This window comes from Sapajus apella, unplaced genomic scaffold, assembly GCF_009761245.1.
Source record: "Sapajus apella isolate SASKATOON/1434 unplaced genomic scaffold, GSC_monkey_1.0 scaffold26, whole genome shotgun sequence".
NCBI lineage: Eukaryota > Metazoa > Chordata > Mammalia > Primates > Cebidae > Sapajus > Sapajus apella.
In genome coordinates, this window is record NW_022436966.1 from 21,322,069 (window position 1) to 21,394,157 (window position 72,089).

A 72,089-nucleotide genomic window follows, 5' to 3' on the forward strand; every position below is an offset into this window, starting at 1 on the left:
CTCCATCGTTTTTATTTTCTGCTTTGATTCTTCAAGGACTTGGCCAAGAAGGAAGGACGAACTGTGACTATTTCGCAGAGCCTGACCATGGCAATTAATCTCATCCTTTTTTACTGTTAAGAGCCTCCAAATCTTGCAACTACATCTTGGCTTATGAGATCTCATGAAGATTGTCCAAAATATTTACCTCATCTGGAATATTCTTGTCGAGTATCTTCCTCTTTCAAACACTCCTAGATTCAACAACATTTTCCTTTTCTTTGTCTTGTGAAGAGAAAATGGAATATCCTTTGCCATTGAAAAAAGTACAAATATCAGGGCCAAACACAGTGTCTCACACCTGTCATTCTAGCACTTTAGGCGTCTGAGGCTGGTGAATCACAAGTTCAAGAGATCAAGTCCATCCTGGCCAACATGGTAAAACGCTGTCTGCACTAAAAATACAAAAATTAGCTGGGCGTGGTGGTGTGCGCCTGTAGTCCCAGGTACTTGGGGAGGCTGAGGCAGGAGAATTCCTTGAACCTGGGAGGCAGAGGTTGCAGTGAGCCAAGATCATGCCACTGCACTCCAGCCTGGCGACAGAGAAAGATTCCATCTCAAAATTAAAAAACAAAAACAAAAACAAAACAGAAAAAAACAAATGAAAGAAAGAAGAAATATAATTGCTTCTTTATTAGGTTTACTTTATTACAGACTTACTAACAAACTCTAGTCTTCTTGAAAGTTTAGTTTGGCCAAATTTTATTGGGTCCTAGAAAGCTATATCTAGCTGTATCAGTCCATTTTCACACTGCCGATAAAGACATAACCAATACTAGGAAAAAAAAGAGATTTAATGGATTTACAATTCCATATGGCTGGGGAGGCCTCACAATCATGGTAGAAGGCATGGAGTAGCAAGTCACATCTCACATGGATGGCAGCAGGCAAAGAGAGAGAGCTTGTGCAGAGAAAATCCAGTTGTTTAAAACCATGAGATCCCATGAGACTTATTCACTATTATGAGAACAGCATGGTAATGCCTGCCCTCATGATTCAATCATCTCTTACTAGGTCCCTTCCGTGACATGTGAGAACTGTGAGAGTTACAATTCAAGATGAGATTTGGATGGGGACACAGGTAAACAATATCACTAGCAGTTTCTCTTTAATGCAGGAAAGGTTTATATTTACACAAGGTTTTGGTAAACGTATCCTCAGTGTTTAAAGCATTAATAGAAATTCGGAATTTCCAAGATAATGAGGAAAGGCATATCCAATATTTTCTAATACTTACTGTAGTGCTTTAATATTGTACTTTGATAATATGAATAACATATTCAGCTTTTTCACTAAGTAGTCAAAAAAGTATAATAAAACTGAAAATCATATGCTATGTTGCCTCCAAATTTTAACTTAATATGTAATTTTTAATATTTTATTAAAAAAATCACAAATATTTTCTCAATCTGCATAAAAGTGGTAGTCAAAATAAATACTATTTTTTATCCTTTAAACGATTATGCTGCAGAAACTCAGAGGTTATTTACCATACACAAAGGTACATAGTGAGTGCTACAATCATAAATGATAACTTTATTCTGTTCTCTAATGATTTTCATTGTCATTAAACAGCCTGTCTCTATATAACTTAGAGAATATAATTTTTGATTTTAGTTTATGTGCCTAACATAAAATGTTTTATAATTACATTATAAATATGTTGTTTTAGGTTAAGAATTAAGCCTATACTTATAACCTTAGGGATCATTTACTTGCTACTAGAGAGAGTTAAGATGAATAAATGTATTAAAAATTATGGTTTACTTTTTCAGGAGAATTTTGAGTTTTTCTAATCAGATGATTGTTCTATCAGGAGAGAAGTGTTATACAGATCAAAGCCACCAACAGACAAATGTTTATTAGAAAACATGATTAAAGATACCCAAATAATTTTACCAGCATTTCTATTTAAGTACTAGTCTAAATGTTAACATGAGACTGCACTCACATATCTTCCAAGTTTATTGATGATAGTTGTTAACTTCTCTTTCTCTTTCTGATATGTTCATGTGGCAGTATATCAATTAGTGTAGCATCTTTGGTTCCCCTCCCCTAGGGAGAGGAAATGACTTATGTGATCTCTGAGTTTGGGATAGGACACAGGCAAGTTTAAATCAGTCTCTGCTCTTCCCTCTTTGGACGTAACTGAAGAAGACAAGCGTAAAAGATCTATCTTTGAAATTGATGATAATTTTAGAGGTGGGTGCAGGTTTGCAATAAATTCAATCAAATGGCATATTAGCTCTAAGTACATTGGCCTACAAACCTTGGAAAGTAAATATAAGTGGAATTTGAGTGCAAAATCACACAAAGTTTAAGTATTTTGTATATCCAGGCATGACTATTTTTACCTAGACAATTTGCTGCACCCTGCTCAAGCAACTTAAAGCCTGAGGTGACATACTATTTTGACTTCTCCAGCTCATGGCCACTTTCTCCATTTGGGAGTGTCTGTTTATATACAAGGCTAAGTATACCTTAGTCAAACACCAGGCAAGGTCTGGGCATGTAGGGAGAGGGCAAGGTGCATATGAACTGAAGAAGCTAGGTGAGCTTCACAATGACAACAGTCATCAAATCAAGTTTCAATCATCTGTTCTTGAACTGCAGAAAAAAGTGATACTGACTAAATCTTATTAAGAATAGGGGTAGGTTTGTATTTTTCTTTTTTTTTCAGCTGAATCTGTTAGCAGCTCCTTTAAACTGCATATCAATAATGTATCCTTATGTGACTGGCTGCCTGGGATATTCCCTCTTTTATGTTGTTGGCTTCCTGTTCCATCCTATTTAACATGTTGCCTGAATGATATAGTATGAAGTCACCATGTCTATTGAACACGAAGTTGTATGCTTTAAATTACTAATGAAAAACCTAAGTATGCACTATCAATAGGCTCCCCCAAATTCAGTTCCTTTTGATGTTTGAAGTGCATTTAGGACTGTACAAGGAGAGGATACGTGCCTGAATTTATGTGGATTATACACTGTGCCTCTGTAAATTAATATTCTATAATGAAAGTTATCACATATACAAAAGGAGAACATCAGTGAAATAAACATCCTCAGACCCAGAATCAACAATACTTGCTTAATTTAGCCCTCCACCCAATCCCAGCACCACCCTTTAGTTTAGAGCATTATGAAATAACTCTTAAGAATCTAATCATATCAAATATAAACATAATAGTATTTATAACACATATGGATTTCATAAACAACAAAAATATGAACACACCCAATGTGAATTAATCATTAATTATTTTACACAAATAAATCGTTCCTTATTTAATTATTCAATTATTGATTATTAATGCAAAATTCTTATTAGCATCAAACACAGTTCACATTTAACTTTGCACAAAAGTTCTCAAAAAATTTTTCATTTTAATAAGGGTCTAACCAAGGTCACACACTGAATTGGATTGATAACCTCTCAGATCTCTTTTTATCTGGAGCAGTTCCTTCTTCCACTTCATTTTTCTCCATTTATATGTTGTAGAAACTAGGTCACCTCTCTGGTATAGTTTTCCACATTCTGTACAATGTAATACTATTTAACATGTTTTTCTATCTCCTGAATATCTCACAAATTGGAGGAGGAGTACATGAAGAGATACATTTAGATTTGGTACAAAGACTTTTAATACATTTATATAGCTCCATGTATATCCATTTGTATATTCTTAGCTAAGACTGAACCACAGGTTTAAGTGGTATCAGTCTCACAACTCTGTTATACAGTTCTGATTGTCTTGCAACTAATGGATTAGGCGACTTGATTGTTATGGATTTGATCCATTCTCTTTCATCTGATTATCATTCATTTCCCTTGAATTTATTAGCTGTAATTCTTTTTTTTTTTTTTTTTTTTTTTTGAGGTGAAGTCTCACTCTGTTGCCCAGGCTGAAGTGCAATGGCGTGGTCTCAGCTCACTGCAACCTTTGCCTGCTGGGTTCAAACTATACGCCTGCCTCACCCTCCCAAGTAGCTGGGATTGTAGGCATGTGCCACCACAGCAGACTAATTTTTGTATTTCTAGTAGAGATGGAGGTTCACCATGTTATCCAGGCTGGTCTCAAACTGATCTCGTGATCCACCCACCTCAGCCTCCCAAAGTGCTGGCTGTGATTCCCATATAAAGGGAAATTTTTTATCACCAGTTCTTTGATTTGTCTAAAGACGGTCATTATAGGACAGACTGGACAGATGCTTGCTTCTTTCTCTATTTCTATCTTAGTTGAGATTACGGCTAGCCTGTTTTACACCATGGTTACAAAAAATACATGGAGTGGGAAGGATATCTCAAGCATGGGATTATTCAACTTAGCAGTAAAGAAGATCAGGAATTTAGGACGGATGCTTTTGGCCAACTTAGAATTCACTGAGCTCATATGGCCCATAGAAAAATTCATAGCACAAAATTTCGAGTTATATTAGGAAAATAAATATGCCAGAAGGGAATAAAAAGAATAAGGAAAAATATAATCAAATCTAGCAACCAAGACTAATTATGTATATGATAAGAAAGAAAAACATAAGAAACAGACTGGCATGTTAAAAACGTATCCAAGTTTGCTTAGCCTCCCAAAAATATGAGAGAAATGGAACACTTTTCTTTGGCCTGAGCATATTCCTAACAAGGGACCATGGAAAGAACCACAAATGCCACAGAGAGAGTGCAGGAACTTAGGCGCTACACTCAATGCATCATTTGGCAGTAAAGAACTCAGAATTCAAAGCCAAAACATAATAATAAATTAGCATATGTAGGAAAGCTTCCTAAAGTAAGAGCCATTGGTGAAGAATTTATTATTTTGCAAAAAGGGCCTCCAATATCACTTTCTGAGAAGCGAGAAACTGATCCATAGTTTAAAATTCTTAACGGAATGGGCTAGTTCTTCAAAGTGATTTGAGTTCATGGTTGATGGACTCCAGATAACTGCTGTAAATCTATTGCTATCTTGGTAATGCTAATACCCAAAGATTTTGATCTGTTCATGTTAGGTAATGGTATGATTAGCTTTCATATTATGTTAAATCTTTGGATTCTTTCAAAAGAGAAGCACATCAGAAAATTTGTTTTGAATTCTGAGACTTTGAAAGGAATACACCCATAAACTGGTACAGACCAGGCTCCAGCTGAGGAATTTAAGGATCTTTTGAGAACCCCTAATTGCAACTGAATAGACTAAAAAATCGGAAGAAAGAATTCTGAGTTTGAATTTCTATTAAGTTAAACCTTCAAGTATTTGGATATGTGAACATTAGTTAATAATGACATGTAATATTTGGATTTTAATTTTCCCCCATGAATTTCATAATGGGAGGAGTTTATATTACACTATGAACCATCTTACTGCTGGCCTCTTATTGGCATTCCTTCTTCAAAATAACATCTGGTTAGTAGCAATTAAGATGGTCTCCCTAACATTTTGTTAAAAGAGGAGAGGTAAAACTAGGACTGGCAGATAATCTAATACTAGAATTTAGATACAAGGTCCTGGGCAATAAACATTGATAATAAGTGTATAAAATTAATGGCAAACAAATATATAGTCCTTACCCTAAATCATTTATTCATTATAATTACTTTATATCTGAATTAAATTATTATAACAACACTATTAGTTTCAGTTATTTTTATCTCCTTTGAATCAATGGCAAAGTTGAAGCACAGAGAGATAAAGTCATTTGCAAAGATTATAGAACTGGCAAGAGGCAAATTAGTTTGATTCTAGATAATATAGTCTCAAATAGAGAAGAATTAAGATGAGTCACCTTGGAGGTCCGTTCACAAAATACTAAATACAGATTTTCTTTTTCACGTAATATCCAGTCAAAAAAATGTCAGAAAGAATAGAATATCTCCAACCTCAATTTCCATTCTCAACTCAAAATCTAGATACTGTATCACCTCTATTTAGGGAAGATGCAATTATAAACTCTTCCATATTTCAAGCAGATCCCCCATATTCTCCATTCATTCTAAGACTCCCATGCCATGTTTATAGAATCAGAAAGACTGTAAAGTAGGGAAATCAAACTTAAGAATGTGTTCAAAGCCTTGAATTTAACTCCTATTATAATAAATTAGAACAAAATCAGTAATATAAATGGTGATGTAAAAGAGCAAAACAAGACAAAACAGAGGAGGGCTTTAAGATGCCTGATTAGATGCAGCTAGTATGTGCCTCTTTCACAAAGAGGAACCAAAATAGAAAGTACAATATAATTTAAATATATGTCTCCTCCAATTCTCATATTAAAATATCATCCATGCAATGTTGGAAGTTAGGCCTAGTGGAAGGTACTTGGGTCATGTGGATGGATCCTCATTACGGACTTGGTACTATTCCTGCAGTAATGAATGAGTTATCATTCTATTAGTTAATGCAAGAGCTGGTTATATAAAGAGCCTGGCAACTCCTTCCTTTTCTCTTGCTATTTCTCTCACCATATAACATCCCTGATCTCCCTTTACCTTCTGCCATGATTGTAAACTCCCTGAGGCCCTCATTAGAAACAGATGCTGCACTGTACCTCTTTTACAGTCTGCAAAACTGTGAGCCAAAATAAACCTCTTTTCTTAATAAATTACTCAGCCTCAGGTTTTTCTTTATAGCAACAATAAATAAACTACCCAACAACTGCAGAATGTACTCTTCTCATCAAAACATGGAATATTCTTCAATGTATGTCCTTTGTGACTATGTAAAAAAGAATAGAATATCTCCAACCTCAATTTCCAAATTTTAACAAATACAAAAAAATTCAAAATTATATGAAATATCTTTTCAGACTACAGTGTAATAAAACTAAAAATTAATAACAAGAAAAATCCTCAAAAATATACAAATACATGGAAATTAAACAACGCCCTCCTTCAGGTTAAGGAAAATAATTAAGATAAAAATCATAACATTTTTGAAGCAAACGAAAGTAAAGGCACAACATACTAAACCTTCTGGAATATAGCATAACCAGTGCTAAATTCCTAGAAACATACAAGCTTCTGAGTTGGAACCAGAAATAAACTGAAATCCTGAATAAACTAAGAATGAGTGAGAATGCAACACTAACAAAAGGTCTCCTGATGAGGCCTAGGAGAAGACAAATTCTCAGCTGAATTTTACTAGATATACAAAGAAAAACTTGTATCAGTGCAGTGGGTTTCCACACAAAGCCTCACAGAAATCTGGGCAGCCATTTCAACTGGTACCTGGAATGCATGGGAGACAGAGCCACCCAATCAACTGAAAAAGAGGAGCTGAAAGCAGGGAGACAGGGGATCTGGCTTGGCAGTCCCATCCCCACAAAGATCAGCAAACTGAAATGCTCTGGATTGAGAGTTTTGCACCAAGTGCAGCTGTACTCGAATGATTCAGCTTGTAGGGGGAAAGGCATCTGCCATTACTAAGGCAGTCCACCACTGCTGAGGCAGTCCACCATTACTGAAGCAGTCTGCAATTACCGAGGAAGTCCACCATTACCAAGGCAGTACACCATAACTGAGGCAATACGCCATTACTCAGGCGGTCCGGCGTTGCTGAGGGAGTTGCCATTACTGAGGCAGTTCTAACTGTACCTCTGTAAATAAAACCACAAAGAAATTTACACAGCAGCTGGGCAGTGTCCACAGCAGCTCAGCAATTCCTGTGCTAGCAGACTGTGACTAGACTACCTCCTTGCTGGTCAAGGCATCTCTGAAAAAAGGCAGCAGCATGTCAGAAATTTATAAATAAAGCCTCACCTTCCCAGGGCAGAGCATCTGGGAAAAGAGGTAGTTATAAGTTTCACTGAAGCAGACTTAAACGTACCTGCCCAGCAGCTCTCAATGGAACCGCAGAGCTACCAACACAGCACTTGAGCTCTGATAAGGGACAGGCTGTCTCCTCAAGTGGCTCCCTAACCCCCATATATCCAAAGAGGTACCTCATAAAGGAGAGCTCTCAATGACATCTGGCAGGTACCCTCTGGGACAAAGATAATAGAAGAAGGAACAGGCAGCAACCCTTACTGTTCTGCAGCCCCTGCAGGTGATTCCCAGGCAAGCAGGGTCTGGAGCGGACCTCCAGCAGTCCTGCAGCAGAGTGGCCTGACTGTTAGAAGGAAAACTAAAAAAGAGAAAGATATAGCTTCAACATCAACAAAAAAGACATCCACTCAGAGACCCCATCTGAAAGTCACCAACTACAAAGACCATAGGTAGATAAATCCATGAAGATGGGAAAAAACCAGTGCAAAAAGGATGAAAACGACAAAAACCAGAATGCCTCTCCTCCTCCAATGTATCACAACTCCTCACCAGCAAGGGAACAAAGCTGGATGGAGAATGAGCCTAATGAATTGACAGAAGCAGGCTTCAGAAGGTGGGTAATAACAAACTTCTCTGAGATAAAAGGACATGTTCTAATCCAATGCAAAGAAACTAAGAAACCTGAAAAAAGATTAGACAACATGCTAACTAGAATAACCAGCTTAGAGAGGAATATAAACAACTTGATGGAGCTGAAAAACACAGCACGAGTACTTTGTGAAGCATACATAAGTTTCAATAGCCAAATTCATGAAGCAGAAGAAGTGATATCAGAGATTGAATATCAACTCAATGAAATAAAACAGGAAGGCAAGATTAGAGAAGAGGAGTGAAAAGAAATGAACAAAGCCTCCAAGAAATATGGGATTTTATGAAAAGAGTTAATCTACATTTGATAGGTGTACCTGAATGTGATAGGGAGAATGAATCCAAGCTAGAAAACACTCTTCAGGATATTATCCAGGAGAACTTCCCCAACCTAGCAACGCAGGCCAACATTCAAGTTCAGGAAATATAGAGAATACCACAAAGATATTCCTCAAGAAGGGAAACCCCAAAACACATAATCATCAGATTCACCAGGGTTGAAATGAAGGAAAAAATGCCAAGGGAAGCCAGAGAAAAAGGTTGGGTTACCCACAAAGGGAAGCCCATCAGACTCACAGCAAATCTCTTGGCAGAAACCCTACAAGCCAGGAGAGAGTGGGGGCCCATATTCAACATCCTTAAAGAAAAGAACTTTCAACCTAGAATTTCACATCCAGCCAAAAGCTCCATAGCAAAGAAGAAATAAAATCCTTTACAGACAAGCAATTGCTGAGAGATTTCGTCACCACCACGCCTGCCTTACATAACTTCTTTCAAGAAGTGCTTCTTCCTGAAAGAAGAACTATACATGGAAAGGAACAACCAGTACCAGCCAGTCCAAAAACATACCAACTTGTAAAGACTATCAACACAATGAAGAAACTGAATCAACTAATGGGCAAAACAACCAACTAGCATAAAAATGGCAGGATCAAAATTCACACATAACAATATTAACTTTAAATGTAAATTGACTACATGCCCAAATCAAAAGACACAGACTGGCAAACTGGATAAAAAGTCAAGACCCATTGGTGTGCTGTATTCAGGAAACCCATCTCACATGCAAGGACACTTAGGCTCAAAATAAAGGGATGGAGGAAGACTTACCAAGCAAATGGAGAGCAAAAAATAGCAGGAGTTGCAATCCTAGTCTCTGATAAAATGGACTTTATGCCAACAAAGATAAAAAGAGACAAAGAAGAGCATAACATGATGGTAAAAGAATCAATGCAACAAGAAGAGCTTATGATTCTAAATATATACACACCCAATACAGGAGCACCCAGATACATAAAGCAAATTCTTATCTCCCTACAAAGAGATTTAGATTTCAACATAATAATAGTGGGAGATTTTAACACTCCACTGTCAATATTAGGCATATCAATGAGACAGAAAATTAACAAGGATATCCGGGACTTGAACTCAGACCTAGACCAAGTGAACCTAACAGATACCTACAGAACTCTTCACCCCAAATCCACAGAATATACATTCTTCTCAGCACCGCACTGCACATAATCTAAAATTGACCACATAATTGGAAATAAATCACTCCTCAGCAAATGCAAAATAACAGAAATCATAACAGGTTTTTAGACCACAGTTCAATATAATTAGAATTCAGGATTAAGAAACTAACTCAGAACCAAACAACTTCATGGAAACTGAACAACGGGCTCCTGAATGTTGACTGGATAAACAATGAAATGAAGGCATAAATTAAGATGTTGTCTGAAACCAATGAGAACGAAGACACAATGTACCAGAATCTCTGGGACACATTTAAAACAGTGTTGAGAGGGAAAATTATAGCAATAAATGCCCACATGAGAAGCAAAGGAAGATCTAAAATCAACACCCTATCATCAAAATTGAAAGAGCTAGAGGAGCAAGATCCAAAATACTCAAAAGCTAGCAGAACAGTAGAAATAACTAAGATCAGGGCAGAACTGAAGGAGATAAAGATAAAAAAAAAACCCTCAAAAAATCAAAAAGTACAGGAGCTGGTTTTTTGAAAAGATCAACACAATAGACAGACCTCTAGTCAGATTAATAGAAAAGTAAAGAGAGAAGAATCAAATAGATGCAATAAAAAAACAATAAAGGGGATATCACCACCAATTCCATAGAAATACAAACTACCATTAGAGATCACTACAAACAACTCTATGCACATAAAGCAGTAAACCTGGAAGAAATTGATAAATTCCTTGACACTTGCACTCTCCCAAGCTTAAATCAGGAAGTTGTTGAAACCCTGAATAGACCAATAACAAGGGCTGAAGTTGAGGTTGCAATTAATAGCCTACCAACCAAAAAAGTCCAGGTCCAGACGGGTTCATAGCTGAATTCTACCACACATACAAGGAGGAGATGGTACCACTCCTTCTGAAACTATTCCTAACAATACAAAAAGAGGGAATCCTTCCCAAATTATAAGTCCAACATCATCCTGATACCAAAACCAGGCAGAGACTCAACAGAAAAAGAAAACTTCAGGCCAATATCCATGATGATCATAGATGCCAAAGTCTTCAATAAAATACCAGCAAACCAATTGAAATTGCACACCAAAAAGTATCCATCATGATCAAGTAGGCTTAATCCTAGGGATGTACGTCTGGTTCAACAGATGCAAGTCTATAAATGTAATTCACCACATAAACAGAACCAAGGACAAAAAACACATTTATTACAATAGATTCAGAGAAGGCCCTTACAAAATTCAACAACCCGTTATGCTAAAGACTCTCAATAAACTAGTTATCAGTGGAACGTTTCTCAAAATAATAGAAGCTATTTATGACAAACCCACAGCCAATATCATACTGAATGGGCAAAAACTGGAAGCATTCTTTTGGAAAACTGGCCCTAGACAATGACGCCCTCTCTTATCATTCCTATTCAATATAATTTTGGATGTTGTAGCCAGAGAAATAAGGCAAGAAAATGAAATAAAGAGTATTCAGTTAGGAAAAGAGAAAGTCAAATTGTCTCTATTTGCAGATGACATGATTGTATATTTAGAAGACCCCATCATCTCAGCCCAAATTCTCCTTACACTGATAAGCAAATTCAGCAAAGTCTCAGGATACAAAATCAATGTGCAAAAATCGCAAGCATTCCTATACACCAATAATAGACAAACAGAGAGCCAAATCATGACTGAATGCCCATTCACAATTGCTACAAAGAGAGTAAAATACCTAGGAATACAACCAACAAAGAATGAGAAGGACCATTTCAAGGAGAACTACAAACCACTGCTCAAGGAAATAAGAGAGAATACAAACAGATGGAAAAAAGATTCCATGCTCATGGTTAGGAAGAATCAATATTGTGAAAATGGCCATACTGCCCAAATTAATTTATAGAGTCATGACTAACCTCATCAAGCTACCAACGACCTTCTTCACAGAACTGGAAAAAACCACCTTAAACTTCATATGGAACCAAAAGAGAGCTCATATAGCCAAGACAATCCTAAGCAAAAAGAACAAAGCTGGAGGCATCATGCTACCTGACTTCAAACTATACCACAAGTCTACAGTAATCAAAACAATATAGTACTGGTATGAAAACAGAGATATAGACCAATGGAACAGAACAAACGCCTTGAATGCAATGCCACACGTCTACAACCATCTCATCTTTGACCAACCTGACAAAAACAAGCAATGGGGAAAGAATTTCCTATTTAATAAATGCTGTTGGGAAAACTGGCTAGCCATGTCCAGAAAGCAGAAACTGGACCCCTTCCTGACATCTTACACTAAAATTACCTCCAGACGGATTAAAGACTTAAACATAAAACCTAACACCATAAAAACCCTTGAAGAAAACCTAGGCAAAACCATTCAGGACATAGGCATAGGCAAGGACTTCATGACTAAAACACCAAAAGAATTGGCAACAAAAGCCAAAATAGACAAATGGAATCTAATTAAACTCCTGTGCTTCTACACAGCAAAAGAAACAATCATTAGAGTGAACTGACAAACAACACAATGGAGAAAAATTTGCAATCTACCCATCTGACAAAGGGCTAATATCCAGAATCTACAGAGAACTAAAACAGATTTACAAGAAAAAAACAAACAAGCCCATTGAAAAGCGGGCAAAGGATATGAACAGACACTTTACAAAAGAAGACATATATGACGTCAACAAACATATGAAAAAATGCTCATTATCATTAGTCATTAGAGAAATGCAAATCAAAACCACATTGAGATACCATCTCACACTAGTTAGAATGGTGATCATTTGAAAATCTGGGGACAACAGATGCTGGAGACGTGGAGAAATAGGAACACTTTTACACTGTTTGTGGGAGTGTAAATTAGTTCAACCATTGGAAGACAGTGTGGCGATTCCTCAAGGATCTGCAAATAGCAATTCCGTGTGACCCAGAAATCCCACTAGTGGGTATATACCCAAAGGATTATAAATCATTCTATTATAAAGACACATGAACATGTATGTTCATTGTGGGACTGTTTACAATTGCAAAGACCTGGAACCAACCCAAATGCCCATTGATGATACACTGGACAAGGAAAATGTGGCACATATATGCCATCGAATACTAGGCAGCCAAAAAAAAAGATGAGTTGTGTCCTTTTTAGGGACATGGATGAACCTGGAAACCAGATTCTCAGCAAACTGACACAGGAACAGAAAATCAAACATGGCACATTCTCACTCATAGGTGGACATTGAACAGTGAGAACACATGGACAAGGGGAGGAGAGCATCACACACTGGGGTCTTGCCATGTATGTACCTATGCAACAATCCTGCATGTTCTGCACATATACCCCAGAACCTAAAGTAAAATGAAATAAAGTAAAATAAAAAATTTCCAAAAGAAACAGAATTAAAAACAAAACTATAGGATTACCTCAATACATTCAGAAAAAGCATTTGATTTATTCCAGGATTGCTACATCAAAAATGTCCTCAATAAACTAGGCAGAGAAGGAATATACCTCAAAATAGTAAGACCCACTTTTATGAAAAAGTCACAGCCACAATTATACTGAATTGGGAAAAAATGTAACCATTCCCTAAGAACTGTAACAAGAAAAGGATCCCAATTTTCACCACTTCTATTTATCATAGTACTGGAAGTCCCAGCTGAAGCAGTTAGATGAGAGAAAGAAATAAAAGGCATCCAAATTGGAAAAGAGGAAGTCATATAATCTCTGTTTGCAGATGACATGATCTTACACCTAGAAAACCCCAAACTCAGAAAGACTCTTAGATTTGATAAACTGTTTCAGTAATTTTTTTTACAAACAAAAGCATTTGTTTACAAACAAAAGCAATGTATAAAAATCAATAGTATTTCTCTATATTAGCAAAGATCAAGCCGAAAAGCAAATTAAAAAAAAACTCAATCCCATTTAAAATGCTACCAAAAAAATAAAAAAAACCCAAACCCTAGGAAAGAAGTTGTAAATCACACAAACAAATGGAAAATCATCCCATGCTCATCGATTGAAAGAATCTACATCATTACAATGACCATACTGCACAAAGCTATCTACAGATTCAATACTATTTCATAAAAATTCTAGAAGAATATCTAGGAAATACTCTTATAGGCATTGGTCTAGGCAAAGAATTTATGACTAAGATCTCAATAACAAATGTAAATAAAACTAAAAATAGACAAATGGCAATTAATTAAACTAAAATGTTTCTGCACAGCAAAACAAATAACCAACAAATTAAACTGACAGCCTACAGAATGGGAGAAAATATGTGCAAACTGTGCATCTGGGAAAGGACTAATTTCCAGAATCTATAGTTTCTACAGAATCTAACTCAATGAGAAAAAAAACATATAATTCGATGAAGAAGTGAACAAAGGACAGGAACATATATTTTTCAAAAGAAGACATACAAGTGGCCAAAAACTGAACAAAATATTCAACTCATTAAAGACATGCAAATTATTACCACAATAAGATACCATCTTACACCAGTCACAATAACTATTACTAAAAAGTTAAAAAAAAAAAAAAAAAAACAGATGGTGAGAAAGAAAAAAGATGTAAGAATAGCGATCCCTGCTCATTTTCGGTAATCGTTTGCATGGGATTTTATTCCCCATCCCTTTACTTTAACGTAAGTTCTCATGTGTTTGGTGAGTCTCTTGAGGACAGTAGATGCTTGGTTGGTGCATTTTTTTTTTTATCAATTTTGGCATTTTGTATTTTTTAAGTGGAGCATTTAGGCCATTTACATTCAATGTTAGTATTGAGATATGATGTACTATTCTATTCATCAGGCTAGCTGTTGCCTGAATACCTTTGTTGGTGTTGTTTTTTCACTGTGCTATTGTTTTATAGTTCCTGTGAGGTTTATGCTTTAAGGAGGTTCTATTTTATTTTGAGGATTTGTTTCAAGATTTAGAGCTCTTTTCAGCAGTTATTGCAGTGCTGACATGGTAGTGGTAAACTCTCTCAGCATTCTTCTGGAAAAGACTATCTTTCCTTCATTTATGAAGCTAAGTTTCATTGAATACAAAATTCTCCACTGATAATTTTTTTTTTCTGGAAGCTACAGATAGGACCCCAATCCCTTCTAACTTGCAGGGTTTCTGCTAAGAAATCTGCTGTTAATTTAATATGTTTTCTTTATAGGCTACCTGATGCTTTTGCCTGACAGCTCTTAAGATTTTTTCCTTCTTCTTGAGTCAAGTTTATCTGATGACTTATGTACCTACGCAATGATATTTTTGTGATGAATTTCCTGGTTGTTTTTTTTAGCTTTTTGTATTTGGATATCTAGATCTTTAGCAAGGCTGGGAAATTTTTCCTCAATTCTTTCCTCAAATATGTTTTCCAGACTTTTTGATTTTTCTTCGTCCCCAGGAACACAAGTAATTTTTAGGTTTGGTCATGTATCATAATCCAAAACTTCTTGGAGGCTTTGTTCACATTTTCTTAATATTTTTTGTCTTTGTTAGTTTGGATCAATTCAAAAGCCTTGTCTTTGAGCTTTTAAGTTATTTTTCTAGTTGTTCATTCCATTGCATTTTGTGTTTCTCTAAATGTGTCCTTTATTTCCAGAAGTTGTAATTTTTTAAAATTTATGCTATTCCTCTGGAGTTCTTTTGTCCATATTCTATATCATTTTCTTTTAATTTATTTAAATTGGTATTCACCTCTCTCTAGTGCTTCCTTGAATAGCTTAATAATCAACCTTCTGAATTATTTTTCTGGCAATTCAGAGATTTCTTCTTGGCTTGCATCCATTGCTGGTGAACTAGTGTGGTATTTTGGGTGTATTAAAAAACTTTGTTTTGCCATATTACCAGAAATGTTTGTCTGATTCCTTCTCATTTCAGTAGACTGTGGCAGAAAGAAGATCTGGGGCTCAGGGACTGTTGTCCAGATTTTTTATTCATTAGGGTGGTCCCTTGATGTGGTGCTCCCTCTTCCTCTAAGGATGGGTCTTCCTGATAGCCAAACTCAGCAATTGTTATTTCTCTTCTGGGTCTGGCCACCCAGTGGAGCTACCAGTCTCGGGGCTGGTATTGTACAGTGCCTGCAAAGAATCCTGTTATGTGATCTGTCTTCAGGGATCTCAGCTGTGGATACCAGCACCTGCTCTGCTGGAGGTAGCAAGGGAGTAAAGTGGACTTTGTGAGTACCTTGGTTGTAGTTTTGTTTATTGTGATCCCTGTCTTCAGGGATCTCAGCTGTGGATACCAGCACCTGCTCTGCTGGAGGTAGCAAGGGATTAAAGTGGACTTTGTGAGGACCTTGGTTGTAGTTTTGTTTATTGTGCCAGTTTTGTGTTGGTTGGCCTCCAGCCAGGAGATCACACTTCATGAGGAGGTGACAGCATCCACTGTAGTTATATAGGAAGGATACAAGCTTGCCCTAGGGTTACCTGTGTAAGTATTTCAGGAAGTGGATGGACACATAGAGCTCCCAAGAGATTATATTGTCTTCATGTACAAGGGTAGGTAGAGAAAGACCATCAGTGTGGGGCAGGGTTAGGCATGCCTGAGCTCAGACTCTCCTTGGCTGGGGCTTGCTGAAGCTGCCATGGGGGATGAGGGTGTGGTTCTCAGGCCAGTGAATTTACATTCCCAGGGGGATTATGGCTGCCTCTGCTCTGTCATACAAGATGCCAGGAAAGTGGGGGAAAGCTGGCAGTTAAGGGCCTCACCCAGCTCCCACACGGCCCAAAATGCCAGCCTCACTCCCACTGTCCTCGCCAACAGCACTGGGTTTATTTCCAGGCAGCTGGTGAGCATAGCCCTATGGCTAGGAGCCCCCCCCGCTGAGAAAGCAAGCAAGGCTTTTAGCTTTCGTGTCTCCTCTCTGGTCACTGTTTCTGTGCTCATATCTGCACTCCCCATTCACACCCTTCCTCGGATTCTGTTCAGAAAACTTCATGTTCAGTCAAAATTGTCACAAATTTCAGCTATCCTCCCTGTGGTCTTTTCCCAATTCCACTGGTAGCTGTCCCCAAAAACTTCTATGAGACAAAGTCAGAAATGGCTTTCCTGGGGACCAAATGTACCCACAGGGCTCTTCCTGCTGCTTTCTCTACCCCTATAGTTTTCTCAGCTCTCTATATTTGTCTCAGCTTCAGGTAAGGTCAAATCCTTCTCCCATGATCTGGACCTTCAGGTTACCTAGTGAGGATATGTGTTGGGGGCTGAAGTTTCTCCTATTCACACTTTGGGCATTCACCGTGTTTTCAGCTGTCTCTTAGAGCCTCAGCAGCAAACCACTTCCTTCAAAGGGTCTATGGATTTTCTTAGATTTCCTGGTATGTTCCTGCTATAGTTATTGGAGCAAAAGTGTGAGTCTCCACATGCTGCTCTGTCCATCCAAGTGGGAACTGTAAGTAGGTCCTGCCTCCTCCTCAGTCTAGTTTTAATTTGTATTACTCTGATGATAAATGATTTTGAGTACCTTTTCATATAGCATCATGCCATTTTTATGTCTTTTTAAAATAATATTTATATATTTCACACATTTTTAAATTGTATTAATAGATTATTTTCCTATGGAGTTGTTTAAGCTTCTTATATATGCTTATAAATTATATATTCTTACATATTCTGGTTATATATTCCTTGTCAGATGGATAGTTTGCAAATATTTTCTTCCATTTTGTGTGTTTTCCATTCACTTCTTGTTTACTTTGCTGTACAGAAACTTTTTAACTTTCTGTGCTCCCGTTTGTCCACTTTTGCTTTGGTTGTCTGTACTTATGGGGTTTTATCCAAGAAATCTTTGTCCAGACCAATGTTGTGGAGGTTTTCCTTAAGGTTTTCTTTTAGTAGTTTCATAGTTAGAAGTATCATAGGTTTAAGCTTTCATCCATTTTGAGTTGACTTCTGTATGTGGCAGGAGATAGGGGTCGAGTTCTCTTCTTCTGCGTATGGATATCCAGTTTTCCCAGCACCTTATATTGCACAGAATATCCTTTTCCCAATGTATGTTTTTGGCACCTTTTTCAAATATTAGTTCACTGCAGATCTGTAAACCCATATGTGTGTTCTCTTCTTTCCCATCAGTCTATGTGTCTGTTTTTATGGCAGCACCGGGCTGTTGTTACTATAGCTCTACAGTAATATTTGGTGTCAGGAAATGTAATTACTCCAGTTTGTTTTGTTTTCTCAAGATGATTTTGCCTATTAGGGTTTGCGTGTGTGTGTGTGTGCGTGGTTTTATATAAATTTTAGAAACATTCATTGAGACCCTATACTGAGACAGTATGGAGGTGAAACATGGGGTTGGAGCCTCCATGCAGAGTACTGGGTCCTGCCTAGTAGAGCTATGAGAAGAAGACCACTGCCCTCTGGACTCCAGAGTGGAAGATCAGTTGGCAGCTTGCAACCTGAGTTTGAAAAACCTGGATGCATCCAACTACAACCTGTGAGAGCAGCTGCAGGGACTGAACACTGCAAAGACATGAGGGCAGAGATGCCCAAGGCCTTGGGAGTCTACTCCTTACGGCAATGTGCCATAGATGTGAGTCAGAGATTATTTTGGAATTTTAATATTTAATGACTTCCCTGCTGGATTTTAAACATGTGTGAGGCCTGTAGCCCCTTTCTTTGGGCTGATTTCTCCCTTTTTGAAGGGTAATGGTTACCCAATGCCTACAACCTGTTGTATCTTGAAATAAACTGATGTCTTTGATTTTACAGGATCATAGTTGGAAGGAACTTGCCTTGTGTCAGATGAGACTTTGGACTTTGAACTGCTGAGTTAATGCTGAATGAGTTAAGACTTTAAGGGACTATTGGGAAGACATTACTGCATTTTGCAATGTGAGAAGGACACGAGATTTGAGGGTTTGGAGCAAAATGAAGTCCCACCAAAATCTCATGTTGAAATGTAATCCCCAATGTTGGAGGTAAGGCCTGATGAAAGGTGATTAGATCGTGGGGGTAGATTTCTCATGACTGGGTTAGCATCATCTCCTTGCTATTGCCCTGCAAGAGTGAATGTGTTCTCATGAGATATGGTTATTTGAAATTGTATACCACCTTCTTTTTCTCTCTCTCTCTTGTTCTTGCTGTGGTCATTTAATGTAACTGCTGAATCTTCACCTTCTGTCATGATTGTAAGGGTTCTTGAGGCCTCCCCAGAAGCAGAGCAGATGCCAGCATCATGCTCCCTGTAAAGCCTTCAGAACTGTGAGCCTCTTTTAATAATAGACTACCCAGACTCAGGTATGTCTTAATAGCAATGCAAGAACAGCTTAATGTAACTGCTATGGTCATGCTGGTACCCAAGCTGCTAGACAATACTCTGCTACTCTAATCTCTTTGTTCCTCCAGCAAAAGGAGTGTCTTCCCATGGCTGCCACAGCTGGAAATGTGCTTGGTCACACCTAAAGTCAGCACAGCTCTGGGTCTCATCTCAGGTGTATGGCAAGTACTGCCCGCATGCCATTGCTATTTATTCAATGTCCAGGGGCTCTTTGGACATCAACTAATGAATTCTTCCAGGCCCAAGTCCTTCCCTTCAATGTAGTAGTCTTTCTTCCGGCCCAGGCTCTGTCTAGAAATATCATCCAGGAGCTGAGGCCTGGAAAGGGGGCTGCATGACTCTATTTGGTGCCCTATTCTACTGTGCTGAGCTGCAACCCAAATTGGAAGAAAAAGTCCTCTACATTCCCCCTTTCACTCCTCATGTGGAAGGAAGTGGTCTCTCCTGGAAGTGCATGTTATACTGCCTAGGGCTGGGGGAGGGTGATGAAAGCAGTCTCTTGACGGCCCTGGCCAGTGTCTCACTAGGTCATGTGCACTCCAAGTCCACTGGCCCTGAACCCAAAACAGCATGTGGGCTTGCCCAGAAATTGCAGTCCTTGTGGCTTAGATTCCTTACAGTTTATTTAGGTCCCAGAGTGCTTTAGCATGTAGTGGCAGGACTAGCTGGAACTCAGGTTCCAAACACTGAGATGGGCAATTCTGCTTTGGCTAGGGCTGGTCTAAGTGTTCCCTCCATTGGCACTTTCTGAATTCTGTCCCATGTTGCTTTTCTCTGTGACAGGGCAGCAATGAGTTTTAATGCAAGGTCCCACAATCACTACACTCTCTCTCCCCTATGCACACAGATTCTTTCTATGTGCCATGTGACTAATGCCAGGGGATGAGGAAGATGTGATGTTGGCGATTCAAGATGGTCTTTCCTACTATCTTCAGTGGCTCTTTTTAAATATAATGCTAAAAGCAATCCTGTGGTTACTCACCCTACTGGTTCTCAGGAAAGTGATTTCTTGTGTAGATAGCTGTTCAATGTGGTGTTCCTGGAGGGATAACAATCACTGGAGGGTTCTATTCAGCCATCTTGCTTTGCCTCCTCCAAGATCATAGTTTTTGATCTTTCATGTTTTTCAGATATAAACATTTAATACTACAATTTTTTCTCTGAAGACTGCTTTAGCTGCATCTCACAAATTTTTACAAGTATTTTCATTTTCTTTCAATTCAACATGTTTTTCATTCTTTATGTGATATCTTCTTTGAGCCACAAATTACTTAGAAGTGTATTTTTTACTTTGCAAAACAATTGTGACTTTTTAGCATATTTTCATTATTTTTAACTAATTACGTTTTGGTCAAAGAATATATGCTATGTGATTTTTATCTGCTTTAATTTTGAGTCTTGTTTAATGTCCTAGCATATGGTCTATCTACATAAATGTCCTACCTGCAGTGAAAATAAATACGTATTCTGCTGTTGCTGTGTGATATGTTTCATAAATGCCATTTAGGTCAGGTTGATTGAAAGTGGCATTTGAAGGCTATATATATTGTTGATTTTCTGACTTTTGTTCTATCAATTATTGAAAGAAGAGATAAATGTAATTATAAAGCAATATGAGATAAGATAAAAATAGGCTACAAAGTCAAATTATTATTAAATTTTGTGAGAGAAGCTAGGCAAACACGTCTTCTCTGCGTAGTAGGACTTTCCATGAGCTAAGGCTAACTTGAAACCTCACTGATCACATAATTACGCAGCTGTAAATGATAAGTGTATATTTATAGATATTACCTTTACTTCAAACACTATATATATTATAATTATAAATATACTTACTAGTAGTTTCAAATAAACAAATATATAAATAACGAATTTACACAGTGGTTGCTCTTGTATATCTATATACCATTCTGTATCTATTTTTAGAAAATGCCAAACTTGGGATTCTATATGTATACATATTTAGAGAAAGGAAATCAAAGAAAATGAAATGAAGAGCAAGAGTAAGAAAGAAAGTGAGAGGAATGAGAAAGGGAGAGAGATGTAATCAATGTGTTCTATCACTTATTTGGAAATGCCTTTTGACAACCACGTTTCTGGTGGCCTCAGTCCTCTGGAGAGTAGTTTTCAACTTTGTTACCATTACATCACACATAACAGATGACACTTTATGTGTCACAGGCTCCCATTTGCAATGCTCAGAACACTGAATGCATTTCTAATGCTTTATTTTCTCTCGATGAATCATTGGTATTTCAGATCATTTTCTGCTGAAGTAAAAAATACCAGACTGGGTAATTTATTGACAACAGTTTATTTGATTCATGGTTTTGAAAGCTAGGAAGTCTAAGAGTGTGGTGCTAGCATCTGCCTAGGGTCATCTCATAGCAAAAGGCAGAACTGAAGGCTGAAGGCTGAAGCAAGCACTCAAGACAGAGAGATGATTTTGAGCTAAACTCATTCTTTATCAGGAGCCCACTCCTGCAATAACAAAGCCATTCTCACAATAATAGAAGTAATTCATTAATGAGGGCAAAATCCCCATGACTTAATCACCTCTAAAAAGTCTTACTTTCCAATTCTGTTACACTGGCAATTAAATTTGTATATGAGTTTTGGTTGTAAGCTGGCATTTCTACAGTTCAGGGGTCTTGAGAGTAGCCTCATTCCCACACTTCGTTAGGCATTGCCCTAGCAGGGACTCTCTGTATCAGCTCCAATCCCACATTTCTAATTGGCACTATCCTAGTGGGTGCTCTCTTCAGCAGTTCTACCTCTCTACAACAAATTTCTGCCTTGGCCCCCTGGCTGCCCATGACATCCTGTGAGACCTGGAAGGAGTAATTGTTTCCCCTGCAGCTTTTGCATTCTTTGTGCCTGCAGAATTGGAGCAATGTGGACACTGCCAAGGTTTATTGATGTACCTTCTGGAACAGTAGGTTGAGCTGCACCTGGGGCCAACTGAGTCATGACTGGGTTGCCCTAGGAGCACTGCACCCCAATTTGGGGAGCAGAGATCTGAGGTGGGTCTGGGCAGTGAGCCCATGGAGAATGCCCTGGGCTTATCCCATGAAACCATTCAGCCTCCCTAGAGCTCTGGGTCTATGATGAGAGGGGCAGTCTTGAAGGTCTCTGGAAATTGTGGGATCATTCTCCATTGTCTTGATGATCTCTTCTATCTTTACTAATCTCCTTAGCAAGTAGTTACTTGGCCAAGCCTTTAGAATTCTCTCTCAAACATGCTTTTTTATTCTCTACATGTTTAGGCTGTGAAATTTCTAAATCTTTTACGTTTTCCCTTTAATTTTAAATTCCAATTTGAGGTTATCTTTTTGCTCTCATATCTCAGTGTATATGGTTAAAAGTAATTATGCAGTAGGCTGAATGCTTTGCTGCTTTGATATTTCCTTCACTAGATATCCTAGCCCATTGCTCTTAAATTTCACCTTTCATGAAGTCCTAGGACATGCATAATTCTGCCAATATCTTTTTGCCACTTTATAACAAGAATAGTCTATACTTCAGTTTCAAATAGAACTTTTCTTTTCTTTCTGAGACCTTAGCAGAATGACCTTTATTGTCCATATTTCTACCAATGTTCTAATCACAATCATTTAAGTAATCTCTAAGAAAATTCAAACATTCTTTAGAGGTATCCTTTTCTTCTGAACTCACCAGGCTTGACCTTTATGCTTGGTTCATGACAGTCCAGGTTTTATTAGCTTACTCATCCAAATTCTCCTAGCCTCTACCCATTATTCAGTTTTAAAGCTGCTTTTGCATTATTAGATACTTGTTACAGTAACAATCTCACTTCTTAGTGCCAATTTTCTGTCTTCATCTGTTTTTTGCTGCTATAATGGAATACTACGTCCTGGATAATTTATAAGCCTGAGAAATTTATTTGGTTCATGTTTCTGGAGGGTGGAAAGTCCAACAGTATGGTGCTGGCATCTGGTCAGGGATGTCTTCTGGCAGAAGGTGTAAGGCAGAAGGCAGGAGCGAAAAGTGAAGACAGAAAGAGAAAAGTGGACCAAACTCATCCTTTTAGCAGGAGCGCCCTCCCACAATAAGGAGCCCACTCTCATGCTAATGGTGTTAATCCATTCATGAGGGCAGAGCTCTAAATGACCTAATTACTCTAAAAAGCCCCACCTCCCAATGCAATTTATTTGCAATTAAATTTTAGATGTGTTTCAGAGGAGGAGAGAATTCTAACCATAAAAATTGTCAACTAAATTGATTTTGAATATATTATAGGTACACGTAAATATGTACAACTTAATTTGTTAGTTATACCTCAATAAAAATGGGAAGAAATTAAAAATGGTAATTTCTTAGACTCTATACAATAAATGTTTTTGCTTCATTGAGTGTGATATTATAAAATTTAGCATACTAATTTTTAGTCAATTGTATTTTTAACACTTATTCTCCCAGAAGTAAATACTACTTTACCAGTGCCATATCTCACTCTATAGAAGTCAGGTTGGCTGTAAAGTTTTCTTTCTTTCTTTAATTATTTCTTTAATGCATTTTTAGAAGCAATATTAAACTTTTAATATTTAATTATTAGTACTGCATTGAACAACAACATGATGTAAATAATTAAGACCATAGTTTTCTGATTAGACAGATGTAACTTTGAGCTCAGTGTGCTGATACCAGCAGTTACAAGAGTAGAAGCACCCAGACAACTCTCAGGATTTCAATCCACCTAAGAAGTTACCAGTTCTGTGAATTGGGGCAATCTGTTGAGAATTTCTGTATCTCTTTTTTCTTATATTAAAATAAATATAGTACCTTCTCCAATATATTTTATCGAAGGCTAAATATATAATCCATGTAAATTTTTTGGTGCAATTTCTGGAAGGCACTAAATGCCGTGTACATGTTTGATGCCAGCCAAATTGAAATAGTCGCAGTCATAGAAGTTGTCACTGTCGTTTAAATTGTAGTCATACTGGTAGTAACACAAATACATTTCTGCTATACCTCACTGTTATGTCAAATCATCTTGTTTGAGAGTCAGTCAATTCCCTGGGATATAGTCCTGTGGGAGGAAATTTGTGAAAATGTTCCCTGAGAACCTGAAATGCCTGCATTGATTGGTTTTATATTGATCTTTAAACCTGATTTCCAATATTTTGTTTTCTATTACTATTATTATTATTTAGACATTATATACTTTGACTATAAAAGGCCAAGGGTGGCCAGGGTGAGGGAACAGATGGAGGTTACAGGCTGACAGACTGTGAGATGTGGGCTGGCATGGGGACATATACAAGCGTATCCTTGCTCTACTCATGCCAGACTGCACAGTAGTAATGAAAGTTCACAAGGATATGTGTCCTTGATGCTCCTTGATGCTAGCAGAACACATTGACTAACAGAGGAAACCTTCATTCATTGGCTTTGCTTGAGTAAATCTGGAGAAAGGAGCCTGGATGATGGAAGTGCAGTCAGAATCCTAGAAAATTATAGCCCAGTAGTGATGCTAGGATATGGAGAATTTACGCCAAACCTCAGTGAAGTGGAAATTTCCACCAGGAAAACAAATGTTTGAGATTTTAAAATGTATTTTGCAAACCTATTTATTTAGTCATTTATCTACTTACTTATTGCTGAAATAAGAACTCTACCTATAAAAATTGCCTAGAGCAATTATCTTTATCTACCCAAGAAGCGAATTAACATACAAATTTTGACGTTTCCTTTATATTTGATCTGTATCATGAACTCCTTGAAGTTTAGTGTTCTATTCCATAAAACAGATTGGCACTAATTATTCAAAGGTCTATTTTTGGACTCAAATAAACAGTATTTGCAAAAATCTCTGACACTTAATAGGACTTCCATAAACCTAAGAACTTTTATTTTTCTTGAGTGACAGAGCCAAGAACCTTTACACTGATAAATTACAAGAAGCAATTATATAATTTTGTGTTTAATTTAGTATTATCACTACATTTTTAATCCCTGGTATTCTCTCATCAAGGCTAAAAATAGCCTTGTGTATAGTTTGTAAAGATGGCACTACCAGTTCAGCTCATCTTTGCACAATCAGTTCAAATGATTAGACTGTAATATTAATAATTTCAAGGTATCAAGTTTAATTTCAGTAATGGTACTTGGATTAAAAGAGAAAAACAAACAAAATTCTGTTCTACTACCAATACTACACACCTGACCATTTTAAACCAGTTTATTTTAATGTGTTATCTGTCAACAGAAGTGACTCTGGCAATAACATAAAAGGACCTTGGCAATCCATTTTGCTACAGGTAAAAGTAATCTCAAGTTAAGTGAATAACACTATCATCAGGTGTACAGATGACATTTCTCCTCCCAGTGAGGACAAACCCAAACAGGAATTTTTGAGCTGTATTGGAACAAGAAAAATGAAGACAAACCAGTGAATGTTAAAAGGTTTAATAAAGAAGCACTTGTTTAGTTCTGTGTGGATTTCTCTTGACAAGAAATCCTTGATTTGGGAGAAGAGATGTGAAGGACCTCTTCAAGGCGAACTACAAACCACTGATCAAGGAAATAAGAAAGGACATAAATGTATGAGAAAACATTCCATGCTCATAATTAGGAAGAATCAATATTGTGAAAATGGCCATACTGCCCAAAGTAATTTATAGATTCAATGCTATCCCCATCAAGCTACAAATGACTTTCTTCACAGAATTGAAAAAAATCACCTTAAACTTCATATGGAACCAAAAAGACCCTGCATATCTAAGACAAAAAAAAACAAAAACAAAAACAAAAACAAACAAAAAAAAAACAAGCAGGAGACATCACCCTACCTGACTTCAAACTATATTACAAGGCTACTGTAATCAAAACAGCATGGAACTGGTACCAAAACAGACTTATAGACCAATGGAACAAAACAGAGGCCTCAGAAAGAATGCCACACAACTACAACCATCTGATCTTTGACAAACCTGACAAAAACAAGCATGTGGAAAGGATTCCCTATTTAATAATGGTTTTGGGAAATCTGGCTAGCCATATGCAGAGAGCTGAAACTGGATCCCTTCCTTACACCTTATATAAAAATTAACTCTAGATGGATTAAAGATTTAAACATGAGGCCTAAGACCACAAAAACTTTAGAAGAAAACCTAGGCAATACCATCCATGACATAGGCATGGGCAAGGACTTCTGACTAAAATACCAAAAGCAATGGCAACAAAAGCCAAAATAGACAAATGGGATCTGGTTAAACTCAAGAGTTCCTGCACAGCAAAAGAAACTATCATTAGAGTTAACCAGCAACCAACAGAATGCAGAAAATTTTTGCAATCTACCCATCTGAAGAAGGGGTAATATCTGGAACCTGTGGAGAACTTAAACAAATTTACAAGAAACAAACAATGCCATCAAAACGTGGACAGAGGATATGAACAGACACCTTCAAAAGAAGACATTTATGCAGCCAACAAACATAAAAAAAATGCCCATCATCACTGGTCATTAGAGAAATGCAAATCAAAACCACAATGAGATATCAGCTAACGCCAGTTAGAATGGCGATCATTAAAAAATCAGGAGAGAGCAGATGCTGGAGAGGATATGGAGCAATAGGAACGCTTTAACACTGTGGGTGGGAGGGCAAATTAATTCAACCATTGTGGAACACAGTGTGGTGATTCCTTAAGGATCTAGAACTAGAAATACCATTTGACCCAGCAATCCCATTAATGAATATATACCCAAAGGATTATAAATCATTCTATTATAAAGACACATGCACACTTACGTTCGAGGCACTGTTCACAGTAGCAAAGACTTGGAACCAACCTAAATGCTCATTAATGATAGACCGGATAAAGAAAAAGTGGCACATATACACCATGGAATACTATGCAGCTATAAAAGTGATGAGTTTATGTCCTTTGTGGGGACATGGATGAAACTGGAAACCATCATTCTCAGCAAACTGACCAAAAACCGAAAACCAAACTCTGCATGTTCTCACTTGTATGTGGGTGCTGAACAATAAGAACACCTGGACACAAGGAGGGGAACATCACACACTGGGGCCTGGGGATTGGGGAGCTAGGGGAGGAATAGGAGGGGGTGGCGGGATTGAGGAGGGATAGCATTAGGGGAAATACCTAATGTAGATGACAGGGCAATGGAGGCAGCAAATCACCACCATGGCAAGTGTTCATCTGGGTAACAACCTGCATGATCTGCACATGTACTCCAGAACTTTAAGTATATATATAAAAAATAGTGATAAAAAAGAATTTTACTTTAAATATTATGGAGAGATTTTCAAGAGATCTATAGGTAAACTAGATTTAGTTTTCTTGGACCAGATAAGTTCTATCCCTGAATTTAAAGAAAACTTGTAGATGAAAATGCTCGATATCAGTAATCTTTGATGAAATGGGGAGAGGTTGCTACAATAGGGACATAAGAAAATGCCATTCTGATTTTTAAAAATAAAATTATAAAAAGCAAACTTTGTAATAGTTAAGCTACAATATTATATAATTAATGTCAATAAAAGCTGTAATATACTTTTAGAAAAAGTGTAAAAACCATTTTAATCACACAGGAATCCACTAGAGCAAGTGAACCCAGACAAACTACATTATACATAAAATAATCAAAACAGGGAATGGTAGACAAGGTAAATGGATGCATAACTGCTATAAAAATGTGTCCTAGAAAGTGTAGATGAATGGGTCAATATCTCCCAATTACATGTCCTAGTTTTATGCACTCAACTTGTTTTTATATTAGTAATATAAATGAGACATACGATATGCTTCAAATGTGAAAGTGAAATGACACCCTAGTGGACAGATTATTAACACTTAAGCTAGCATAATGCAAATAATTCAAAACTATAAAACAATGGGCCAATTATTTTAAATAACTGGACCAGTAATGCACTTTCCAAAACAAACTATAACTCAAGACAGGGCAGGTAGGATGTGAGTCAATCATCTAGAAAGAGATGTACTGTGTGAGTTGTCTGCAAGGACAATAGAATAAAGAAATAATACAATCTTGGGGTACATAATTAACAGAAGAGTATGTAGTGCACAGGAGTTTATTATAAGGTGAAATATGATGAGAAACAGAAGTTCCCTAGCTTTGTGGGAAAGTCAGACATAATATGAAATCCTGAATGCATGACCTTTGGCAAATTTGCTTAACCTTTATAAACCTGGTTTCCCATTTTTGAGTTGTGGAAAATAATATTAATACCCTCATAGAGTGTTGCAGGTTAAATAAGGACATGCATACAAAGTTTACAGCACACTGTCATTTGTTAAGAATTCAATAAATTATTATTGCAATTTTTGCTAAAAGTGTAGTTTTAATCCTACTCACATGTGGGCTTTTTCTTTGCTATTCATTTATCAGTGAGAATTCAGATCCCTTAAAGATGTTGTTGGGTAGGGAGAGGACAATGCTTCTGTCTTATCACCTACTTTTGGTTTTGTTTTATTCATAGTAGTATTTCTCAGTCTCCTTCCATGAGGTTGGTCATAATCAAGTTTAAGTCTTCCTTAGACAGGTGCTGAGCTAGAAAAAAATACTTCCTAGCTAATATATTTGCTTCCAGTATTTCTTTATCTCCATTTATTCAGAAATCCCTGCCATAGTCATTTGTCCAAAAACCATTTCTAAAATATCACTGCTGTGTTCCAAAACATATAATGGTGTTAACTCCCCCTCAGCAAAACATCCAGCTTTCTGGACATTTTGACACTGCTCCTAGATGATCCTCTTCATGTTATCACAGCAGCCTTTGCTGTCTCCCTTCTATTTCAGGACTCTCCATTTTATCTCATTGCCCCTGTATCCTTTGCTCCAAGTGAGCACCTTTTTCTTCTGAAATTCCCTTTATATTTGCTGGTGTCATTTCTACCAGTTTAAATTTCTCACTCTTGAATCTTACATTATCATGTAAGCTTACATTGAAACCACTGTCCCATCAACTGCATTTAATCATGCGATTCTTGATTATGTTATTATTAAGTCTTATTTTGGAAGTTTACTTGCCATACATATTCCTGTCTCTCTGGCTAAATATTAGGACATATATACATACGATTCTTTCTTTTATCTCATAGCCACTGTATTCAGCAACATATGACACAAAAATTTGCAAAGCAGGTGCAAGGTAAGAAAGTTGATATTAAATAAAGTAACAAAGCTGCTAATCAATCAGTTCCCTCAACATCACATCTGTTCTACAACTCAGGGTCATGTAAATTTACAAGGAAGTAAAATGGTGATGGCTTACTAAGCAGACTCTAGAGATCTGAATGAAACAATTTGTAGAGGAAGATTTTTCCTTTATTCACAAAGATTTCTCATTTGAATGACATGCTCATAACGGTTTACTTACACATACACTCCATGTACAGATTTTTTTTCTATTTCCTGCCTTTGTTAACTTCACTACAGATGCCTTTGTGGCTGGAACAAAGGACCAGGTTTCCCCGTGATTGCTTCATCATTAATTAATATACCATGGAGCAGAATCACAGCTAACAATTGCCAGAATTTCTCATTCTAGCATGCAAAACTTTGTGAAGCTTGTTCTAAAAAATGAAGGAAAAAGCATCCACTGGACTCTCCTATATTCTTCCCCAAGGCTTACATTGAACAATGAGTTCAATACAGTGCTGTACATCATACCCCTGAGCTGCTAGAAGAATTCAAACTTCGCTAAGCACGAGAGCCAAGGGAACTATTAGCATGCTTCTGAGTCCAGAGCTTAACATTCCGGATGAGATTACTGTCACAGGTTCCTTTGGAGTGTGTTTTTTCTTGATTCTGTTCCATTTGGATGTGTGAAAGTATAAGGGAGGCTGGAGCAGCTGGAGAGGGAGGGAGAGCATGTCTAGAGTGATGACATATTTAAAAATATCATTCCAAGGAGCCCTGAGCTCTCTAGCTATGGATTCTAAATATAGTAATGCCAACAGAAGAGAAGTGCACCAGTTGGGGCTCTTAGAAATCTGCTCCAGCACCACCAGGTAAGGATGACTCACCCAGGGCGAGTCAGGCCATGATGTGCCATTTCAGCATTTTTTTACCAAAGCCCTCTCCGTCGGACCCTTCTCAAAAAGCCACACTCTCTTTGGGGACTGAATAAAAATGATGCATAATACTGAATTTCTAACATTAGATCATTGTTAATCCCCTCAAAAAACACATTTCTCTGTGGAACAAATCTGCACGTTCTGCACACATATCCCATTTTTTCTAATTTCTTTTTAGAAAAAGAAATAACACATTTCTGTTACAAAAAGGCTTTTTAGGTAATAACTCGTACTGGCAAAGGAAAAATACAAAAAAATAAAAGAAAAAGGTAGTGGGTATTAATTAATCCTGTACATAAATTGGTTTGAATGTTTGGTCGTTTTTTCCCCCCGATTTGGTTTTATTTTTAGTTTTTGGTAAGGGAATATAAAACTAAAGCATTAAACATATGCCTAACATCCCAAACAATAAGATGAACAGATTTAGAAAAAGGAAAAGCCCTTATTTATTATACAAATCCTGGTTTATTTTCCTCATTAGAGTACACACATATAAACACACAATTTAAACATACAATTCTCCAAAACCTCATTGAAATCAAACCTATTTGAGCTTATTGTTAAAGTTGAGTCTGAAGCTCTCTTTTATAGTTCTTGCCCACTGCATATTTATTGTGCTGAGATTTATTGCATTTTAATGGCTACGTGTTCATAGTTGCTTCTCAACTAGGGCTATTTAAAAACCTCCAGTGATGAGCTAACTATAACAAACTTGCCATCTGTATCTCTTAGGAAGCAAAAGTTTTAAATTTAGTCAACTCTTGCCATTCTATTTTTCAGTCCAATCTCTTCTGTAGATTCCTTGCACCGATCCTAATTCTGGAGGTAGGGAGGGTGGGTAGACAAGGCTGACTTTTTAGCAAGAGTAGGAAACAGAAGAAATTTCTTAACTATGACTTCAGCTAGTGGTGGTGATTTAGTATTCTTATTCCAGCTTCTGCTTTCTACTTTCTCGCTCCCCTTCAAGACAGCATATTGGGGTGCTACCAGTACCTCTATCATTACCACCTGGTGAAGCCAGAGGGAAGCAAGTGTTGAAGGGAGAGAGTCACTCCTCTGGGAATCAGCAGAAGATGCCTGATTTCATTAATATCCTACAGGCTGATTCATTCAGTGGTTTCTAACACCCAAACTAGTCACTAAGTGAGCAGGGTAGACAGCTAGGCCTTCTCTTTGTTAGAACCCACTGGTTGGTTTTTCGTTTGAGTCTCAAGCTTCTTACCTTACAGTGAGGAGGAGACAACCCCTTCTTTCCAATTTTTTTTAACAATGCTTTTGAAATTTTTATTTATCCTTTTGTTTCTTCTTACCCATTTTTTCCACTTTGCCTATTTTCGTTCTTTGATTTCCCAAAAAATATTTAGAAAGGAAAAATGAAATAAAGCAATGCAAATCATTTTCTCCCTTGGTTTTGGGCAAAATTCATCTTTTAAAATTTTGTGCTGTTGATGCTAACAACAAAATCCAACTATAGAGCACTATCAGTGTTTATTAATTTTCTGTATAGCTCCATATATCCAGAGACATTTAAAATGATTTAACAATAACAAATGGGTAATAAACTTGAGTACATTTTAGGATTTCTCATCTATCATCAACTAAATTGAACAATTTCCCCATAAATGTCAATTGACTACAATGAAGACTTTTAATTTATTTTAGAAATATATGCCATGCTATTTTTTTTCCAAAATCATCATACTTTACAAATCCCAGACTCAAAACAGTATCCAAATGCCAGAAAGCCTTCTCTATTCCAAATGAGAATCTATTAATTAAAACCGGGAAAATGAAGAGTCTGGGTTATAAGAAAGACATGAGTTAAGTCAGTATTTAAAACTATGCCCTGCCCAGCATGACTAGTGGAAAAATAGTAAAATGCATGTGTTTACAAATCAACTATGAAGAAAAATTGATCTGTGTCTATTACCCAAATATGATATGAACTAAAAAAAAAAAAATTTTGAATACATTTTGAAGTCAGAGACACTGAACTCTGACACAGAAGAAATTTCACATTGTCAGCTATTCAAATTCAAAAATCCAATTATTTTGAATCATAGGTAAAATGTCCTTTCACACACCTGGGATCTAAATTTCCAAACATTTGTTTCTTTTCTCTATATTTATATTTCATTAAAGAGTAAAATACAGAAGCTGTCTTGGGGAAAGATTTGAACAGGATGTCTTCAACACATGGTTTCTTTCCACTTTCACCACATTCCTCAGATGTTCCAGGCTTCCTGCCTTCCCCACCAGCAGAGATTAGATGTCTCTGAAAAGAAGCCCAATCAAACCAACTTCCTTCAGATGATGGGCCAGGGGCACCGGCCTGGATGCTGGCAAGGAAGTTGAAGGAGGATTGGGTGAGACACTGAAAACCCTCCGTGTCTAATTTTGTAGCTACCAGATCATTGTCACATTATTACATGCTTCAGAGTTCTTATCTGTGTAAGTGCCTTCAGCCCACAAATGGCATATGCTTGTAGTCACAGCTACTAAGGAGGCTGAGGTGACAGGATCACTTCAGCCCAGGGGTTTGGGACCAGCCTGGGCAACATAGTGAGATCTCTTTTTCAAAACAAAACAAAACAAAAAAACAGTGACTTCAGGTTGTTAAATGGAAGGAAATAGGAAAGAAGGGACAGTGAAAGAAGGGGAATATCTGACACCGAACAGGATTTGCATTCTAAAGCCCCAGCATAGTCTTAATGCTGTGTCCAAGGGAACCTCAGACTAGGCCTGCCTCAGCCTCAATTTGAGTTGAACTGCATTTTGAATCCAATTGCAGGTATCTTTTCACACTCCAAGGCCTCATCTCATCCCAGTTTCCACAGTTTGGTTTACCTCTGATTCTTAGAACAATTACTCACTCTGGAGACAGGAATAAAAATATACCAATAAGGAAATTTCTATTCCATTAAATGTAATCAATTCTAAAGAATGGGCAATTGGTTAAATTTCATTCTGGTTTCTTGCTTTTGATATTGGCAATGCAAAACTGCATTAAAAAAGGATAATAATCTGTACAATTCATTAATATTTGTTATCATTAAATAAGCAGATATATTTTCTCTCATGACAATGCTAAGGAATCAGGTATAAAATTGTGGTCATAAAAACGTGAAAATTATTTCCTTTTATATGTATTCTGGGAGCTTGTTTCTTTGGATACTCATCTATTTAGGATGAATCCATTTTTAAAATCACTTTAAAAAGGTATCCCTGGAAATATAAATTATGAACGCTGCTGTGCATTAAACTAGTTGGGCTACTATTAAAAATAATTTTAAAAATATTTTCAGGTTCACTAAGTAGTCTAACAAAAAAGAATTGATCTTAGAATCATGAGACTAATCTCCCCCTACTTTGTTGCTATGACCCTTAGACAAATTTGTGTTCTTGAAGAAAACATTTAGTTTTTCTTTAATGAGTCCTTGCTTGTAAGCTAGTATTGAGAGTTTTTTTTTTAATTAATTTTTTAACAATACAACAGTGGTTAAATTTTTAATAAATGCTCTTTTGCCTTGGTTTTCTCTATCTTTCCCTACTAAGAAAGATTTTGAGATTTATGAGAAAAAGTAGAGTTTACATATCCCTTTAGGTTAGAGTAGAGGTTACAGTTCCCTTTAGGAAGGACATTGTCAGTTTTATTTGCCACTGTGCCCCCAGGACCTAGAATATAATAGGCCACACAAATATGCATTAAATGAATGAATTAATACCTTCTTGAACATACATTTTTCTTTAAGATTTCTCACATCGGAGATTTCTCACATCATTGAAAGGGTCGAAGAGACTCTTTCAATGTTATCACCAGAAAGGAAATGTCTTCAGCTCTTTATTTGTGGAATAAAAAGCAAAACTAAGGCACAAAATAGTATTCATTCTGTCTCACAGACCGTAGCCTATAAATCACAGATATGATACCACTGCAACGTACTTCACTGATATTATAAGAACACTGCAAATGCTTAATTTAAGTATGCCAGTATCTGAAATTGTGAATGAATACAGATTAAAATGATGCCACAAAATTTAATTATTACTATACATTAATTGGATAGCAGGACTTTTTCATAATATTCTTGTTATTGTCATAACAAAATAATATTTTGTAAGATTTTTGAGAATCATTATTTTGAAAAATATTTAAATATTATATTTAAAGTGAAAAACATCTTATTTATTTACTTATTTGTTTCTGCTTTCTTTCCTAAGGTGCGGATTAAGAGTATACTATGCAGAGCCAGACTGGGTTCAAAACCAGGATTCAAATCCCTGCTCTGAAACTTGGGTCTCATTAGCTAACTCTCTCATCATTAAAATGAAGATAATAACAATAATAATGTAAGTGGGTTGTTGATAGGATATGAGCTATTACATAAAAATCATTTGGAATAAAGCATGTCACAAAATTGATACCTAATACATGTTAGCCATTGTGATATTCAGCATGTTTTTTAAAATAAGAAACATCATGAATTTTTAGAAAAGTAAAGAAATTTCTTTATTGTCCACACAATGGATGTCTTCAACACATGGTTTCTTTCCACTTTTACCGCATTCCTCAGATATTCCAGGCTTCCTGCCTTCCCCACCAGCAGAGATTAGATGTGTCCTAAAAGAAGTCCAATCAAACCAACTTCCTTCAGATGATGGGCCAGGGGCACCCGCCTGGATGCTGGCGAGGAAGTTAAAGGAGGATTGGGTGAGATATTGGAAACCTTCAGTGTCTAATTTTGTAACTATCAGGTTATTTGCTTAATATTGCATGCTTCAGGGTTCTTATAGGTGTAAATTAAAAAAAATATTCTAAGAACCCCCAACTATCTGAATGGACTTCTTCCTCAGCCAGAACTCTTATAAAATTTAACCTAAAGGACTGGTTCAGGCCATGATAGGAAGACATTAACATCAACACAGACTTTAAGTCCGATAGGAAACATTTTATGTCCTATTTTGTCTGAAGCCTGCTACCTGAGGCTTCATCTGCGTGATAAAACTTTGGTCTTCACAACCTCTTTTTTTTTTTTTTTTTTTTTTTTTTTTTAATATATTTTAACTTCTGAGGTACATGTGCAGAATGTGCAGGTTTATTACATAGGTATATACCAGCCATAGTGGTTTGCTGCATCCATCACCTCATCATCTACATTAGGTATTTCTCCTAATGTAATTCCTCCCCTGGGCACCCACCTGCTGTTTACCCTCTCCTAGCCCACCAACCCCCAACAGGTCCCAGTGTATGATGTTCCCCTCTCTATGTCCAGATGTTCTCATTGTTCAACATCCATTTATGAGTGAGAATATGTGGTGTTTGGTTTTCTGTTCTTGTATCAGTTTGCTGAGAATGATGGTTTCTAACTTTATCCATGTCCCTGCAAAGGACATGAACTCATTCTTTTTTATGGCTGCATAATATTCCATGGTGTATAAGTGCCACTTTTTCTTTATCCAGTCTATTATCGATGGGCATTTGGGTTGGTTCCAACTCTTTGCTATTGTGAATAGTGTCGCAATAAACATATGTGTGCATGTGTCTTTATAATAGAATGATTTATAATCCTTTGGATATATACCTAGTAATGGGATTGCTGGATCAAATGGTCTATTTCTAGATCCTTGAGGAATGGCCACACTATCTTTCACAATGGTAGAACTAATTTATACTTCCACCAACAGTGTAGAAGCATTTCTGTTTCTCCACATCCTCTCCAGCATTTGTTGTCTCCTGATTTTTTAATGATCACCATTCTAACTGGTATGAGATAGTATCTCAATGTAGGTTTGATTTGCATTTCTCTAATGACCAGTGATTATGAGCTTTTTTTCATATGTTTGTTGGCTGCATAAATGTCTTCTTTTGAGAATTGTCTGTTCAAATCCTTTGTCCACTTTTTGATGGGGTTGTTTGTTTTTTTCTTGTAAATTTGTTTCAGTTCTCTGTAGATTACGTATATTAGCCCTTTGTCAGATGGGTAGATGCAAAATTTTTTTTCCCATTCTGTTGGTTGCTGGTTAACTCTAATGATAGTTTCTTTTGCCGTGCAGAAGCTCTTTAGTTTAATTAGATCTCATTTGTCTATTTTGGCTTTTATATTAACCCAGACATTGCTTGCTGTATAGATCCCAGGTCTTTAGACAAACTCAACCAATTTTCAACTAGAAAATGTTTAAATTTACCAAAAGCCTGTAAGAAGTAATCCCTGCCCACTGGCTTTCTATACCAAAAAAGTTGTCACACCTTTCTAGACCAAATCAATGTATTTTTAAAATGTATTTAAATGTATTTGACTGAAGTCTCATGCCCCCCTGAAATGTATAAAACCAAGCTGAATCCCACCCACCTTGGGCACATGTTCGCAGGACCTTCTGAGGGCTGTTTCATGGGCCACAGTCACTCATATTTGGCTCAGAATAAATCTCTTCAAATAGTCTACAGAGTTTGACTCCTTTTTGTAAATATCCGGACCATTTCATTTCTTTTTCTTTTTCAGAAACTTACAGATATTAACCAAATGCACAAAATAGACATGACTGATTACAGTCACAACAGTGCCTGACATTCAATTTTTGACATTGATCTCTTTCTCCTTCTTTCTGTTTCTCTCTCTCTCTCTCACACACACACCCACACACACACACACAAATTTTGTACCACTTCACTCTTCCCATAAACAGAAAATAATAATGTAGCTCTACCTTTTCAGGGTTGAATGGGATGAGTAAAACTGAGAAAATGGGGGTTGTTTATGAAGCCTTATCTCCTTTACAGGGAAAAACCTGTCAAGGGAATCCTCTAACCCCCTGATAACCACAGATGTCAACGGCCCAGATTTGCAAATTTTTCCTCATAAATTTTCAAGACTATATGCTGATCTCAATAAGAATAAATTGGGCAATGATAATATCATGAATTTTTATAATAGAATAATAAGTGACCATGAACAATATGACTTTCAAGTGATCATTATTAGAGTCTGTTTGCATTTTCACTAGCGTCTTCTTGCTATTTATTTTTGTTTCTATTTGAAAAACACCCTAGGGTGATTTGAACACTTCATTAAGGATTAAAAGTGATACTGTTAGTTGTCCTTTTAATGAATTTTTATTTATCTAGAGGAGTGCAGCTAGAATCTAATAAAAACATCTGAAAATGACTACTGTTGAAGTCAATCATTTATAAATAAGGACAAATATAAAACCACAATTGTATGTGTATAAAATGGCCATACCATTTTATATTCACCAGCAATGCATGAGAATTTCAGTTGTTTCATGTTGAAACCTGTTTTTCTGCATTCTAATTGGTATCATTTTAGCATTATTTTATCGACCCATCCATCCATTTGCCCATTTGTTCATTTATTTACTTGAGAAATATCTTACTTTGATAGTCAGAAAGTTTGTTAAAACCTCAAGTTTATAGTCTTAGTTAACCTTTTAATTATGCCTAATTATTTAGAGGATCTTGAGAAGGAAGTAAGTCAAAGTCAGAAAATATTATTACTGAATTATATTATTTATAAATAAGGACAAGGTTAAAAACTATAATATTCCAAAAAGACTGGAAATGTGAAATAATTTTAAATACATAATTTTATACAATTCACAAATAAAATTGTTTATATTTCAGTGGAATATTATAGCTTGCAATCCTTTAGATCTGCATTGATATATTTCAGAAAACATTAATGACAAATATTTTCATGTTTACAAAGTTACTACAGACTTTCACTTCTATGACCCTTCTCTCTTCATTATATAGCTATATGTATCATGGTACATAAATGATTGGCATATGATTCTGTGAAAACTATTAGAAATATGAGTTACCTAAAATCTAAATGCTTACTGCTATAGCTCAATGTTTATTTCCCCAAACCTCAACTTAAAATTTGATTTCCAGTGTTGCAGGTGGGGTCTCATAGGAGGTATTTGAGTCATGAGGATGGATAGATTAATCCTCATGGATGGATAATCTCCCCAATGGATAGATTAATGCCCTCCCTGGAATGCATGTGAATCAGTTCTTGTTCTATTAGTTCCCATTAGTGCTAGTTGTTAAAAAGAGACTGGAGCCTCTACTCTAATTTCTGTTTCCTTTCTTGCTATATAATCTCTGCACACACATGTTCCTTTTTTGCCTTCTGCCATGAGTGGAACTAGCCTGAGGCCCTTAGCAGGAGCAGATGATGTCAGTGCCATGCATTTTTGTACAGCCAGCACAACTGTGAGCCAAATAAACCTCTCTTTTTAATAAAATACTCAGCCTCAAGTATTCCTTTATAGCAACACAAACAAAGATGCTTACCATATAATATCAGCAAATACCATAATAAAAAGATTACTTATGTTATAGAGAAATAATATGTTTACCTCAATAGAAAAAAATAGAAATTTTAGTCACATAATTGTCTGGTAGAGGACTTTTTGGCCCCGTTCCCCAGCCATGTGGAAAGGACCTAATTCCCGATAAGGAAGGCCCTTCCTCCCCCACAGGGAGGGTCCCTGATCTCACTCTATCCTGGCCCGGCCCAAGACCAGCAACCTTCCCACCCAGCGGCCCACTGAACCAATCACCACCCGCACCACCAGCTCTCCTACCGCCCCAGTCCCTTTGTCCCTATAAAGTCGACCGAACAAAGAAAGCGCGCGCGATTCCTCCCTTCCCGCTTGAGTCGCCCGGAGATCCCAATAAAGTCGGTACCGGTCACCACGCGTCCTGCCTCGAGTCTATTGAGCGCTTGCCTCCGTGGGTCGGGGTCCCACAGCCGGGGTCGCACAATAATAAATGAATATAATATTAAAGTAACAAACCAGAAATTTTGACAGTTCAGAAACCTAACACTTTCCCACATTTCCAAATTGATGCATTACTATGTTACAACTATTTTGTTTTGTGACATGATTAATTTCATGATTTGTGCAAAATTGAATGTGACTGAGGTTAAAAATAAGCCAGAAGTGACGAACAATAAAGGCTGACTTAATTATTATCATGCAAAATTAAATAATTCATACAGGATTTAAAAAATGAGAACTGAGATGTAAGAAATGAGCATAGAACAAACAGGAAGAGATGTAAGTAAACAATGTTGACCTTCAGAGCAAGAAAGGTTAAGGAGTTTCAGCTCTAGAGGTGTCAATTCAGAGAGCTTAATGCCATCTGTTCTGGGAGGTTTAGACATTCAGGATCCTGGAAGCAAGGAAATATACACCTCAAGTCTCTTTGAAAAATACACTTTACAGTTTAGGTTTTATATGTTTCTCAGTAAAGCACAGTGAAAGAAAAAATGTCTATATTCAAAATGCCTATTTCATTTTTAGAAAATGTGTCTAAAACTAGATCAATCTTTTTAACTGATTCATGAATACATAATCAATGTGCAACAAATTGCATGCATTTCAAGTGTACAATTTACAAGTTTTTAGATAGATAAATATATATGAAACAATTACACAATAAACATGGGGAGCAAGATTCCTCTTGCCTATTCTTTTTCCTTTTAAATTCACAACTAAAAAATATTTATATATTTTTGGTGGACAACATGATGTTTTGATAAATGTATATATTACAGAATGGCTTGTGAAATCAAGCTAATTAACATATACAGTACCTCTTATAATTTCTTTTGTGGTGAGAACAATTAAAATATACTCTCTTAGCCATTTTAAGATAGATAGCTTATTGTTTTTAAAAATCATCTGCATGACTTACAAAAGACTGCAGGAATCTATTCCTTCTGTTGAGTTGAAGTTTGGTATCCTTTGACCAACATCTCCCCAATTCTTTCATTGCCCATCCTCTAGTGACTATCATTCTACTCTGCTTCTACAAGTTTGACAGTTTTAGATCCTCCATATAAGTTAGATTGTACAGTATTTCTCTTTCTGTTTCTTATTTTACTCAGCATAAAGTCCTCTATAGTTTTCCAGGTTGTTATAAATGACATGGGCAAATATAAAAAGCTTTTTAAAAGCTAAATAGTAGTGTGTGTGTGTGTGTGTGTGTGTGTGTGTGTGTGTGTGTGTATCTTGTATCTCAACCATAGATAGGCATAGGTTGATTTCATGTCTTGGCTATTGTGAATAATGCTGCAGTGAACATTGGAGTACAGATATCTTATTAACATACTGACTTCACATCTTTAGATATAACCAGCTTGGAGAATTGCTGGATGATATTAGTTTTCTGAGGAATCTCCATAGTATTTTCCATAATGCCTTTACTGACTTCCATTCCCACTACCAGTATACAAGAGCTCCTTTTTATCTACTTTCATGCCAGCATTTTTTATTTTAAAAATCTTTTTTATAGTAGCCATTCTAATGGGTGTGAGGTGACATCTCATTGTGGTTTCAACTTGAATTTCCCTGATGATTTGTGATATTGAACATTTTTTTTCATATACCTGTCAACAATTTCCATGTAGTCTTTTGAAAAACATCTATGTATTTACATTGACCATTTTAAAAAAAGGGGTTATTTATTACTGTTGAATTGTTTGAATTCTTTATATATTTTCCTTATCTCTTTTTAATTTCTCTTTCTTACTCCTTCCTACACTCACTTTCATCTCCAGAAAACCACTGACCAGCTTTCTGGTTATACATATTAGTTTGCAATTACTGGAATATTACATAAATGAAATTACAAAATATATTCTCTTTTTTTTCTGGATTATTTCACTCAACCTAATTCTTTTTAGGTTCATCCATATTGTAGTTTGTATCAATATTTTATTTTTTTATAAGTTGGTACTGAGTAGCATTTGATTTCATGAATATACCACAATTTCACTTGTTAATAACCATTCAAGTTGTCTTCAAGACAATTATGGATACAGCTTATAATTTACATATTCCATACCAAATACTTATTTCAGAGAAATAAAGCTTATATTTACAATACTACATTTGTAATAAGTATTTGGTATGGTATATGTGGATTATATGGCAAGTGTAGAGTTAACTTTTTAAGAAACTGCCAAACTATTTTCCAGATTTGCTGTCCTTTTTACATACCTAGCAACAATGTTTGAGTCTCCATTATTCCACACCCTTTTCAACCACTGGTATAGTCAGTCTTCTTAATTTTAGCCATTTTAATAGAAGTGTAGTCATTATAGTAGTATATCATTGTGGTTGTCATTTGCCTTGTTCTAATGATTAATGTGTGTAAATTTCTTTTCACATGCTTGTTTGCTATCAGATAAGTACGTCTTCCCTGGTTATGTGGCTATTCAAGTTTTTTGCTCTTCTCGTGTAATTGGATTGTTAGCTTACTATCACTGCATTTTAAGGATTCCAGACATATTTTAATTATTATTCTTTCACCAGATACATATAGTGGAAATAGTTTTTCTCACTCTGTGCCTGGCCATTTATTTTTCTAACTGTAAGTATGAATCTTCAATAAAATTGAAGATAAATTTATCAGTTTGTTCTAATATGAATCACACTCATAGTATTATATCAAAAATAGTTCTTATTTTAAGGTTACAGAGGTTGTTTTCCTGTGTGTTCTTCTAGATATAATTTTAGGTTTTAAATTTAGGTCTATGTTTTATTTTAGTTAATATATTTATTTTAGTTAATTTTAATCAATGGTGTGGGGTAATTTATTTTTACGCTTGTGGATAAATAATTAATTATATGCCCGGTAGTGGAATTGCTTGATTGAAAAGTAGTTCTATTTTTAGTTCTTTGAAAAATCTCTACATTGTTTTCTATAAAGGTTATAATAAAAACTGACACCAGGAGTGTATAAGTATTTTCTGTTCTCTGCATTCTCACCAACATCTGTTGTTTTGGGATTTCTTAATAATAGTTATTCTGACTGGTGTGAGACGGTAACATGATTTGGATGTTTGTCCCCTCCAAATCTCATATTGAAATTCAATTCCCATTGTTGGAGGTAGGGCCTTGTGGGTGGCGACTGATTCATGGGGGCAGGTCCCTCATGAAAGGCTTAGTACTATTAACCCCGTAGTAATGAGTGAGATCTTGCTCAGTTAGTTCACATGAGATCTGGTTGTTTGAAAGAGTCCAGGAACTCCCTCTTTCCTCTCTTCTTTTTCTCCATGTGATATGTTAGGTCACCCTTCACCTACCACCATGATGGTATGCTTCCTGAGGCCTCAATAGGAGCAGTTGCTGGCACCATGCTTCTCATAAAATCTATATAACCATGAGCCAAAATAAATATCTTTTCTTTATAAATTACCCAGAAGTATTAGTCCATTATCACATGGCTATAAAGAAATGCCTTAGACTGGGGGGTAATTTACAAACAAAAGGAGTTTGATTGGCTCACAGTTCCACAGGCTGTATAGGAAGCACAGCTGGGGAAGCATTATGAAACTTTCCATCATGGCAGAAAGTGAAAAGGAAGCAGGCATGTCTTACATGGTGGAACAGGAGAAAGAGGGAAAAAAGGACAGGTGTCACACACTTCTGAACAATCAGATCTCATAAGAACTCACTCACTATACAGTACCAAGGAGAGAAGATACTAAATCATGACAGAACACAAATAGGAAGCAGGTATTTCTTATGTGGCTGGAACAGGAAGAAGTGGGGGAGGGAGCTGCCACACACTTTTAAACAATCAGATCTCATGAGATCTCCCTCACTATACAGTACTATATACTATACAAAGAGGATGGTGCTAACCCATTCATGAAGGATCCTCATACATAATCTAATTACCTCTCACAAGGCCCCACTTCCAACTTTGAAGATTAGAAGTGAATGTGAGAGTTGACTGTGGACACAGATCCAAACTATAACAGCAGCCTCAGATATTTCTTTAGAAGAACACACACTGACTAACACAGAAAATTGATACCAGGAGTGAGGTGTTGCTATTAAGGTGCCTGAAAATGTAAAAGTGACTTTGGAACTGGTTAATATGAAGAGGTTAGAAAAGTTTGGAGGGGTCAGAAAAAGACAGAAAGACAAGAAGAAGTTTGAAAGTTTTTAGAGTGGTTAAATGTGTAACCAAAATGCTGTTAGTGATACATATAGTAAAATCCAGGCTGACAAGGACTCAGGTGGAAATTAAAAACTTGGGAATTCAAGTAAAGGTCACCTTTGTTATCTATACTCTAGCAAAGAATTTGGCTAAATTGTATTCATGTCCTAGGGATCTGTGAAAGTTTAACTTATTAGTGATGACTTAGGGTATCTGGCAGAAATTTTTAAGCTGCAAACTGTTCAAGAAGTGTGCTATTTGCTTCTAACAACATGTGATCAAATCTGGGAGCAAAAAATCATCTGATATAAATTGCAACTTATATTTAAAAGGAAAGCAGAGCAGAAAAATCTGGAAAATTTGTAGTCTAGTCTTGATGTAAAGAAAGAATCCAAGCAGGCTATGGAGTAACTACTTTCCAGAGAGGTTAGCATGATTCAAATGAAGCCAACTGCTAATATCTAATACATTGAGGGAAAGTCCATGAAGGTAATTCAGAGATCTCTGAGGCAGCCCCTCCAATTTCAGGCCTAGAAGGCTAGGAGGAAAATGTGGTTTTTTTTTTTTTTTTTTTTTTTTTTTTTGGGACGGAGTTTCGCTCTTGTTACCCAGGCTGGAGTGCAATGGCGCGATCTCGGCTCACCGCAACCTCCGCCTCCTGGGTTCAGGCAATTCTCCTGCCTCAGCTTCCTGAGTAGCTGGGATTACAGGCACGCACCACCATGCCCAGCTAATTTTTTGTATTTTTAGTAGAGACGGGGTTTCACTGTGTTGACCAGGATGGTCTCGATCTCTTGACCTCGTGATCCGCCCGCCTCGGCCTCCCAAAGTGCTGGGATTACAGGCTTGAGCCACCGCGCCCGGCCGAAAATGTGGTTTTATGGGCCAGGCCTGTGATGCCAATGTCCTGTGCCACCTCAGGAGGCTGCTCCTCACATCGTGGCTACTCCAGCTATAGCCTCAACTCAAAGGGCCTGGTACAGTTTGGGTTGCCACTCTGCATATTGAAAGCCATAAGCTTTGGTGACTTCCATGTTGTGTTAAGCCTGGAGATGCACAGAATGCAATAGTAAATAAGGCTTGGCAGCTTCCACTTACATTTCAAAGGATTCAGTCTGAAAGCCTGACTGCCCAAGACAAAGCCCACCACAAGGGTGAAGAACTCATAGGGATACTCTACTAGGTCAATGCCAAGTGGAAATGTGGGGTTTGAGACCCCACACCATCTCCACTGAAGCAATGCCTAGTAGAGACGTGGAAAGTGGGCTGCCACCTTCCAGATTCCAGAATAGTACTCAAATCCAACCCATGAAAGCAGCCACATTGGCTGCACCCTGCAAAGCCACAGAACAAAGCTATATAAGGCCTTGGGAGTCTACTCTGCACCAGCATGCCCTAGATGCAGAACATGAAGCCCAAGGAAATTGTTTTAGAGTCTTAAGATTTAATTGCTTCACTGCTGGGTTTTAGGCTTGCATAGGTTCTATTACCACTTTCTTTTGGTCTGTCTCTTCCTTTTGGAATGGAAATGTATACACAATGCTTATACCACTATTGCATCTTGGAAGATGATAACCTTGATTTTATAGGCTCACATTGGAAGGAAGTTGCCTTTTTTAGGTAAGACTTTGGACTTTTGAGTGATGCTGGAATGATTTAAGACATTGATAGACTGTTTAGAAGAGATCATTTTATTTTGCAACATGAAAAAATGTGAGATTTCAGGGTTTGGGGTAGAATAATAGGCTTTGGAGGTTCATCCCCTCCAAATCTTATCTTGCAATGTAATAGCAGTATTGGAGGTGGGGCCTGGTAGAAGATGATTGGATCATGGAGGTAAATCCCTCATAAATGGCTTAAAATAATCATCTTGGTGATGATTTCTTAGTCAGTTCATATGAGATCTGGGTTTTTAAGAGTCTTGGATATCCTCCTCCTCTCTATTGCTCTCTCTTGCCATGTGAAATGCCAGCTGCCCCTTTACCTTCCATCTTGATCGTATGCTCCCTCAGGCCATGACAGAAGCAAATGCTAGCACCATGTTTCTCATACAGCCTGCTAAACTGCAAGCCAAAATAAATCTTTTTTCTTCATAAATCATCCAGCCTCAGGTATTCTTTAAGAGCAATGCAAATGGACTACACAGATGGTATCTCACTGTGGTTTTAATTTAGATTTTTCTGATGATTAGTGAGCATTTCTCATCTGTTTATCTCCTTTGCCAACTTTGTAATGGGGTAATTTTCTTGTTGTTGTTAAGTTGTTTGAATATCTTCTAGATTCTGGATATTTGTCCTTCATCACATGTGCTAAAGTTAGTGAACATTTTCTCTCATTCTGTTGGTTGTCTGTTTACTCTCCTGATGGTTTCTTTTGCTGTGCAGAAGTTTTCAGTCTAATTAAATCTCATTTGTCTTTTTTTTTTTTTTTAAACTGGGAGCCACAATGGGACCTGGTGATGCCCAAGGCACCATTCCCCTAGTATTGGTCTATTGTTGTTGTGTTTGCTTTTGAGGACTTGATTATAATTTTCTGGCCAGTGATAAGAAGAGTTTTTTCTAGGTTTTCTTCTAGAATTTTTATAATTTCAGGTATTACATTTATATCATAATCCATCTTTAGTTAATTGTTGTAAATAATAAGAGATATGGGTCTCGTTCTATTCTTCTGCATATGGCTATCTGTTGTTCCCAGCATCATTTATTGAATAGAGTATCCTTTTCTCAGTGTATATTTTTTGTCATCTTTTTTGAAGATCAATTGGTTTTAGGGGTGTGGTTTTATTTTCAGGTTCTTTATTCTGTTTTATTGATCCATGTCTGTTTTTATACTAGTATCATGCTATTTCGGTTGCTTTAGTCTTTTAGTATAATTTGAAGTTGGATAGTGATGTTTCTCACTTTGATCTTTTTGGGTTGAACTACTTTGGCTACTTGGGCTCTTTTTTGGTTCCATGTGAATTTTAGGATTTTTTTTTCATATTCTGTAAAAAATGATTTTGGTAATTTGATACACATTGCATTCAATGTGTATTTTTTTTAGAAGTATGGTTGTTTTAGTGATATTGATTCACCTAATCCATGAGCATAAAATGTTTTTTCCATTTATTTGTGGCATCTATGACTTTTTTTTTTTTTGTCAGCGTTTTATAGTTTTCCTTATAGATACCTTTCACTTTCTTGGTTAAATATATTGCTGCATGTTTTTTTTTTTCTTTTTGTAAATATTTTTAAAAAGGATTGCATTCTTGATTGATCCTCAGCTAGACAGTTATTCGTGTATAGGAATGATACTGATTTCTGTAACATTTCTGTAGCCATAGAAATGTAACTATATTAATGTAACATAAATTAACTTTGTATTCTGAAATTTTTCTGCATTCAATTATGAAACGAGTTTTTCGATAGAGTCTCTAGGGGTTTCTAGGTGTAAGATCACCATCAGCAGCAGCAAAGAGTAACAATTTAACTTCCTCTTATCATCCAATTGCATTGCCTTTTGTTTCTTTCTCTTGTCTGATTGCTCTGGTGAGGGCTTTCAGTACTGTGTGGAATAAGAGTGTTGAACGTTGGCATTCTCCTCTTGTTCCAGTTTACGGAAGAAATGCTTTCAATTTTTCTAGGCTAATTATGATGTTGGCTGTGGGTTTGTCATATATGGCCTTTCTTATGTTGAGTTATGTTTCTTCTATGTCTAGTTTTTTGAGAACCTTTATTCTAAAGAGTTGTTGAATATTATCAAATCCCCTTTCTGCATTTATTAAGAAGATCATATGGTATTTGTCTTTAGTATTCTTTATCTTATGTATCACCTTTATTGATTTGTGTATGTTACATCCTTACATACCTGGAATAAATCCCACATGATTATAATGTATTACCTTTTTTATTTACTGTTGACTTTTATTTGTTAGTGCTTAGTTGAAAATTTTGGTATTTATGTTCATCAGAGATATTAGTCTGAGGACTTCTTTTTGTGTTGTGTCTTTACCTGGTTCTTGTATTAGGGAAATATTGGCTTATAAAATGAGTTATAAAAATTTGCCACCTTCTTGATGCTTTAGTATGTACAATTTGTCTGTGAATCTGTCTGGTCATAGGCTTTTGGTATTGTTGTTGTTGTTAAAAGTTTTAAAAATACTGATTTCACCTTACTACTTACTATTGGTCAATTCAAGAGCTCCATTTCTTTCTTGTTCAATATTTGAAAGTTGTATGTTTCCAGAAATGGATCCATTTTCTCTACGTTTTCAAATTTGTGGGTATATAGTGGTTCATAATAGTCTCTGATAATCTCTTGTATTTCTGGGGTATCAATTGTAGTATCTCCTTTTTTATTTCTGATTGTGATTATTTTGATCTCTCTTTTTGCTTAGTCTGGCTAGTGGTTTATTAATTTTGTTTGTGTTCAAATAATCAACTCTGTTTCATTGACCTTTTGTCTTGTCATTTTGGGGGGTTTTGGGTCTCTATTTCATTTAGCTCTGCCTTGATTTTCTTCACTGACTTTGGATTTTGTTTATTTTTGCTTTTCTAGTTCCTTGAGGTGTGGCATTAGATTATTAATTTGTGATAATCCTACTTTTTTGATGTTGGCATTAAGTGGTGTAAACGTCCTCTTTGTACTGCCTTTGCTGCACAGGTTTTGGTTATGTTCTGTTTTCCTTTTTATTCATTTAAAAACATTTTACATTTTTATTTTAATTTCTTCATTGAGTCAGTGATTATTCAGGAGCATGTTATTTAATTTTCAAGTATTTTTATACTTTCTGAAGTTCCTCTTGGTAGTAATTTCTAGGTTTATTCCACTGTGGTTTGAGAAGACAGTTGATATGATTTTATTACATTTGTTTTATTTGTTAAGATGTGTTTTGTGGACTAATATGTGGCCCATCTTGAAGAATTTTCCATGTGTTGCTGAAAAAATGTATATATTCTGTATTTCTTGGGTAGAATGTTTTGTAAATGCCTGTTAAGTTTATTGAATCTAAAGCCCAATTAATGTAAATGATGCTTTGTTAATTTTATGATTCAATAATCTATTACTGTAATTTAGATATTAAAGTCCCCTCTATTAATATATTACTGTCTATCTCTCTTTTTTAAAGTATCTTTTTATGGGTGAATTTGGGTGATCCAATGTTGGGTGCATACATATTTAGCATTACTATATCGTCCTTGTTAATTGGTCCATTTATCATTATATAATGACTGCTTTTGTCCTTTTTTAAACCATTTTTATTTAAAGACTGTTTTATCTGATCTAAGTATAGTTATTATCTGATCTAAGTATAGGTTTCCATTAGTGTAAGATATCTTTAATCCATATGTGTCTTTATGGGTAAGATGAGTTTCTTGTAGCAGTATACAACATATAGTTCAATCTTTTTTATTATTATTCATTCTATCTTTGCAGTGAGGCATTTAACTCATTTGCAAAATTATTATTGATATGTGAGGCCTTCCTGTGATCTTTTTAATTTTTTAAGTTGTTTCATAAATTCTTTGTATTTTTCCTCTTTTTTTTCTTTTTTTTTTGTCCTTGTGGTTTGATGAAATTCTTTCATGTAGACATTTAATTTTTTAGGTTCCTTTTTAGTGTGGTTATTTTAAATGACCTGTGAATTTTGTATTCCTATGTACTTTCATGATGCTGAATAACCCACTCTTGAAAAGTCCACTCTTACTCTGATGGGGCTTCCTGTATAAGTGTCTAGATTCCTCTTTCTCGTTAATTTTAATTTTTGTCTTTGACTTTAGACATTCTGAATATATTATGACATGCTACAGTCCTTTCTGCAACATATTTTCTGGGAATTAGTGGGCCTCCTCTTTAGTTGTATAACTCTCTTGCTAGACCTAAAAAGATTTTATTATTTTCTTAAAAAGTTTTTCTAAATTTTTTCTCTCTTTTCCCAGTGAAATACTGATGATTTATCAGCTTGATCACTTTTCATAGTTCCAGGTGTCTCAAAGTCTTTTTTTTTTCTTTTTTTCTTTCTTTTTGCCTGACTAGATTATTTCATTAGAGCTCTCTTTACATTTTCAGATTCTTTCTTCTTTTTGGTCTAACATATTACTGAAGCTTTTGCATGTTTTTTGTATTTCCTTCAATGATTTTTTTTACATCCTGAATTTTGTGTGTGTGTGTTTGTGTGTGTGTGTGTGTGTGTGTGTGTGTGTGTGTGTGTGTCTTCTTGGTAGAATTCTCATTCATACCCTGAATTGATTTTCTAATTTCTTTACATTTGTTTTCAGAGTTTTCTTGAGTCTCATTAGGCCTCTTTAAAATCAATATTTTAAATTCTTTATCTGACATTTTCAGGAATTATTTTTTATTGGAATTTGGTTTCTGGACAATTTTTGTGTTTCTTTGGTGGTGCTGTATTTCTCTACTTTTTAGTGGTTTTTGTGTCTTTTCATTAATATGTGAGCAACTGGCATACCAGTCATTTATTCTATTTTTTTTTTAATTAATCTTAGGGGAATCTTTTTCTTCCCCTGAAGATGCATGAGTTTTGTAGGTTGAGTAAGATACTTTGGCTTTAATTTGGGGTACCTGCAGTAGTGTAATCTTTGTATGACTTCCTTGGCAGTACACAGAGTCATTGATATCTGTAATTTTCTGAGTGGTTTAGGGTACAGTTATTAGTTTAAATTTGATGGTTATCAGGGTCTTGGACCAAAACTGTACCAGTGTTTGTGTCGTGGCGGTGGCAGCAGTGGGGTGAATGTGCCTGTTTTCAGGCCCCAGTGCCTCTTGCACTAATGGTTATTGTGTTAATTGGTCCTGGATAGCTGATTCTTAGGCTTCTTTGTGGCTCTTCTAGAAGGTTGTTGTGGCTGTAATGGGTCAAGTATGCGGGGGGCGGGGTTCTCAGGCCCCTAAGCAGTGGGTGTGGTGTAGGTGATGGCGTAGCAGTGATGGAGCAACACATTAGAACTCCAGTAATCTATGTTGACGCTGCTTGTAGCTATGAAATGTTAGGCAGACAAGTCTCCAGCCCCTCCCTCAGCCACAGCAGCAAGGTGGTAGGTATTGTCCTAAGTGTATTTAGGATATTGGTCTCTCCTGTTTCCCATCAGGCTGAGTGGCAGCTACAGCCATGTCATCTCAAACTCAGCTCAGAAGTAGGCTACAGTTTAGTATTAGACTCTCAAAATGGTACCAGCTGTGCACTTGTGAGAGCAGAGGATGAAGCCCCTCTTAGGAGAGCAGCATGAGTAAAAAGCTATAGGGAGCGCAGTTTGCTTGCACTCAGGTCATGTCTCAGCGGTAGCCCAGTGCAGAGCAGTGGGTATTGTCCTAGATATGCATAGGATAGCCTGGTTTCCCTGTCCTTCTTTGTCCAGGAAGCACCTATAGCCACATCTACCGAAACTAAGTCCAATGACAGAGTGTAGGACGGTGTTAAACTCTCAAAATGTATGCCTTGGGCCTGGGGCCAAAGAGGACGGAGATCTTCCCAGACAAGCTGTGTGAGTAACAGAAGTGGAAAGTATGGTCCACTTGTGCTCAGCCTCAAGGAAGCCCACTGCTGGGCAGTGTGTGTTGTCCTGTGTGTTTGTCATTGAGCCTTCTTTCCACATCCTTTCTTAGCTGGACTTACTGTTGCATTCATGTCAGCCCCAAATCAGGACGAGCGCAGGGTGCAGGACAGTGTTAAACACTCAAAATATTTGGGTAGGCGCCAGTGAGGGCAGGGTCTTTCCCAGGTAAGCAGTGTAGGCAAAAAGCTAGGGGAAGTGTGGTTTGTTCAAGTCTCAGTCTCAACAGCATTGTTACAGCAGGGAGGTAGACACTTTCCCAGGGTTGTGTGAGAATGTCTTCTCTTTCCTTGGAGCAGCACAGTGGCAGCAGCTATATCTGCAGATCCCTGGTGTCTAGGTTATCAAAACTGCCCCCAGCTGAGGCTGCTTCAGGTTCAGATGCCTGTGGGATTCTGGTGGGTTGCTTTGCTAGAGTACCGTCTCTGTGCTGATTGTTTTGAATTAACATATACTGTGCGTAAAAGCTGTGTCTGAAAGCTTTTTTATAATATCTCCTCATGCTTGGGCCTCAGGGCCTGAGAAACGACCAGCCCATATAATTCACTCCATTACTAGCTGCCAAATTCCTGGCTCAGCCCTAGAAGGAACACGGGGATCCAGGAAAGCTCAAGGATGTGATGGAATAATTGTCTCAAAAATTACCTGATAATATTTCAGTTACTATGTAAAATATTTGAGAACACAATCTTTTTTTAGAGGCTCTTTCAGAATATCCTTCATGTCAAACTGCTATGATGAAAATGTCACATACTTGTCAAAACAGCATATAAATTAGTAGTTCTTAGTCTAAAGTCAGTTTAGGCACAGAGTAAATTATCAATGCATATCAGCTATTATTAATTTTATATTATTAAGTTCCCACAATCAAAAGTTCAATAGATCTTTGCAGATCCCTCATTATGTCCCAGGCCCTCTGCCATCTATTCTTTCCAAACAGTATAAAATAGCATGAGAAAAGCACAATACCTATGCTTCCTATTAGTAGGAATTAATACGAGCAACCCTTAACACTGTGGAGGCTTTGATAAAATTAGAAAATGTTAAGGAAAAAAAAAAAAACGCATTAGGCCTGGGTATGCTTCAGCTTTGCTATCATCACTACGAAGACGGGACATACAGCTTTAGTACTGTACATTGAGTAATCATAAAACTCCAATGCAAAGAAACACTTTGTGTCTGCCCATCTTCAACACACATAAGAAAATATAGACTCTCTTTTCTTGATGGTAAAAAAATTTTTAAGGCTCTGTTCATAATAGAAATTTATTTAAGGGTCTCTGGAGGAAAAAGGTATATTTTTAAAGGTGTATATCTTGCATTCATTCATTTTCTTTCTTTTCTCTCTCTCTTTCTTTCTTTCTTTCTTTTTCCAACTTTTAAGTTCAGGGGTACATGTACAAGATGCACAGTTTTATTATATAGGTAAATGTGTGCCATGGTGATTTGCTGCACAGATCACCTATCATCTATGTATTAAGCCCAGCATTCATTAGCTATAGTTTCTGATGCTCTCTCTCCCCTCAACCCCATCCTCTGACAGGCCGTAGTGTGTGTAGTTCCCCCATGTGTACATGTGTTCTCATTATTCAGCTTCCACTTATAAGTGAGAAAATGTGTATTTGGTTTTCTGTTCCTGTATTAGTTTGCTGAAGATAATGGCTTTCAGCTTCATCTGTGTTTCTGCAAAGGACATGATCTCATTCCATTTATGGCTATATAGTATTCTATGGTATATACATATTACATTTGCTTTATCCAGTCTGTCACTGATGGACATTTAGGTTGATTCCATGTCTTTGCTATTGTGAATGGTGCCGTAGTGAATATACACATGCATGTATTTTTATAATAGAATAATTTCTATACCATTGAGTGTATACCCAGTAATGGGTATTTATGGGTCAAATGGTATTTATGTCTCTAGTTCTTTGAGGAATCACCACACTGCCTTCTGCAATGGTTGAACTAATTTACACTCCCACCAACAGTGTAAAAGTGTTTTTTCTTCTCCAAAACTTCTCAAGCATCTGGTTTTTTTTTTTTTTTTTGCCTTTTTACTAATAGCCATTCTGACTGGTGTGAGATAAAAGGACTACCCCAATAGAAAAATAACACAGTACTAAATATATATGTACCCAACACTGAAGCTCCCCAATTTATAAAACAATATTAAGATGAGGCAGGCAGCAACACAATAATAGTGGGGAACTTCAACACTCTACTGACAGTAGCAGACACGTAATCAAGACATAAATCAACCATGAAACAATGGTCTTAAACTATACCTTGGAACAAATAGACTTAACAAATATTTACAGAACATTCTACTCATCAAGTGCATAATATACATTCTGCTTATCGGCACATGACACATTCAGGATAAACCACATGATAAGCCACAAAAAAAATCTCAACAAGTTTAAAAAAAATCAGAATTATAGCTAGTGTCTCTCAGACCACAGTAGAATAAAACTGGAAATGAACTCCAACAGGAATCCTCAAATCTATGAAAATACATGGAAGTTAACATCCAGAATGATCTTTGGGTCAACAGTAAAATCAAGATAGAAATTTAAAAATTCTTTGAACTGAATGATAACAGTGACAACCTATCAAAACTTCTGGTATACAGCAAAGGCGATGCTAAGAGGAAAGTTCACAGCATTAAATGCCTACATAGAAAGGTATCTCATTGTGGTTTTGATTTGCATTTCTCTAGTGATTAGTGAGGTTGAACTTTGAAAAATATTTGTTGGCCACATATATGTCTTCTTTGAGAAATGTCTGTTCATGTTTTTTGCCCACTTTTTAATGGGATTGTTTGTTTTCTCTTGTAAATTTGTTTAAGTTCCTTTGTGGCACTGAATACTAGACAACTGTCACGTGCACAATTTGCAAATATTTTCTCCCATAATGTAGGTTGTCTGTATACTCATGGAGTTTCTTCTGCTGTGCAAAAGCTCTTTAGTTTAATTAGAGCCTATTTGTCAATTTTTGCTTTTGTTGCAATTGCTTTTGGCATCTTCATCATGAAATATTTGCCTATGCCTATCTACTGAATGGTATTGCCTAGATTTTCTTCTAGGGTTTTTATATTTTAGGGTTTTACATTTGAGTCTTTAATCGATCTTTAGTTAATTTTTATATATGGTGTAAGGAAGGGTTTTGGTTTCAATTTTTTTTTTTGCATATGGCTAGCCAGTTCTCCTCTCCACTGAGAGGTAGACACTTGGTGGGACGACCTGCCTGTGGAAAGGAGCTACTCACTACAGCTATCCTCTTTGCTGAGAGCTGGACACTCGTCAGGACAACCTGCCTGCAGAGACGAGCTACCCACTATACGTCTCTTCTCTGCTGAGAGACACTCATCAGGATGACCTGCCTGAAGAAAAGAGCTGCCCTACTGAGAGCTGTTCTGTTGCTCAGTGAAGCACCTCTCTGCCTTGGTCACTCTTTAGTTTCTCATATACCTCATTCTTTTGGATGTGCAACAAGAACTCGGGATTGAAGGAGCTGTAACACAAAGAGGGCTGAAACTTGTTCCACATTCACCACATTGTGGACAACAAGAAGTAGAGAACAGCTGCAGCCCTTTTGAAAGCCCAGACCTCAGGGTTTCCCAAGCCAGGACTGTGACATGCTATAATAGCCTCTTTGGTGTTTGCAGTTCCTGGCATCTCCAAACTTTCAGGGGTCATTACATACCTCAAATGGAGGAGCTAGCCACACTTGATGCTGGCTGCAATTGCAGAAGGCCACCTGGGACTGATTTAATGAGTTCATACACCTTCATGAAGCACTTTCTTTTCTTTTCTTTCTTTCTTTTTTTTTTTTTTTGAAGCCACAGAAAGGAAAATTAGATCTGAGGGACACAGAGGTAGAAAACTATGAAAGTCTAAGGGTACAGCACAGGTGAGCATGACTAACTCCTGATGATTAGACACCCCACTTCATGGAAGAAGGTCATGCCTGCATCCATGGCACAGATGAGCTCTAGGGAACCCAAATATTACTGACAGTGGGAGGACAGGAGAACACATAAGTGAATGGGAATACTTCTACCCAAAAGGCCTCCCTGTACATGGGTGAAAGTTACACTTGCACCCATGGGTGGCACCTGCAAAGGTCACCAGGACTCAGGAATATAAGAATGGAAGAAAAAAATGGGACACCTTTTTCTTCTCTCCCTCACAAACCCTGGGTATTCACTCAAAAGAGAAAGGAACTAAGGGGTGCTTTTTCCCCTCTTTCCAGATGTGTAAACAATTATCTTCAGCCTGCACTCCTCGCAGGTACATGCTTAATCACTGGAATTCCTCTGACCCTCAGACTCTGCAGAAAGAAGCACCTTCACTTTCCTTTTTTCCTCCTCTGGCCTGTCTTCATGGATGGGTAATCGCATCTCTATCCCACAGGACACTCCCTTTGGATGCATTCTCCAAACTGGGAAAAGCTTAATGTCTCCAAACCTTAAACTGCTTGGCTTAAAAACGAACTGGGAAGAAATTACAAATCCAACTGAGCCATCTCTTGAGAAGGTTCACTTTTGACAATGTGCAGATAACCGTTTTTCCTATTCCCCCTTCACAGGGCTTCAGCGTAAATAGGGCTTTATGGCTCAGGGGAAGGAAACTCAGATGCCTGACATGCTGGCAAAAGGGTAAAAATTCTTTCCAGTTAGACTTCTGGTTTCTCTCTCTAAGTGCAATCTAGTTGTAAGAATGGAAAAAAAAAATCAATATTCTCTCCTCCTCTAATTGCATGTGTACTTAAGCTTCTTGGTACTCTTTTCCTTTATAATAAAGTAAAAGACAAAGATCCACTCTATTTGATATTTGATATAGTACTGTGCCTACTTTAAGCCTGTGCCTGAACAGCTAAGTACAGCTTAAGAGGAGCACACATTTACCTATTCTATTTGCTTTCCCTCTCTTTTTGGACAGTGACCTTACTTCCCTAGTCTCATACCTTTAATATCTTCTTCCCCATATTCACTTTAGCTAATAACTTTGCTTGCTAATTCAAATGATAAACTAGAAGAAATTCAGAATATAACTTTTATGTAGTGTCATTAACCAGCTAACCTTCATCTTTACTCACAGATTCTGCCTTCATTTATACCCAAACAAATTAGCTTTATCTAAAACCAATTCTTCTCTCATGCATTATATTCTATCCTCTCACATTTACTAAAGAACATTCTCTTTTCTCTTCTGTATTTGATTCTGTCAAACAGCCTCTCCAACAAGCTCCTTGGTATCAGTATAGAGTTAGGCTTCCAGTGTCTCAGAGCTAAACATGAACTTGGAGCCCAACTTGCCTCACCTCTTCTCTTTCACCTCACCTAATTCATCAGCAAGTCATATATGCATAGTTCACCCAAAGCTCATACTTTTACTCCTACCAAATTTAAGCCAGTATAATCTCTTTATTATATTACATTTGTCGCCTCCAAAATGACTTTCTCAATTGCCTGCTTCAGTTTATTGTCAATAAAGTTGTTGGAGTGATCATTTTAAAGTGCAAATCAGATCATGTTTCCTCTCTCCTCAGAATTTTCTAGAACTTTGCCATCTCACTGAGCACCAAAGCAAAATGGCTGATCAATGTAATTCTCCTGCTGTAGGCTTTGCTTGCCCTGCCCTGGGCACATTCATACTGTTGCTTGAATGTGCTAAGCACGTATCTGCCTCCACACTTTCCCAGTGCCTGAGTCATTTTCTTCTAGATATAATTTCCTCAGTTCCCTTGGGTTTGTGATCAAATGTCACTTTAACAGTGTGACTCTTTAAAACCGCAACTTTCTATAAAATAGTCATTTCCTTGTCATATTCCATTCTTACGTATCTTGATTTTTGTTTTTTTCTATATAGCAATTAATATTGTCTATTAAATAACTGATCGTACCAGTTCTGCATTTTGCTAGCATGTGATTCTGAACAAATTACTAAGCAGAATACCACAATTTCCATATTTATATGATAGGAATGATATTAGTAACTGCCTCATACTATTGGTATGAAGATTAACTAGCTTGACAGGTGTCTTGTGCTTAGGCCAGAACATTAGTTATCGTATTGTTATTATTATTGTTGTTATTACCATTATCTAATTTAATCATGTATCCTGTCTACCTCATAAAAGACGGCTTGAGAGTCGGGACTTTTTACATCCACTCTTTATCCTAATGTCTTAATTAGAATGTGATACATAACAGACAATTAACAAATGTTACTCAAATGAAAGGTGACTCACATATCAGAAAGTAACAAGTGAGTATTTAAGTTTTCACCAGTCAAAATTAATAAGCCCTTTTCAAACCTTAATCACCACTTAAACTTTTGTATTTTAGGCAAATTCATCCCTGTTAAGTGGACAGATCCTACAAAACAGGCTTCTGCTATATGCACCTTCATTATCTTTAAACCTTTTACTCCATTGCTATTGCTTTCTATGGTTACTTTTAAACTTTGCTTTGTATTTCTAAGCACACTGAAAATCCTAAAAAACAATTCTATCCAGGACTCATGTATTAAGGGTTTCCTTCTTATAACACAATAAAGCAAGACAAGGTTAACTAAATAATTACTATGAAAGTATCAATTGCCTAACTCTCAGTCTATTTGTAGGAAACAATTCTTACTCATTACACTCTTGTGAATTATTACCAAACCTTCTGTGAAAGAGTATAACTTTAAATTCACCAATGGTCAGTAATAAGTTGCAGGGATTTTTATAATAAATTTTACTATTCAGTCTAAGTAGATAAAAGAAACATTAAATTGTTTACTAATTTATGAAAATCTCTGATACATTAATTAAAATAAAATAAAATAACTTCCTCAAGATAGAAAGCGAATTAGTTTTAATAAGAAACACCTTCTGTAATTATTCCTGCATTTATAATTGAATAAAATTAGACATAAATTTGATATCAAAGTTTCTCATAAAATAGTGTAAAGCTGTACTTATAAAAAACAAATGATCTACTTAAGAACTTATACCCTAGGTCTACCTTCCCTTCCAAGCATTTAAGATTTTACTTCTTGAGTTGTTCAGAAAGGGCTTCAGGATAAAAATGAAAACATGTAAGTTAATTAATTCTATACATTTATTTGCTGGACACTCATAAAGCATGAAAAGAGAATCATGGCAAATGACAAGTTGACAAATTGAACTCAAATACACATATTTCCATTTTTTCCTATTATTTTAAATTTTTTAATTAGGTTCTCTTCTTTTTATTCCATTTATTAATAACTTACCTCAAAACTGGAGTTGGCCTTGGAGTTGAACAGGTGTTTGTAGCAGCATTGTCCTCTATGGAAATCACACTATTCACTTTGCCCTCCTAAAGAATTCAAGACAAAATATAAATACACAGTCTGAAAGCAAAACAAGTGATAATCCCCCAGTCTACATATTCATATGTATTCTTATTCACACCCCTCTTTCAGTTTTCATCTGTAAAAATATGCTTATTTTAATAAGAAAAAGCTGGCAATGTAATATTCAAATATACACTCTTGCAAGGAAGACTGTAACTACATTTTATATGCATAGTCTACATTCAAGTGACTTACATTTGCATGTGAACTATTAATAACAATTACATTGACATGTTTTGTGGCAATTAGCCTGTCTTTCTTGTGTTAACATCTACTGAAGTAATCTTCCTCCCTATAAATTATTGGTAATGTGCAACCTAATGCATGCTTTACTACTTGATTTTTAAAAATTCTATAAATAGATTTCCATAAAATAGATCCTGGAAATAAATGTATGCAGAAACACATTTCTAAATAAATTTATTGCTTCACTAAATTAAACATTAATAAGGCCACAGAAGTAAAGCTAACATCAGGCTATGCTATATTAGATTGGCATTTCTAGGTTTTTCTTAATAAAATAATTAATCTTAGAAATATTTTCAGCTCTCTAATATGGGTAATTACCAACAGAGTCATTTTCTGCAAAATATTTGATTTTTGTAAAATTTTATTTCCACTTACTAATGAGAAGTTGTAATAAAAATACTAAAACTCAAGGGATACTTAACAAGTTAAGTGAATGTATTATTGTAGTAGATTTTAGGGACATAATTCATATTTGTTTTTGTAAGTCTTTCATCTTAGTCAAGAGCCAGACATTAATACCAATGCAGTTCATCACACTGAATTATAAGATGTAGAGAAACATTTTTAATGTATAGTTTTAACTCAGCTATTAAATATTATATTTTAAAAGTATTTATAAATTTAGAAGTTGTATCCATGAAAAGTGTGAATATATAAGCAAATTAGAGGAGTATTACAGTTTTTTGATATTTCTTGTAGATTTATTTATTCATCTGCTTTTTTAGTTTCTAGTTCAAAATGCTTATTGAGCAAAAACTCTATCTTCTCAATGAATCAGTTACTGATATGTAGATTTTGAGTAACATATAGATATATATTTATTATATAAAACTATGAGGTGATATATATATGTTACACCTCATAGTTCTGTATAATAAAATGAGCTTATGCATGAATCTGTTGTTATATCATTAAAAGTGACCTGAAACAAAATATAAAATATCTGCGTTGCCCATTTAACATACGCTTTTATTATATCCATCTGTACAAGTATGTTCAATGCATAATCACTTGTATGTTTCAGTTTCAGTGTAAATTATTACTGAATTTGAAACATTAAATGTTGCAATTTTTTTTAACTATTAAGGTAACAATGCAGTGATACTGGAAACAAACATCATAAAGTAAGCATGACAGATACTATGAATTTGACAAATTTTTTTCAAATTGAGCTGAATATTACAAGGTTGACTGGAATCTTTCAAAGCCTATCTGATTTAAAATAACAAATCTATTTTTTTTTTTTTGCATGACTACCTCCTGAATCCCCATAGCATGTGGTTTAGAATTCCCAAGATTTACAATGATTAAATTTATATAAGTGAGTCTAATATTGCTGAGGCACAAAGTTATTAAAAGTTACAGATGTCTGGGAGTTATTCATATTTGGACTAATGGAAGTGTAGTGATAAAATATATAGAAAATATCATAAATAAGTTATAAAAGTAATTAAATACCACTCAATACAATTAATGGCACAATTAAACAAACTGAGCTCTAACATAACATGTTTTAAATAGCGTATGGAAAACATGTCATTGGCTCATAATTGATTTGTGTTTCTGAAAGAATAGAAACACATTCAGGGAAAATAATTCCCCAAATTCAAACATCATTTTGATAATCACACATTTTCTTCATAAAAGCATCACTCATTGGGGAAGACAAGAGAGAATGCACTGGATTTAGAAGATATGGAGTCTGAATCTGACTCTAGATTTCACTCTCAAAACTAATGTGTTTTTCTGTCTCTATATTTAAACGAGCACTTGAACTTGCTAATGTAATGCTTTAAAAATGATTATTATTAGGTATACAGTTTTATTTTTACAATATAAAACCAAATGAATTTTATGCAAATACTTGTCTATGCAATTGAGTCATTATTTTTGTTTTGAGGTTCAGCAGTGTCTTTAGATTATAAGCCACACCTGACTAGCATGCTTAGTCATTTTTATAAAAATTCTGATGAGCATTTTAATATGTTCTCAACAAAAGTCAGATATTTAACTCTGTAATTCTTGTTATTTTCTGACACCCAGCCATCATTTCTTACTTTTCATAAAAGGTCTATAGAAAGAATAAAAGAGCACATCTTTGCTGTAGCTTCCTATGCTTTTGTATCTCCAAATATCATCCTTCATAAAATAACCAGCCTATTTTGATCTTGACACACTACCATTTTCCGAATCATTCAGATCATTTTATGGGCAACCTCCCTTTACTGTCATAGTTATCTGCTACTGAAAATATGAAGGAGCTATGTGGTCTGGAGCAAATCATTACCTTTCCGTAACTCAATTTTCTCTATTGTAAAATTTAAAATGATGAATAACGTACAACTCCTAGGATCAAACACAACAATATGAGGCACATGGTAAATGTGCTACTATTCCTATCCATCTATGGCATTTCAGGATCCTATTCTAATGCTCTATCTAAATGACTGGTACTAATAGGTATGTGGCACCTTTGAAAATGCTATTAACATATTGGCATTTTTTATTTCCTTATGTTGTCCTAAATATTACCTCAGACAATATAATAATAGTCGCTTAGTACAGACATCAGTGCAATAGTAGGCTTTATTTCTAAATTGAAATACTTTGTATTATTCCATATGGAAGCAGGACAGTTATTTCTCCCTTAGAGAAGATGTGTAGAGGAACAGGAAAAGCACTTCTAGAAGAATCAGTAAGTGGAATTACAATCCCCAGCTTGTTTTGCAACTTTGGTTAAACCAGTTAATTCTTTCTGCATCATTATTTCTTCATCTGTAAAATAGGCCCAATATGCCTTTACTTATGTCACAGGGTTGCTGCGAGGATAAAACCAAGTATATTTGAAAAATTTCTTTGAAAAACAAAAAACACCACTGTGAAATACTCATCAGCATTACTATTAGGAATTGGATAGCAAGCATTTTACTGTGTCTAAAGAACAGGGAAATTATCTTAGTAAGTATTAGCCTTTGGCCTTATAGAACTTTAAAACATCTTGATTTATAAAATAAATGTCAAGGCAGATTCATTCTATAATGGTTAAATGTTATGGTTCTTTATCAATTTTTTAACACAAATCTCATTTTTAAAAGGCTATTTATTAAGGAATTGACATCTTGTATTGATGAGAGTGTATCAGCTTCTTGGAAGGCCTGGATCTATTAAGAGTTAATATGACATCTTAAGCTGTATAAGGACATCTTGACTCATGGTGCTTTTTATTGAAGAAAAGGGCATAATATATCCATATAAAAATGTTCTTTTCTCAGAGGTCAAGAACTAAGATAAAATAAACATATCACTCAAACAACACCAAACAACGAACACAAATGAATCTACTTTGAGACAGATAATAGTCTTTAAAAAGCATCATTTCAAAAAACCACACTAGGAGTTCTTTAGTTTACTTTTACTTTAATCTCTTTAATATACAGTCACAGCATCATTTGTCTGTTTATTTACATTTTATACTACCTTAGTCTAACATACTAAAGGACAGTTGAGCTGACATATGTTTTAGGAATTTTGTCTACTTTCCACTGTTTGCAAAATCCTTTTAGAAGTTTGACAATAACATACCTTCCTTTATTGATTTCTTCTCTTCAACTCAGCAAATATTGATTTTTCGTGCGCATTTACAACATTACTCTATTTTGTTTAATTCTTTCTCTATGAATCAGCATTGCTGACAACAGAAGCTGAAATATGTAGAACTTGAAAAAATACCTTTAATGGAGTTGTCCTAGAGCTAGAGATAAGAATACAAAGGCACAAAATGGGACTTCTCATGGGGTTCTATAAAATTCATACAGGTTACCTATGTTTTAAAGATTAGAAACGGAAAAGAGTTTATTAACGTTACTGTGGGATCTTGGAAATGCTTGGAAATTAGCAATATTTATCAAAACTTTTAGATTATGTTTTACAGGAGTTTTCATTCACTGCCTGTAAAACTTCCTTTACCTTTAAAAATTGGCAAAGATATAGTCAATGCCAACCAAGAAAGCAGTATCCTGTAGTATACAATACTGCCTCCTCTCTAAGCACTCTAATTGCATCAAGGGTGGTAACCTACTACAAAGAATATCATCTGTGTATAGCCCACTGACCTGTGGCTAATGGGACAGAACAATAACAACAACAAGAGTGAGACAAATTAGTTTTCTCTCCTAGAAATTTGAAATAGGAAATTAACTGTGAGAGATTAAAGTGATATTGATAAACTAGAGAAGTCATAATCACCAAACAGAACTATGAAGACAACAGAATAAGTAAATGGAGAAAGTGATTTGCTATGGGAAAGATGAAAGCATACATACAAATATTAGCATTTCTTTATGCTAATAAAGAACAGTAAAATTAAAATTCATCCTTTCAGGTGCTAAAGTTCATAGAGTAGCATTAAATCCAGAATGTTCCTCAAACTCCAAATTTTGCCTTGAGGTATCTCTAGGTTCTTCCTCTCAATGACTTCACTTGTTGGTGAAAGTGGTATTTTCATTAGCATTTCATAGAAGTATGCATAAATCCAGTGGTTATAGCGAAAGAAAGAGAAGAGTGGTCGACTCTACACAAGGATATCTAGAAAGGCTTTAGCAGGAATAATCGATGTTAGCTGAAGAGATGAAAAGTGATTAAATCCATTGGCTGCTGAAGAGTAATCAGATAAGAATTTAATAACAGGTTCTCTAAACTTAAAAACTGACATCTGGAAAAATGACATCTATTGATTTATTTTCTATATTATAGCCCAGAGTAGAGATCAGAAAACATACAAACAGGTAGATAGAATGTTTATGCCAAAAGTCTTAGAAAAGTTTAATTAAACATTTAAGAAATAAATAATAAAGTGATATGTACTTATTGAAAATTGCACAAAAAAACCGAGTTTTAAAATGTAACATATTATTTGATTTCAATATAATTTTAACAAAGATTTGGAATTGTCAATTTATTGACAATTGTTGGGAAGTGCCCTCTTGTTTTATATTGATTGATGATGTAAATCTTTCTAGATTTCACTTCAGTGCTTTTTACAGCCTGGATTTATTATGTTTTCACACTGCGGTTGTCCATTAGAAATAAAATTTAGCCGGGGGCAGTGGCTCAGGCCTGTAATCTCAGAACTTTGGGAGGCTGAAGGGCAGATTACCTGAGGTTAGGAGGGCAAGAACAGGCTAGGTAATATAGTGAAACTCCATCTCTACTAAAAATAAAAAAAAATCAGCTGGGCGTGCTAGCACACACCTGTAGTCCCAACTACTTGGGAGGCTGAGGCAGGAGAATAGCTTGAACCCAGGAGGTGGAGGTTGCAGTGAGCCAAGATCATGCCAATGCATTCCAGCCTGGGTGACAGAGTGAGACTCCACTTCAAAAAACAAAAAAGAAAAGAAAAATTTTTAGATTTTGTTATTTTAATAATTAATGCCATTTATTCCAAACCTTCAACAAGCTTTCCTCAGAATTGGTTGTTCTTATAAATCTGTTGCAAGTGGCATATGGATATAATGGATACTTCTACTAATGTATAACCCACTGACCTCTTACGCTTTCTCAACCGAACCATAGTTGCCAGACATTTCTCAGGTTTCCCTTCTGATTTTTAATTCCAGGAAATAACCACCTATATTATTTTGTAAATACATTTTGAGGATTTTTTAGGGCAGTAAATTACCATATTTAAATATTTATTTTTGAATAGCATTAGTAATTACATTATATAAATATTAAACTGCCCTGGAAAAAATTGTTAATATTTTATTTCTATTACTCCAAGTCATGTGAATATCTGTAAGTATGAATACATATTCCTTTAAAATAGCAAATGATTATTTTCATTTAAATGTGTACTTGAACATTGTTAAGAGAGTAGATTTTATGTGTTCTTGCCACAAAAATTGTTAAGCACATGAAGTCATGAATTTATTAAGTAACTTAATTTAGCCATTCCGTACTATGTACACATATGGAAACATTGTGTTGTATACCATAAACCTATACAATTTTTACTTGTCAATTAAAGCAATACAAATTTAAAATGTGGCTTATATATTTAGTGTTTAAATTCTGATATTTTTGGTTAAATGTATTTTTATATGCCTTTCCATGTCAGTATATATGGCTCTATGTCATTCTTTTTTAGAAAATATTTTAAAGTTAGTCTATTCAGGTACATATGAACACAAGAATATTGTACATAATATAGAATGGTAGATTCCTCCTGCTTCCATTGATATCATGGTATCTACATAAGTGTGAAGCACACCTGAATTTCAGTAGTAATTGGATAAATATGTTCCATGATTTTTTTTAGAGTCCTTTTGCAGTCTTTTATTGAAATAATCTTTAACTGATACAATTTAATTCACTAGCATAATGGTAATTAAAACTTGTTGCAAATAAGAAAGATGGAGCAAGTCACATTGTTACAAATATTTGTTGTTGCCCCCTTCTAAAGACTTGTGAAATACAAGGCTGAACACAGTCATTTAATGTCTTTTAAACTGTCACGTATATGTCATATTCCTTTTAAAATTACAACCTCTCTTAGGTTTAATGAGTCATATATCCATTACTTGTTAAACTCATGATTCTGATTCCAGGTTAAAGAGTGCCACATTTAGTCGATTTACATTTACTTATGTCCCATTAAATTGCTTTTACTGTGTTCTTTCAGATTTTTTATTTATTTATTTTTATTTCTCATTGTATTTTATTTATTTTATTTTTTGTTTGTTTTCTCTGTGAATTCTTTTTTTTTCTCTCTTTTTAATTTTTTTTTTATTTTATTGCATTTTAGGTTTTGGGGTACATGTGAAGAACATGCAAGATTGTTGCATAGGTACACACGTGGCAGTGTGATTTGCTGCCTTCCTCCCCATCACCTATATCTGGCATTTCTCCCCTTGCTATCTCTCCCCAACTCCCCACCCTCTATTGACCCTCCCTTATTTCCCCCCAACAGACCCCAGTGTGTTTTGCTCCCCTCCCTATGTCCATGTGTTCTCATTGTTCAACACCTGCCTATGAGTGAGATGTTTGATCTTTCATGCGGTGTTTGATCCTCTACTCTTGTGTCAGTTTGCTGAGAATGATGGTTTCCAGGTTCATCCAGGTCCCTACAAAGGACACAAACTCATCGTTTTTGATGGCTGCATAATATTCCATGGTGTATATGTGCCACATTTTCCCTGTCCAGTCTATCATTGATGGGCATTTGGGTTGGTTCCAGGTCTTTGCTATTGTAAACAGTGCTGCAATGAACATTCGTGTGCACATGTCCTTATAGTAGAACGATTTATACTCCTTTGGCTATATACCCAATAATGGGATTGCTGGGTCAAATGGAGTTTCTATGTCTAGGTCCTTGAGGAATCGCCACACTGTCTTCCACAATGGTTGAACTAATTTACACTCCCACTAACAGTGTGAAAGTGTTCCTATTTCTCCACATCCTCTCCAGCATCTGTTGTCTCTAGATTTTTTATTGATCGCCATTCTAACTGGCGTGAGATGCTATCTCAATGTGGTTTTGAGTTGCATTTCTCTGATGACCAGTGATGATGAGCATTTTTTTCATATGTCTGTTGGCCTCATGTATGTCTTCTTTTGTAAAGTATCTGTTCATATCCTTCGCCCACTTTTGAATGGGCTTATTAGTTTTTTTTCTTGTAAATCTGTTTTAGTTCTTTGTAAATTCTGGATATCAGCCCTTTGTCAGATGGGTAAAGTGTTTGGAGACACTTTCAGTTTTCACAACTAGGAAAGTACTCATGGAATCTAGTAAGTAGAAAAAAAAAAAACTGCAAAAATTTTTTCGCATTCTGTTGGTTGCCGATTCACTCTAATGACTGTTTCTTTTGCTGTGAAGAAGCTGTGGAGTTTGATTAGGTCCCATTTGTCTATACCTGCTTATCCTTCTCCTTCTGCCATGATGGAAGCATCCTGAGGCTTCCATCATGGCAGAAGGATAAGGAGAAGAAGGCACATCATACATGGCCACAGGAACAGGAGGAAGAGACAGCTAGGAAGAGGATACTGCATACTTTTTAAAACAATCATACCTTACAAGAACTCTATCCTTCGAGCAGCACCAAATGGGGAAATCCACCCCCATGATCCAATCACCTTCCACCAGGTGCCACCTCCAATACTGAGGATTACAACTCTACATGAGATTTGGGCAAGGCACAGATTTAAACAGTATCTGGAGAATTGTTACTGTTGTGTCTCACTGAATTTTCTTCTGTAAGCACAGCAGGATGCTACCTTCTAATCAGGTGGTCTTAACTTGTGGGCAGTTTTACTGTCCACAAGGTACCTGGCAATGTTTGGAGACACTTTCCGTTTTCACAACTAAGAAAGTACTCATGGAATCTATAAGTAGAAATCAAAGGTACTGCCAACCATCCTAAACATACAGGACGGTCCTGACAACAAAGAATTTTTCAGCTAAAATATCAATAATGCTGTCATTAAGAAGCCCCAAGCCCCATTGAGACCATTAGAAGTATAGTCCACATAGCTGGAAAAACAGAGGACTGGTGCCGGAGAGAGCTAAATAGGCAGTGAACAGTGGACAGAGAAGGGGTGACTATTTGCTGTAATGTTTCTATTTGGGACTCTGACATTTTGTTGAATCTAGAGATGTGCGACTTTCTTTCCTGGCACCAGACATGAGCTATAGAAAAGGAGAATGGAGGGGCCATTTGTGTTTTCAGGAAAACTAGCAAAAAGTCAAGAAACAGACAAAAAATTAGAGGTTAGAGATGTGTTATCAGATGCCCAGGATCTAAGAAAGTACCTTCAGTGCATTATCTGTAGTAATTATATCTTTGCTAGGTCAAGAGAACAATCAGATACCTGTGTAAGCTCCCTGGAAGAGGATCAGCCTGCTAGTAGCTGGCAAAGGGAGTGACCAGGAGAAGGAAGCATCTTCTATCTCTGCCTTTTCCACTATAGAATTCCAGTACAAATCAAGCTTAAGCTGGTGGTGGACATTCTAATTATTGGATTGACACTGTATCCTCAGTCACAATATGTGAGTAAAGCTGAGTATTTACCATGTGCTGTAATATATGTAACCTATTATTGATGGATATTTAAATAGTCTCTAGTTTCTACTTACTGTAAAAAAAAATGGGGTAATGAATTATTTTCTTCTATTGATGGGTATTTAATTAACGTCCAGTTTCTTATTGTAAAATAAATGGTGTTATGAATATCAATCTATTTATTTTATTTTGTCCCTCACCCTCTCCATCCTTCCTTCTCTCTCCTTCCTTCTCTTTCTTCCTTCCTTCTCTCCTTTCTTCCTTCCTTCTTTTCTCCCTCCCTTCCTTCCTTCTATCCATCCTTCCTTCTTTCCTTCCTTCCTTTCTTTCCTTCCTTCCTCCCTTCCTTTTCCCTCTCTTTCTCTTCCCTCCCATTCAGAAATTTTAAAAACACATGATTCAGAGTGAGTGAAAAAGCATTAAAGGTATTGAACTATCTTATTTGAGAATTAATATTTTCTAACAGTTTTATTTCACATCAGAAATCAGGGAAGTAAAACTTTCTCTTGTTTTATTTGATTCATTTCTATGAGATTAGATTAAAGAAGTGGGTTTCTTTATATGCATATTTTACCCACTCAATTTTTAACAAGGGCAGTAACAAATAAATAGAGATTAAACTTAAATGCTATTTTGTACTGGGTTGCATAGCACTAATAGTACATTCGTGGTTCTAATATTGAAAACAATTTTATTAGGATAGTATTATTACCCCTATTTTACAGAGGAAATAATTTAGGGACAGAGAAATTAATGGATTTGGTTGCCCAAAGTCTCACTGCTACTATGTTATGGTGTCAGTATGTCAAGGCAGATGAATCTTGCTCAATACTGACTTCCTGTATTTAGTTATTCTGTTTCCTTTAATGAATTCTGAAATAAACTCATTTCAACACAGCTCATTTCCCTAACAATAGTTATATTTGCATAGTGCTTTCTTGCATATGACAACCTTATGAAATAGGTCAAAGCTACTATCCTTAGTTTACACATATAAAATTGAGGTAATGGCAATTAACCAATTCATTCAAGATTACAAAGATAATAAATAGGGTTTCTTCTTAAAAAAAAAAAAAAGAAAAGAAAAATATTTGAACCTAGGCAGTGTGGCTCAATGTTTTTACTTATTGTTTTCTATATTGCCTCTTTATAGAAGAAAGTTTAAAATTTAGATACAGTGACTTATTTAGTACAATCTTTCAATGCCCTTCTTATATTTCTTAATATATTACCTTAAATAATTCTTTAAGAATCTATCTACTCCAGCTAAATCTACCTCCTTTCCTTATGACATCAGCTCATAATTATAATAATAAACCCAACTGTGGTTGAAATCACAGATGGCTCATACAGGTGAAGATGAGCTCAAGTGAGAAGGAAAATGTAGCTGATTATATCCTAAGGAACAATAATTCTATTTTTTCAGCAGACTCAGTGATTAAATTTTTTTTGAAGAAAAGTAATTAGAAATAACAGCTGGATGAGCAGAATCATTTTCAACCAGGTGGTCAAGAAAATTAAAATATTGAAAAGTAAATGAATAATGAAAAAAAATTTGTAGATGGTACAAGGGACTTTTTAAAAAGAGATTAATAGAGTCTTTATACAAATAGTTTAATTTTGGAGGAAACTTGATAATTAATCTGACAAATAAATCAATAAGAAGGTATCCAGGGGACATGGTAGCCCAAACACATGTCTGATGCCTTCTACTATTTTTACTCCACTTCCTCTTCTGAGTGGAACATAAGTGGGCAGTTTGGAAGATAAGATCTGGAGAGTTGTTGTAAATTCTGTAATCATCCAGGGCATAAAGGATAGGTCATATGTAGTATTTCCCCCTGATTGAGCCTGACCATTTCTAGGAGACCCATTTAAATGAAAGACAAACTTCTTTGTAGACAGCTTGTCCTTCAAGACTCATGTACACAGAAGTGGAAAGGTCCAATTTATTAAATCTCTCTTGCTTGAGAGGGGCTTTGATGAAGGTGCACAGGTGAACTGAATTTTTGCCTATTCCTGAGATCCAATAACAAACTGTTGCCATGAAGAACTCAGACCAGAAGTAATTGTGTATAAATAACTTTTAAGAACTAGAAGCCATTGTATCTACCACAATTTTTGGAATTTCTTCCTGAAAGATGTTAACAGCCTTACCTGAAATCTATGCAACATAGAGCCACAGGCTGGCTAAGGAATTAAAAAATGCTCTTAGGAAAATGCAGAAATTAGAGTATAAACATAGGCATATTATTTAGAAACAGCAAGCTTCTAGAGAAATCAAGCTATCAGAGAAGATGGACTTCAACTTAAATAAGACAAAAATTACCAAAGAAAGAAGGAAAAATACTTTAGCATGAATCATATTTTCTGAAATTAAAATCTATGTTTTCAATGTTTAAAATTCTGACTCTTCTTACCAGTTATTTGGTGGACCAAACATCCAGAAAAACCTTTTTGAAAGACAACCACTAAAAATGCTGCATTAATCACTTTAAAAACACTGTTTCAAATCAGAGCCAAGTTGAAAGTTCAGAACACCTTAAGAATCCAGAAAGATTTCTTTTATAAAAAGCACAACTTCAGCACCACAAAGCTAATTTCTGCCTTATAGGTATATTAAATCCAGATACAAAGTATATAATGATTATTCAATTGTGTTTTTAAAAAACAAAAGAGCATTAAAATTCTGTTAAAAATCTTGTAAAAAAAGTGTTGAATCAAAACAAAACAACACTTCTGGAAATGAAAAATAAAGTAAGTCCAATTATAAACTTAATATTCTCAACAAATGTCAGATAAAATATGCCTGAAGATAAAATGAAGATAAAATTAATTGGAAAATAAATCTGAAGATATTATTCCAGAGAGGTAAAAAAATGAAGAACATGAAGCTGACATAAGAAAGATAGGTTAACCTTTAAAACAAAATAGAACCTATGAAAAGGAAGTTTTAGCGGGCCATACGGTAAAATTGAGAAAGGCAATATATGAAGACATTTTGTCTGAGAGCTAACTAGAATTAATGAAACACACAATCCTTTAATGCATTAAGAAAAACCCATTCATGGCAAATTTTTAACAAAATCCTTAACGCATCATAATAAAAATGTAGAACATCAACAAAACAAAATAAAGCAGAATATTTATAATGAAGTAATAGTAATAAGTCTGCCAAAATATGTGGAAGACCTTTGTGGGGAAGTATTTTAAAGCATTATTAAAACACATTAAACAAGCTTTAATTATATGTTTTCACTTATAAGTGGGAGCTAGCTATGAGAACACAAACTCATAGAGTGATACAATGGACTTTGGGGACTCCTGGGAAAGGGTAGGAGGGATTGTAGGCTAAAAGGTACATTGAGTACTGTGTGCACCTTTTGGGTAATGGGTGCACCAAAATCTCAGAAATCACCATTAAAGAACTTATCCATGTAACCAAACAGCATCTGTTCCCCCAAACCGATTTAAAAAAAGATACTAAAGCAGTAAATAAGTAGAGAAATAGGTAGTATATATGTCTTATCATAATTATCCCTCTGTATCTGTAGGTTCCACATACATGAATTCAACCAACTGGAGATAGAAAATATTTGAGAAAATAAAAATAAAAAAAAATAGAACAAAAAAATACATCTTTAAAAACCAGTACAGTAGAACAACTATTTACCTAGCATTTACATTGTCATAGTTATTATAAAGATCATCTAGAGATTACTTAAAGTCTATGGGGAAGTAGCTGTGGGGGACATGCAAGCATTACAGCCCTGTATATAAGGAACTTGACCATCCAAAGATTTGGGATTTCAGTATCCACAGGTGGAGGATTGTTGTGGTGGGTGGATGAAACCAGACCCCTGTGGATACCAAAAGACTGTATATTAAAAGGCCAATTTTCCCCAAATTGATGTATATTTCATACAATTCCTACAAAAATCCAAACTAGGTTGTGTGGAATTAACAAACGAATACTAAAACTTAATTAAAAGGAAAATTCACGATTGGTCCACATCATCATTAAGAACAGACATCATCACAGGTCATTAGAGAAACGCAAATCAAAACCACATTGAGATACCATCTCATGCCAGTTAGAATGGTGATCAATAAAAAATTTGGAGACAACAGATGTTGGAGAGGATGTGGAAAAATGGGAACACTTTTACACTGTTGATGGGAGTGTAAATTAATTAAACCACTGTGGAAGACAGTGTGGCAATTCCTCAAGGATCTAGAACTAGAAATACCATTTGACCCAGCAATCCCATTACTGGGTATATATTCAAAGAATTATAAATCATTCCATTATAAAGACACATGCACACGTATGTTTATTTCAGCACTGTTCACAATAGCAAGGACTTGGAACCAACCCAAATGCCCATCAATGATAGACTGGATAAAGAAGATGTGGCACATATACACCATGGAATACTATGCAGCCATAAAAAAGGATGAGTTCATGTCCTTTGCAGGAACAAGGATAAAACTGGAAACCATCATTCTCAGCAAACTGACACAAAACCAGAAAACCAAACTCCGCATGTTCTCACTCATA

The 72,089-nt window shown here is 35.9% G+C and overlaps 1 long non-coding RNA gene across 1 annotated transcript; it reads left to right on the forward strand.

The window, feature by feature from the left end:
• The first annotated feature begins 18,612 nt into the window (after positions 1–18,612).
• On the forward strand, positions 18,613–34,646 carry LOC116560412. The gene is made up of 3 exons (XR_004272961.1): positions 18,613–18,850; positions 32,530–32,666; positions 34,522–34,646. It is a non-coding gene; the product is annotated as an uncharacterized LOC116560412 (long non-coding RNA).
• Positions 34,647–72,089: the final 37,443 nt, after the last annotated feature.